Below are 72,089 nucleotides of genomic sequence, written 5' to 3' on the forward strand. Positions count from 1 at the left end.
ATATAAACAATAACTGATACCTGCAAATCTGTCTCAAATTTTATTGAGACCAGACTGACGGCAAAAGAATCAGGATTGTCATTTAGTGCTGAAATCCGGGATTTCTCCAGACGATCACCTCTCATCTGCGAAATCAGAATTAGACTGAATGCGGACGGGGAAAGAGCAAGTGGGTGCACGTTTTGAGCAGCTGGAAAATTACCATGGCGATTTTCCTCTCACTTGTATTCTGATTACAGTCTAATCATTCGCATTTGATCAGGTAATATCGTCTCGACGAATTCAAAGGTCAGTCTGGCGGACTAGAAGCATTAATTTCCGTCGATGCAGGTACGGCTGAGGGGTAGAACATAATTGAGAGAATACAGAGTAACAATTCAGCTTGTGACAGATGGAATGTTGCCTAGTAAGTCAGTTGCATGTGAGTTGAAAATTGAAATTGTTTATAATAAATTTCACTAATTCTGCTAAGGTCTTTAACGGGTTGAGGGAACGTCCCAGAGACAATTCAGTTAAGACCGTTGACGGAATGTTCTGGAGGCAATTCAATTCCGTTCAACTAGAATTGGCTAAGTTAAAATTTATTATTGGGAGATATGTTTTCTGAGTGAAACAAAGAATTGGGAGATGAATGGCCATCAGGGGGAAACAGAGACTTGGGACGTTTAGAACTGTATCTGAACGTGGAGCTCTCAGGATTTACTAAAATTATATTCTGGTTTCATTGAAAATTCAGACTTTTATTGTTCGGTTGGTTGAGATGAATGAAAATATAATGATTTGAATTCCTTTTGTTTGATTGGAGATCTCCAACGAATGAATGCGTTCGTTTAATAAGAATTTGTGAACATCCTCTGGCATTCCAGTTTTTAAAATGTTGTGTTTTGCAAAACGAAGTTGCACATCAATTAGGAGGTACATTCAGCCGTTAAAGTGAGATTTAAAAGGGGTAAATATTTGATAGTTCTTTAGAAAATTAGTAATAATGATTAACACCGTGGGAGTTAATTAGAACAGAATTCTCCGCAGGTAAACAAAAAGCAAAATAAAAATGTATAAATTGGGATTTGTAAATGATTAGTTTCAACTCAGCATAGTTTTGGCTGCTCAAAAAAAAATTAAGAAATAAGAGAACAAAGGAATCTAAATTGAAATGTGAAGATTAGGCATTCGGTGTCCGCTATATGCTCCTTTGTTAGAGATAGCTATGATGAACCTACAATTAACATTTTGGTTCGGTGTGTTCCAAATTTGTAGAGATTTCAGTACATTCTCTGGAAACTCACTGCACATCAACTTTACTGATCGGGGATTTTCATACAGCAAAGACTATGGATATTTTGGACAAAATTGAAGAATGAGCTTTAAGGAATAAAGCCATGAGACGGGAGCTTAGATTAGGAGTATTACTTGCAGTATCAGGAAATGAGAATCTGATGGCAGGGAATGATTAATAAAAACATACGCAAACAAAGAAAAAATTAAGATATAAACACCAATTGATAACTAGAGGAGATAAGGAAAGCAAAACTAGTAATACCTTTGGCACTAAACATTATGCATACTGTAAATTGCCAGAAGGATATGTTAATTCCCCGAACGACTTTCTGGAAAAAGTAAGGGAGCTGATTAAACATGATTTGGCTTTAGAAAATATTGATGATGTGTCAATTAGAGATGATGATCAGGGGGACACATGTTGAAAGAGTGACCAAAATTATTAAAACTGAGTGAAGTAGGATTTAAAATAGCGTTAAACAAATCCCAGATTGGCAGGAGCGAAGTCGACTATTTTGGGTATTCAGTGTCAAAGGCACGCAGGGAAGCCAGTGTTGGGGATGAGAGAGAAAGTTACTAGAATCACAGCGTCTGTTTCACGAAACGGTGTTCAGCAAACCATGAGAACTTTGGAGTAGTTGTGACACCGATGGAAGAATGGTCATGAGAGTATGCAGACCCTCTTTTTCCTCGGAGCAGCAACAGTAATTTGTACTTTTAATCACAGCTGATAGAAGCACAGGGGAATTTACATTAGAGAATTGGTCCCCAGTTTAAAATTATTCACTGTGAACATAATGAAACATTGTGTCAAATGTGTAGCACGTCCTGTAGCCCAGTAGTTTGGTCAAGGAGTAATCATATGAAACCTAGGAGAATGACAGATATAGCGTAGTCAGACGATTTGATATTGCATTTAGAACAATAGAAATGGGGAAATGCTTCGGCTCAAAGTAATACTGGTGATTGAAGTTTGTGATGACCTGGCGACGTAAAATTAGCCGAACAGTGCTCAGAGACTGTATCACTGCAATGATGCCGTGCCACGGGATAGATTATATCCCCCAACCGCTCGGACAAGGGAAAAGTGAATGTTTGGATGTGGGTGTCAGGATGCCAGTGAATTGCAATCTGTTAACAGCATCGATAGCATAGGTGATACAGTGAAAATTTTATGTTCGGAAATTAGCTTTCAAAAAATCCTGTTACAATCAGTAGCAGTAGCAATATCCGAAATGTAGCGGGGGATGTTTCGACCTGATTGAATCACTGAGTTAAAAAAAGAGGAATGGTGGCAATGGAAATCCAGAAGTCCTGGAGAGGGTACTTCTGGAATATCCATGATGTGAAGATGCCGGCGTTGGACTGGGGTGAGCACAGTAAGAAGTCTTACAACACCATGTTAAAGTCCAACAGGTTTGTTTCAAACACGAGCTTTCGGAGCGCATCTCCTCACCTGAGGAAGGAGCTGCGCTCCGAAAGCTCGTGTTTGAAACAAACCTGTTGGACTTTAACCTGGTGTTGTAAGACTTCTTACTGGAATATCCAAGCAAGGATAGGAAGATCCAAATCAAGAAATAGGGCCCTCTCCACCTTTAACCTGTTCATTTGGGTTTCAGATGAAGCAACAATAATGCAGATGACGAACCTGAACAACACTCCGGAGAAGAATGTTTCAGACAGTATGGGGAAAAAACTAATGATACAATTGGGCACATATTTGAGGGAATTAAACGATAAAGCCCGGAAGAAAAACCTTACGGGTTAGCAACAAATCAAAATATCAAATTATTACGGAATAGTGAAACCTCTAGTCAGATATCTCTAACTGGACGTTAGCTGATAGGTGATCTGTGGTCTCCAGGAGGGGCATATTACACGGTGGAGTTATTAAGGGTCTTGGCAGACAGCAGCGACTGACGAGGAACCCCCATATTTCAAATGACAATAGTTTAAGAATCTTGGCAGCTTGCTGCCACGAGGGGAACTTTGTAACCAATGCAGCAACCAATACAGCATTGGAGAGCATAACAGTTATTACATACGAAATGTCCTGTAAGTTGTTAGGGACTGTTATATACGGATTCAATTGGGTTGTAACCCCAAGAATTTAACTTTATTAAAAGTGCGAGTGATGTTATTGCAAAAAAAACAAATGAATAATGGCAAGTATACACTTCATGCTGGAAGGAAAATGATAATGGACAAAAGGGGTTTGAAGAAAACGGAGCTATTGTCTCAAGTAACCCAGGGCTGGCAGATTACATGGTTCAGTACAATGTTTGACGGTACAGTGAGGAAGTCAGGAATAGAAACAGGATTGGTTGAAGCTCCTGCAATTAATAAAGCAAGATAATCAGTGGATAATACATGATATCATCATTTACCATTCCGTTTATGGCAAGCACTTCCTACATTAAAAAAAAACCCAATGAGGGATAAAAGACATTTTGGTCGCTTATGGACTGAGTTGTTTGCTGTTTCTAAGTGACATTATGGCGATTTTACAGTGCTGCTACCCCAAGGTAGTCAGATGCCTCGGAAGTAGTGGAACACATGGACATAGCTATTGCATTACCTTCCTGAGCGACAACAGCTATGGTTCACTGTGATTGGACTTGAGGAAAGCACAACACAAAGGGTCTATCGACACTGGTCTGTGAGATGGATGCATTTACCATTGATTTCCGTGCACAGTGTATAAATCATGACATGGGCATACGAATGACAAGGATGAGGGATAGTTGTTGGTCAAAAAAGAGGGATATAATCCCTAAAGCAGGATTCAGCTCAGTGTTAGCTCTCATAGCTCGGTCATGGGGTTTTACCTGATGCATGGATTGATAATACTTGTTATTGTAATTGTATACTGTAGAATCATTGGACGCCTTAATATGTGTTGTGAGCTGGCTATGACTCGGATGATGCTGATAGTCTTGGCCCATCATTACTCACCAAGATGACATCCCATTTCTGGTGACCATCACACCAGAAGGAAGGTGGGCGGTGAGCCAGAGGCTGTAAAAATGTGATCAGGTGTTTATGTACGGAATACCAGTTCAGTTAAGTTCTGATAACGGGCCCCATTTTATTGGACAGATTAACGAGGAGTTCTGCTCCCAGTTGAGCATACTCCACCATTTCCGGTGCATACTCGTCACAGACTGCCGTCTTGGTTGAGAGACACAATCAGATCCTCAAAACCAACTTGGCCAAATTAGGAGTGGAAAGGCGGTTAACATGGTTTAATTTGCTCCCCGCAGCTCTCTTCCAGCCGTGGGTCATTCCTGCGGGATCGGCCCGGCTCTCTCCTGCCAAGATCTTTTACGGCAGGCCCATTAGAACCTGCCTGTTCCCAGACTCCTCCAGTTTCACCATATGACTGAAGAAAGGACTAACTATGTTCTAGCCCGCACTAAAGCCCTCAAGGAACTCCATAGCCAGGTTCGAGCGGCTCGCCCGTCACCGTCCCCATTATATAGCTCGCTTGAAAAATTAAAAATAAAACATTAGTGCAGCCTGGTAGTTATGCCGTGGTTAAGAACTGGGCTCCAAAAGGGTTGGAGCCACAGTGACAAGTTCTCCTTACCACCCTCGCTGCAGTAAAGTGGAGGGGCGGAGTGCGGGGTCTACATCCACCACTACAAATTTGTCGGTGACTAAACTGCCCCCTGTCCCCAGCGCTGATTTACACGTGTGGAGCAGAATGGATTGGATACGGGCCACCTGTGCTGTCCATGGCTTTGCCTCACTTGGAACACCATCTATACCTGTAACCCCGACCAAACTACAAGCACATTTCACTTATGCAGGGGTGACGTTCTACGCTGCCCCCATGTACGAGGGCATAGCATCGACTCATGGAACGTTATCAAGTTAAAGGACAATGAAGGGCTCATGAAACAATGATATCTGTCCCGATGATGGGAAGGGAACATTGCATGGACATTGCCTTGTTTTTGGAGTAATATTACATTTGATTTTGGATGAGACTGGTGCCGTAAAGGTAAAATCAGACCGTGTGGAGGAGGTAGGAAAAGGTTGTAGGGGAGTTAGGAGGAAAACCAGGAGGACGGAACGAGTAAGAATGGAGGCGCGACAAGAACGCAGGTTATCAGGAGGTATATTTACTTCACTTAGGACCCAGAACGAGGGAAACCCGGGTAGCATGAATGTCTTCTACCAAATCTACCACCGCATGTATGACCAGGGACGGGTTGTCTGCGACCCGAACCCCGCATCAGTGCCTAGGTTATTTTCCATCTCACCACTTTCGGGAACTTCCCAAAACGGTGGTTCACTGTCAGAGTTCGAGTCCCAGCCCGAGCAATTTACTCTTCCTTACGATCCGCGTTCGGCCCCACCAGCTATTTGCCTTCCTCTTCCTCGGGATAACTCCCATTCATAGTATGACAAGCTTCAACAGTGGAGGGCGTAAATACCTAGCCACATCACTCACAATAGAGATTCCCGGTCGTACGAGAATTGTTTCAGCAGTGAGTGGTATGGCTGTTTGCTGGCAGAGATGGAAATGAATATAACATGTCTGCTCTCCACTTGTACTGATCGGAAGTGTTGGATAACTCTGACATTAGGTCAATGTGTCTGTTACAACGCCACTTTTGTCCCGCTGAACACAGGCCTTCAGCTCCTTTGTGGCTGGGCGAATGTCTCTCGTGTCACTGTGTGGACAAGGGCTTTCAGCATTCCTAGGAAGGCCGAATGGGCATTCCAAAGCTGGACAAACTGGGCTACTGGGGGATTCCTGCTCAACCAATATACTGATTGTGATGCTAGCCTGTGTACGGATCAAGGATACTACTTGTTTAATGGCGCAGCGGCCAATGTTTTGTCACCTCCATTTCCCCATCAATCGCTATCGGGACTCTAGTCCCTACCACAGTCCCCTGCCCATCTGCGTGCTGGCAGTCTCAGCAGAATTCTGCGAGAAGGGAAACCTGAGCACAGCTAGGGATTGGACCAATAGGTTATCATGAAATAATAAAAGGAGGGAATGAGGAAATAAACAGGAAGGCATAATGGGTATTTTGGCTAAGTTAGGAGTAAAATTTTACTGCAGTAGATTAAGGAGTTAGGTTAGTTGACTTTTAAACATCAATTGGTATTCAAGGCAGGAAGAGCGGGATTATCAACCAGTAGGACCATTTCTTTGTTGCAAGGGTGACTGTGAAAAGGGGCCTCAGGCCAGGTTGAGGAATATGGGGAAAGCCTATGGGAGCTTGGCATTTGCACCGTTGCCTTATTTGGTCATATGTACGTGAAACTTGATGCAATGTGAACTTGTATGAAATTAGATGTTTTGCCCCTTTATCTGCACCCTGGCTGTGGAAGATCCAGGAGACATGGTTGTGTCCTGCTCTCCCAATAGAGTGAGTCACCCAGCTAGCTGGTTAAAATAAACAATAATTGATACCTACAAATCCGTCTCAAATTTTATTGAGACCAGAGTGACGGCAAAATAATCAGGATTGTCAGCCACACGAGACATCCAGGACACACACCCCCAGGACACACACACACACAGGACACCCAGGACACACAAACCCAGGACAGTCAGACACAGGGCACGAACAGACAGGACAGTCATACACAAGTGTCGGAAGGACGGGGAACACCACCCCACGGGACCTTGGACTTCAGTTCCGAAGAAGACATCCACAGAACGCCACTGCGATCTCCTGCACCCTCCACCATCGCAGTGACACTCACCTCGGTTGGGAAATTTAGTTTTGAGTCATCTGGGATACTCACTAGTCTGCACAACACAACCGTATCGGTACAGCAGGTGGAGGTAGGAACAGCTGACGGGCTGGATGGTTGGAGTGTAGGCCGGCCCCAGCAACCACCTGCCGCCCAGACGGGTCTCGGTTTCCTACGGCCGGCTTGCAGCACCTGCAGTCGCAGGTGGAGGAGTCACCCAGGCCGACACTACATGGGTGGTGTCTACAGTGGAGGCAATGGGTGCGCCGATGTCGGACATGGCTAGCAGTATGCAAGACCTGGGACTATCCGTGCCGGCAGCCATGTGTGAGAGCCAAATGCAGATCGCAGCGGCGCTCAACGACATGGACAAGTTTCAGTAGCCACCATTGTACAGGTGCTGGCTGCATTGCTCATCCAGAGACAGGGATGGCCAACCCCCTGAGCTCCATGGCTGCAAACTTGCAGACACTTATCGATACAAGTGCGGGCCTCCAGGACTGCCACTGCCAGGTGCGGGGGGTGCCTCGGGTGCTGGATGCGCTCGCTCCTCCCATGGAGCACCCTGGGAGCCATCATGCACCACGAGGGAGGAGGTGCTGGGGCCAGTTCCGTTTTCCCCTGTAGGGGAGGTCATGGAAGACTGCGACACCTCGGACTTCCACCGCTTCCATCCCAGGTGCACCTGGTGGGAATCGGGCAGAACAGGTTGGCAGCACGCCATCGCGGTCGCCCGGGCGCAGCCTGGCCCATCCAGACCATGTCACCCCAGGTAACGCATGCCAAAAGGCATCCTAGTCACAGGGCAGGAATCACAGGAGCCTGCCTCCAGTCTGCTGGACCGTCTCGGGAAGCACCTAGGGGTAGGCATAGGGTCGAGAATGCCAGAAAATTAGACACCGAGTAAATTGGCATTGATGCAGGGCATATACACGTTTTTGGGGCACTGGCACGTGTATGAACTGTTTGAAATTAAAAACACTTTCACACCTACAGAAGCTGCCTCTGTGCTGTGCCTGTGTGTGAGGGGTGACAGGAGGTCAAGCTCAGGTGAGTGTGGCATATGCAACCAACCCCCCTTGGGTCGCCCTCGCCACCCCTCCCCCAGGCAGACGACGGGTCCTTGCGCTGCAGTATCCAGGCCGCATGCAGGGAATACCCAGGCAGAGGGTGTTACTATGGATATGAGTCAGACATTGTCTAACGATGTGGAGCCCGGAGCTCACGGACAGCAGCTTGTCATCACCCTCCATGCCATGCAATAGACCCGCTTCCACTGGCGAGCGTGTGAGCCCTGCCCATGTTGCCGCAGGTCTGGATGTGTGCTGGAGGGCTGGTGTGCATGCAGGTGGTTGGTGGTGGGAGGGTTGAGGGTGGTGGATGGTGGGGTGGTGCGATACTGTGCTGTCCGTGCCCATGCTCAGCAATTCCCCCCAAGTCAGTGATCCATGTGGCTATCAACCCTTCTCTTGCCCGCTGACACAACCGGTATCGGTGGGCCCCCTCCCGTCCCTGTCCAGCCCGTCTGTCCCGTGCATTCCCCCCCTCCACATCGCCCTCATCTGTTGAGGCATGCCCATCATAGTGTGCCTATCCTCCTCCTCTGCCCCCAGCACATCGCCCCTCTGCTGGGCTATATTGTGCAGGACGCAGCAGACCATAAAGATGCGGCCGCTCCTTTCCGACGGATTCTGGGGGAGGCTTCCAGAGCAGTCCATGCACCTGAAGTGCATCTTCAGCAGCCCAAAGCACCTCTCGACAACACCCTTAGGCGCTGCATGGGCATTATTATAGCAGTTCCCCACGTCAGTCTGTGGCTTCCGTAAAGGCATCATCAGCCACTACCGCAACAGGTAACCCCTGTCGCCCAGCAAACAGCCCGACAGCCGGTGGATGTCCATCAAACATGGCGGGGATGAACGATTATGCCAATATGAATGAGTCATGCACAATGCCCGGGCACCATGCGCAGGCATACAGGATCTTCATCCGGTGGTGACAGATCACCTGAATTTTCATGGAGTCGGTCCCCTTCCTGTTCATTATCACTGCCCTGTTATCAACTGCTGGCCGCATGGCGACGTGCACCACATCGATTGCCCCTTGGACCATGGTAATCCTGGCAACGCGGCAAAGCCCGCTTTCCGGGCATCCTGGTGGGCGGTGGAACACAGAACTGGATGTAGCAGTCCGTGATGTCATACAGGGCATCTGTCACTGCACAGATGCACCTGTGCACCGAGGTTAGGGAGATACAGGACAGCACCGCTGTCTCCACCTCTGTTCCTCCTCCTCCTCCTCATCCTCCTCCTCCTCCACCTAGTCCTCGTCCTGTAGGGCCTGGGCATGAGCCTCTTGCCCCTCTGTGGCACGCTTCTCTGCAGCAGCCTCCACCGCCTCCCTGGCACGCCTCTGCTCCAGCTCCCAGAGGGCTACATGCAAGGCAGCGGCCCCTACAACGGCGGCCAACATCTCTGGGTGATGGCCACACATAACTGTCTGCAGGTGATGGGTGTAGACGACATATCATCATTGCTCATACCCACCGCAACCTGGAGCCATGGGCTGCATGGTCACCACTGTTGATAGGTCACCTGGCCACGCAACCCCCCGCCCCAATCCCTGACACCCCCACCCCTCCCCCACCCTCCCCAGACACCAACCCCGACACCACCCACCCTACCTCCATTCTCCCGAAACACCAACCCCGACACCGCCCGGCACCCCGGTCCTGGGCGGCCTCTGCAAATGGCGCCGATTCTCTGCACCTCGGCGAATCGTGCGCCGGCGTCGGGGCAGCGTGGCACTGTTGTGTCGATTCTCCAGCACGGGGCTGGGAAAATCGCGCCCACCGGGCGAAATTCTCCGAACCACAGTAGGGTCGGAGAATCGCCCGGGGCCGCCGAAAATCCCGCCCCCACCATGTCCAGAATTCTCCCACCCGCAAAAAGTCGGCGTCCCGCCCAACAGGACGACGAGGAGGAGGAGCACGAAGAGATGGTGGAGGACGTTGTGGCGCCCCGTTCATCGTTCCAGGACCTCACAGACCGGGAATGCAGGAGGAGACTCCAGGTGATCCATGAAACCATCTGCGACCTGCTGGTACACCTGGCACCGCGTGGCACTGCGGGGAGGACAGCCTCTCCCCGTGTCTGTGAAGGTTATGCCTCCTCGCCGTGTGCCAGGCTTAGCCTGATCCAGTTCAAGGTGGTCCATGGCTCATATGGCTCGAATGAGTAGGTTTTTTGAGGAGGTGGAGGTCAATTGTGGGCGGTACGGGGGAAGTACTGCAAACCACCACGTTCATATGTTTTGGGCATGTCCGAAGCTAAGGGGATTTTGTCAGGGATTCTCCGATGTCATCAGAGGTCCTGGAAGAGAGGGTGAATGACAGTAAACAGTCTATTTAAACAGAGTCTTACAGTAATCAGTTTGTTTAGACAGTGCCCGACAGTAAGGTGACTCAATTTAAAGATAATCCTACAGTAGTCAGAGTCTTTTTAAAATGCCTTGCTGCAAACAGAGTCTATTTAAACAGTGCCTTACAGAAAATGCAGTTGATTTAAACAGAACCGTATAGTAAACAGGGTCTGTTTAAAAGGAGCCCTACAGTAAACCGTGTCTAGTTAAACAGTGCCCTGCAGTAAACAGAGCCTTTTTAAACATCGAAAACATGGTCTATTTAAAAAGTGCCCGACAGTAATAGGAGTCAGTTTAAAGACATCCCTACAGTAAAGTCAACGTAAACAGTGCCCTACAGTAGAGTCTGTTTAAAGTGCCTTTAAGAGTGATGTGTTGGGTAAGCTGGGTCTGTGAGGACTGAGTTTGCTGCAGTAGTGAGAGAGACAGGCTTCCAACACTTGAACTCTTAACTATCATACATACTTTAACTGGAAGATCTAATTCAAGAGCGGACCATATGGTCAATGGAAGAGTCCTGGGGGAAATTGATGTCCAGAGAGATCTGGGAGTACAGGTCCATTGTACCCTGAAGGTGGCAACACAGGTTGATAGGGTGGTCAAGAAGGCATACAGCATGCTTGCCTTCATCGGATGGGGTATTGAGTACAAGAGTCGGCAGGTCATGTTACAGTTGTACAGGACTTTGGTTAGGCCATATTTGGAATGCTGCATGCAGTTCTGGTCGCAGAAGGATGTGGATGTGGACATTACCAGAAGGATGTGGATGCTTTAGAGAGGGTGCAGAGGAGGTTCACCAGGATGTTGCCTGGTATGGAGGGTGCTAGCTATGAAGAAAGGTTGAGCAGATTAGGATTGTTTTCGTTGGAAAAGGGGGGACCTGATTGAGGGGGGACCTGATTGAGGTCTACAAAATTATGAAAGGTATGGACAGGGTGGAAAGCAACAAGCTTTTTCCAAGATTGGGGGTGTCAATTACAAGGGGTCACGATTTCAAAGTGAGAAGGGGAAAGTTTAAGGGAGATGTGCGTGGAATGTTTTTTTACGCAGAGGGTGGTGGGTGCCTGGAACGCTTTGCCAGCGGAGGTGGTAGAGGCGGGTACGATAGCATCATTTAAGATGCATCTAGACAGATATATGAATGGGCAGAGAACAGAGGGAAGTAGACCTTGGAAAATAGGGGTTTAGATAAAGGATCTGGATCGGTGCAGGCTGGGAGGGCCGAAGGGCCTGTTCCTGTGCTGTAATTTTCTTTGTTCTTTGTTCTTTGTTCTAATAGCCATACATAGCACATGGTGTATGTGCAAGTTGTTGCTCAGGGGCTCTGACTGCCTCAGAGGCTGGATCCCAAGAGAGCGGGAAAACGAGTGCCCTCTGGCTTTATTGTGGCCGTGCCCTGTCTGGTGATTGGCTGCTGTGTTCTGTGTTGTTAATTGGCTATCCTGTGTGTCAATCACTGCCTGTCTGTGCATCATCATATACTGTGTGTATATTATGACAGAGTCTTATAAAACAGTGCCTTACAGAAAAGGCATTTGATTTAAACAGAACCGGGTAGTAAACAGGGCCTAATTAAAAGGAGGCCGTCCGTAAATCGTATCTATTTAAACAGAGCCTTTTGAAACATCGACCTATAAGTGTTTATTAAAACTGTCTGACGGTAAACAATCTATTTAAGCAGTGCCCTACAGTAAACAAAGTCTATTTAAACAGTGCCCTGCAGTGAAGTCTATTTAAGCAGTGCCCTACAGTAAACAAAGTCTATTTAAACAGTGCCCTGCAGTGAAGTCTATTTAAGCAGTGCCCTACAGTAAACAGAGTCTATTATCGCAGTGCCTGACAGTAAACAGTTTATTTAATAGTACCCAACAGTAAACCAAGTCTATTTAAACAGCGCCCTATAGTAAACAGAGTACATTTAAGCAGTGCCCTCGGGTAAATAGCATCGATTATCACAGTGCCTGACAGTAAACAGTCTATCAAAACAGTGCCAGACTGTAAACAGTCTATTTAAGCAGTGCCTTACAGAAAAGAGAGTCGATTTGAACAGAATACAACAGTGCCCTAGAATAAACAGTGTATACTAAAACAGTGCCCTAAAGTAAACAGTCTATATAACAGTGGCGTACAGTAAGCAAAGTTTATTAAAACAGTGCCCTACAACAAACAGAGTCTATTTAAACAACGCCCTGCAGAATACAGCGGCTATTTAAACAGTGCCCGACAGTAAACAGTCTAGTTAAACAGAGCCCTACTGTAAGAAGCGTCTATTTAAACAGTGCCCGATAGTAAGAGTCTATTTAAACAGAGCCCTACAGTAAGAAGAGTTTATTTAAACAGTGCCCGATAGTAAGAGTCTATTTAAACAGTGCCCGAGAGTAAGATGAGTCTATTTAAACAGAGCCCAACAATCAGAGTCTATTTAAACATGGCAGCATTTCCTCATTACTGATGTGGAGCATTAGTTGGATCTTTTGTTTGCTTGGCTTTCTGCAACGCCCAAACTCTGGAACACAATGCTAACCACTGAGCGCCAGAACATAACTGTTTATTATCAGCTGAAAAGTCAGCCCATAGGGTTCCTCTTCTCACCTTATATGCTCAGAATGACAGACTTATTTTCTTATTACTATTCAGGTGATATTTCAGAGAGAGATTAAATGAAATGAAATGAAAATCGCTTATTGCCACGACTAGGCTTCAATTAAGTTACTGTGAAAAGCCCCTAGTCGCCACATTCCAGCGCCTGTTCGGGGAGGCTGTTACGGGAATCGAACCGTGCTGCTGGCCTGCCTTGGTCTGCTTTCAAAGACAGCGATTTAGCACAGTGTGCTAAACAGCCCCAGATGTGCTGATGTGTACCATGCTGCATCTACATTTGTAGAATGCTGCAGCTACAAAGATCCATAAATAGGTTAAATGAGTGAGCAAACAGTCTGCCAAATGGATTATAATGTGGTCAAATGTGAAATTGTCTATTTTGGCAGGAAGAAATAAAAAGCAGCTCATTATCCAAATGGTGAAAGATTGCAGAGCTCTGAGGTACAGAGCGATCTGGGTGTCCTAACGCATGAAGGCTGGTCTACAGGTACAGCAAATAATAGTCAATAGAATGCACTTGTTTATTGTGAGGTAAATTGATCTCAAATGTGGGGAAGTTATGCTTCAGTTGTACAGGGCGTTGGTGAGACCACATCTGGAGTAATGTGTACAGTATTGGTCTCCTTATCTAAAGCAAAATCTAAATATGTCAAAACAGTTCAAAGAAGGTTTCCTAGACTAATACCAGCAATGGGTGTGGTTTCTGATGTGGACAGACTGCAGACGTTGGGTTTCTATCCACTGGAGTTTAGAAGAGTAAGAGGCAACTTGATTGAAATTTTTAGATCCTGAGGGCTGGATGTGGAGAGGACGTTTCTTCTTGAGGGAAAATATAGAATTGGGGCTCACTGTTTGCAAATAAGGAGTCGCCCATTTAAGACTGAGATGAAGAGAAGCTGTTTTCTCTCAGAAGGTCGTGAGTCTCCGGAATTGTCTTCTTCACAAGGCAGTGGAAACAGAGTCTTTGAATATTTTGAAGGCAGAGCTGGATAGATTCTTGAGTAACAAGAGGGTGAAAGGTTATCCGGGGTAGGCAGGAATGTGGGTTTCAGGTTACAATCAGATCAGCCATGATAATATTGAATGGTGGGGCATGCTCAAGGGGCCAAGTGGTTTACTCCTGCTCCAATATCTTACGTTCATATGTTCGTATGCTCGCCCAGCATTGTATCCCTTGCACTCGCCCAACTGCTGCATACATTTTATATGAAATGCACTGCCTGAAAGGGTGGTGGGTGCAGATTCAGCAGTAATTTTAATAGAGAATTGGGTAAAGGCTTGAAAAAGAGATATTTATTGGAGTATGAGAAAAGATTTGGGCACTGGGAATAATGCGAAACATCTTTCAAGGAGCCAGTATTCGCACAATGGATCCAAACACAAGAGCATTTATCACACTCAGAACTTGGTGTTCAAGTGCAGTTGGAAAGATGGTGGTAGAATTTCAGGGAAAGAGCGGTCAAGAATGGGCACTTGAAAGAGCAGGGTCATGGCAGCGGTTTGAATGAAGGGTTGGATGGGCTGGCACAGTGGTTATCTCTGCTCACAGCGCCAGGGACCCGGGTTCAATTCCGGCCTTGGGTGACTGCGTGGAGTTTTCATGTTCTCTCCATGTCTGTGTGGGTTTCATCCGGGTGCTCCAGTTTCCCCGCACAGTCCAAAGATGTGCAGGTCACGTTGATTGGCCATGTTAAATTGTGGCTTAGGGTCCAAAGGTCAATGGGGTTACAGGGAATAGGGCATGGGTGTGGGCCGAAGTAGGATGCTCTTTCAGAGGGTCATTGGGTTGAATGGCCTCCTTCTGTATTGTAAAGTTTCTATGATTCTATGATATGGGCGTTGGCAGCAATTTGTAAGTATTCACAGGGACTGTCGAGTCTGCAGCATAATCAATAAGCAATCTCCAATCTGCTCAATTGCATGCTTCCAATGACAGGACTGAGAGTAGCACTAGCTGGGAGATTTATCTCGTTGAATTGACTGCAACATGTGAATGACATGTTCTAATCTCACTCCATTTCAGACTTCACATTTACTGTAAATACCAAGATTATTAAAAATATATTCTGTACAATATCTGATTCACTATATTTTGAGATATAAATTGTGTTGGAATGGAAGGAGTTAACTGGACTTGTTTGTTCAGTGACTGTAGTTAATGTCTGCCTCCACGGGTGTTAATTGTTTCACTGGGGGGTTTTCTCTCGGCAATAAAGATTGTCTTTCTGTCAACATATCAATCTCCAGTATTAGTGGGAGCGTCACCTCCGGCACAGTGAACATTGAGCACGAGAATGGATCCAAATCTGGGAACAAGGACTATGAATTTTACAACCAAGACTGCCCATTTTTCTTTTGGAGATGAGTTTAAAGTTCTAAGTCTGCTCCAGGACATACAACTTGTCTACTATCCCCTGCTGGCTATTATAGGTGTTCCCGGTGAGTCTCTATCTAGCTCTCATTCTGTGTAAAACATTACTAAACTTTGTGTTGCGGTTCCTGGCATGCACTGGAGCGGCGCTTTGGTGTTCCTGGTGAGTCACAATTTATTAATCCATGAATTCTGTAAAATGTTTTAAAACTGTGCTGATTTTCTATTTGTCATCACTGCTTCTGTATCTCTGGGTAACCTCACTCTCTGAGTCTTTGAATAGGACTATGCCTCATGTTGGAGGTGTATAGACTTTGGCGAAGCCACAGCTGGAGTATTGTGTGCAGTTATGGTCGCCACATTATAGGAAGGATGTGATTGCACTGGATTGGGTGCAGAGGCATTTCACTAGGATGGTTCCTGGGATGGAACATCTAAGTTATGAAGAGAGGTTGGATAAGCTTGGGCTGTTTTCGTTGGAGCAGAGAAGACTGAGAGGTGACCTAATCGAGGTGTGCAAGATTATGAAGGACATGGACAGGGTGGATAGCGAGCAGCTGTTCCCCTTAGTTGAAGGGTCAGTTACGAGGGGACACAAGTTCAAGGGAAGGGGCGGGAGGTTTTGGGGGATTTTTACCCAGAGTGTGATGATGAACTGGAGTACACAGGAATACACTGCCTGGGAGGCTGGACATGGCATCCTTTACAAATACCTGGATGAGCACTTCGCACATCCCGTGCTGGTAAATGGGATTAGTAGGTAGGTCAGGTGTGTTTTACATGTCGGTCCAGACACGATGGGCCGAGGGACCTCTTCTGCACTCTGTGATTCTGTGATTCTTCAATACAATTTCTGTTCTTCCATTTAGAAGTGGAGCAGTGAATTGCAGTATTGATGCTGCAGCATCTCTCAGACAAGCATGTCCCTAGGGTCTCTAGGACGCTGGATTCTACTCTCTGATCAATTGCAAATCTGTTGCAGCTCACTGGCAGTGTTGAGTGACACGGCACGGGCAGTGCTACAATGGGTTTGGAAAGTTTCTTTCCCAGGAAGGCAGGGGGGAAAAACACATTAAAACAGGGAAATAGGAATATTGTGTACTTTAATGCAACTCCAGTGTCACGGGGAAATAGGAATACTGGTCTGAACTGTTTTGTTCCTCCTGTGGAATAGGACATGGGGAGGGACTCAGGACAGGCAGCTCTGCAGCGTGTACCCATGTACACCCGTCCTATTATTCAGTCCAGTGACTTCACTGCACATGAATGTCAGGCATGTTCTGTAAATGGTGGCTATCAGGAATCCACCCCTTTGAACCAGGTGCCCATCTATACATTTGGTGCCCATCCCTAATTGCCCCTATGGATGTGGTAGTGAGCTCTTGCCTTCTAAAACAGCTGCGCCTGCGCTGTACAGGAAACCCGCAGTGCAGTTAGGGAGGGACTTACAGCGTTTTGTCATAGTTCCAGGTAAGTCCGGATGATATGTGGCTTGGAGGGGAAAGTTGATATGTTGCCATTCGCATGCGTCTGTGCCCTTGTGATACGAGCTGGTAGAGACTGTATTTGGAATGTGCCGTTACAGGAGGCTTAGCGAGTTGCTGCAACTCATCTTTATAGAGAGCATCATGGCAGAGGGAGTGAACGTTTAAGATGGTGGACGACATGCCCTCACACATCCTAAAATGTGGTGTCCGGAATCATGATTCCAGTCCAATTCCCTTCCAGCAGCTAGTGCCTCAGACTTTAGAGCCAGTTATTTCCGGAACTAGTCAGTTGCCAGGGGCTTGAGGGACCCATCAAGCATGTCTGACCAGGAGTATCTCCCACTCTGACCGCCAGCCATTGATGTGTTGGAAGGATTCTCCAGGTTGATAGTCAACCTGTTTAGCTGCACAATGAATGCACCTTCCTTGGCCAACAAGTCCTCAGATGGGATTTGAACCCAGAGTTTCTGGCTCAGAGGCAGGCGTGCCACCCACTACGCCACTAGACCTCATGATTGGTCAAGGTAACCTCCGAACTGTTGTGCTCTATGCCTCTATTTTTAAGTGCCAGGATCCCAGTCCCGAATTAATCTCCGTGACTATCTGCCCTGCCACCAATGATTTTGGCGCACACACACAATGAGATAACTCACCTCCTACCTCTCCTTCAGAATCATATCTTTTCTTTTTCGGTTTGTCTTCCCACATTCTTCTTTCCAAAAAGACCACTACGCCCTGCAATGCCTCATCTGCCTCTTGTTCGTCTATTCCACCAACCCTCGACCGTCTCTTGAAGTCTATAACTATCCTCTTCACAGTTTACAATGCTTGCAACTTTAGTGCCAACTGCAAATGTTGAAATTGTCTCCTGTGTATCTAATTTGAGGCCATTAATACATACCAAAGGAAATGAGAATCCTGATCCAACTGCAGGGATCCCGCTATTTAATTCATCCATGTAATGTGTGGGTGGGGCAGATAGATTCAGTAGATTCACTGCTGCTGAAGAGCTCAGGCTGCGGTATAGTATTCACTCCCTCCTGCCTCTCCATCGTCCTCACTACCATCAAGGTCACCCTTGTGTGAAGGAACAACAAGTAATGTCACTATTTGTTGTCCACACTGCAGAGGGAAGGTGTGAAGAATATATCAGATGGCCATGATACAGCACACCCACTCTGAGCTGAATGGGAGGGATGCATTAGAACTGCTCCAGTTCCGACACATTGGCTGAGAATCCTACGAGTACAGGACAACAGTGGGGAAGGATTCCAAAGCCAGGCAATGAAATGGAAACCCAGAAATATTTGTATTTATCAAGGTATTTTCATTGTCTCAGTCCACCTCCGGCACTTCACAGCTAATAAGTACTTTTTGAAGAGCTGGAATGTCAGAAAGGTGGCAGCCAACTTTCACACAGAAAGCTCTCACTAAAGACAAGGCAAGAGGGACCAGCAAATATGCCTTACTAACTTTATTGAGGGAGACATGTTGACCAGGACACTGGGGAAAATGCCTCTTGTTTTCTTAGAAATAGTATCTTCAGTTATTTTAGATGAGAGAGAGCACACAAGTTTTCAGTATTTGTTTCTGTCTTATCACATGGCTTCAGTGATGTCACAGTGTGGGTGGAGCTGGGCTGTGGCTCTGTGAGATGGGTTTACTTTCACTTTGGTTTGGGGCTTGTTTGTAGCTCAGAGTTTTTGCTTTCATTTTCACATTTTGGCTGCTGTACTCAGAAAGAGAAACGTCTTGGCTTGTCTCTCTAGCTTCATTTTAAAAGCTGTTTCCAAGCTGCTTGATAACTTAAGAATAAATAATTGCTTTCTGGAAGGAATTCAAACCTGCTATTTTGGAAAGTAAACAAGAGCATCCAAACCAGGACTTGAGTGCTGTGTGCTGGGCCACGCCTTTGAAAAGAGGGTACTGGTTTATGGGATTTTGTTAATAAATTGGAACAGTTAAAGGGGGAATTTATTAAGGGTTATACATAGAGTACTGTAGCTGTGTGGAGTATTTATGTTTGTAGTTGATAAACATGCTTACTGTGTGTGTTTATAAAAATGTTGACTAAATTCGTAGACTAAAGGTGGTTTTGATTAAAAGTGCTTAAGGCCCCTGTTGAATAACACCTGTGAGGCAGGCCCTTCATCTCAACGTAACCAAAATCAATAAACAGTTGTAGGTCAGGTGAACTCCATGATATATGGGCAGCAGGGTAGCATGGTGGTTAGCATAAATGCTTCACAGCTCCAGGGTCCCAGGTTCGATTCCCGGCTGGGTCACTGTCTGTGTAGAGTCTTCACGTCCTCCCCCTGTGTGCGTGGGTTTCCTCCGGGTGCTCCGGTTTCCTCCCACAGTCCAAAGATGTGCGGGTTAGGTGGATTGGCCATGCTAAATTGCCTGTAGTGTCCTAATAAAAGTAAGGTTAAGGGGGGGGGGGGGGTTGTTGGGTTACGGGTAGAGGGTGGATACGTGGGTTTGAGTAGGGCGATCATGGCTCGGCACAACATTGAGGGCCGAAGGGCCTGTTCTGTGCTGTACTGTTCTATGTTCTATGTTCTATATACTTTGGAGTTTTCTGAACCCTGGCCCATAACTGTGGGATTAGAACATACATCCCAACCGAACAGCCCAGGGTGTTATCAATACAAATTACTCAAATGTCTGTCTCTATCTTTCTGTCTCTCTCTCTCCCGCTGCCACTCTCTCTCGCTATGTCTGTCTCTCTCTCTCTCTGCCTGTTTCTCTCTCTGCCTCCATGTCTCTCACTCTCTCTCTGGTTGTCTCCCTCTCTCGGCCTGTCTCTCGCTCTCTGCCTGTCTCTCTCTGCCTGTCTCTCTCTCTGCCTGTGTCTCTCTCGGTCTCTCTCTCTCTCTCGCTCTCTCTGCCTCTCTCTCTATCTGCCTGTCTGTCTCGCTCGCTCTCTCTGCCGTTCTCTCTCTCTCTGCCTGTCAGCAGATCATGAAAAACTCCAATAATGATGGATATTAATGGTGGTAGACTCAATGGCTGTGGACTCCACACATGGAAAACTTAAATACTCGAGGACCCAAAGGCCAGCTTGATCGCAGTTCATTTGGTGTTGTAGATGGCATTAGTTTCGGAAAGAGATGACCTTGGTGACTAAGCATTCGGGATCTTTCTGGGTCAAAACATGGCCCAATAAAGGACTGAGGTAAGTGATGCATCATGACAGATGCCAGGATATCGAGGGCACATCTGCATGAGGCACAGACCCCAGTATTTAGAATCCCCACAATGCAGAAGGAGGCCATTCAGACATCAAGTCTGCATTGACCCTCTGAAAGAGCACCCTACCTGGTCCCACTCCCCACCCTATATCATAGATTATCATAGAATGTACTGCAGAAGGAAGCCATTCGGCCCATCGAGTCTGCACCGGCTCTTGGAAAGAGTACCCTACCCAAGGTCAACACCTCCACCCTATCCCCATAACCCGGTAACCCCACCCAACACTCAGGGCAATTTATCATGATCAATCCACCTGACCTGCACATCTTTGGACTGTGGGAGGAAACCGGAGTACCCAGAGGAAATCCACACACACACGGGGAGGATGTGCAGACTCCGCACAGTCAGTGACCCAAGCTGGAATCGAACCTGGGACCCTGGAGCTGTGAAGCAATTGTGCTATCCACAATGCTGCCGTGCTGCCCTATATCCTCGTAACCCTCCAAACCTGCACATTTGTGGACACTAAGGGGTAATTTAGCATGGCCAATCCACCTAACCTGCAGTTCTTTTGACTATGAGAAAACCGGAGCACCCGGAGGAAACCCATGCGTTCACGAGAAGAATGTGCAAATTCCACGCAGACAGTCAACCAAGGTGGTAATAAAACGTAGGCCTCTAGCACTGAGGTAGCAGCGGTAGCCACTGTGCCATCGTGCCGCCAGCTACTCCCACATTTAACTGTATCATGGCTGATTTTGTTTCCTCAGTCCAATTTACCTACACTCACTCCATAATCCCTGAGTATCGCTGACGGAGAATCCAGCCCAACATCTTTCACTTCAAACACCTCATTGAAAGATAGTAGCACCGTGGTATTGTTACTGAACATGTGGTTAAGAGAGCTGGACAAATCAATGCTTCCATATTGGAAGAATGCAGACACGGGAAGAGTGTGAAAACTTAACATGGACAGTGGTCCAGGGCCGGGATCGAACCCAGGCCTTCAGTGCCATCAGGCAGCAGTGCTAACCACTGCGCCACTGTGCTGCCCAACCATAAAGTACTCCTGATGCTACGCCAGCTGGACTATTTGCTTATGGGCTTTCCTGTGTTTCTAACAGATTCAAGCACTCAACTAATACATCATATATCTCTATCCTTTGATTTAACCTGCACCTCTACTTCTAATTCACTTGCCAATTCAATTATGAAGCTCTTGTAAACAAACATAAGACAAATCCTCCACCTGAAGAAAAGGTTGAGCAGATTCCAGAGCCATCCTGTTATACTATTACAAGCCTGGTGCCTCTTTAATACATACCCAAATCGTCACTGCCTACCATTCCAAAGATCCCGGATGAGCCCCCAAGCTACGTCACGGCACCCCGGGCTAGTGAGCAGTCAATTCCAGCCCTACTTGACACAGAGTCGCAACATAGGTGAAATTAGATTTGATTTTAGTCCTTGATTGAGCTCAATACACTACAATCGCTAAGTTTGTAACTTTGTAACATAAGTAACCTTTTATGATGTGTAGTATTATAATTAAACAGATAGTCAGTTGCATATTCTATCTGCTATCGTTTTTCAAACACTCTTGCTTTCTAACTCATCCCATTATCTACACACACAAATAAACAGCACAGTGGGGGAAAGGTGGCTGAAAGGGATTCAAGTTTCATCATCTTCCATGGTGGGATCGAACCCAAGTCACCAATGGATTGTCCTGGATCTCTGGATTACAAGTCCAGGAGAAATGCCACTATGTCCCCAATTTACATGCAAAGCCCATGAGTACGTTTGCAGTTTACTGATTAAATTATTAACATTTTTAAATAATCTACTTTTAGCAGACTAATAGAATAAATCACACTGTCCAAAATTCTATTTAGTGGAGAATACTGGTTAGTACAGTGCTGGGTCGCATAATACTTTCTCCACATTATATCTACAGATTCCCCTTCATCTGCTTTGCATTTTATTTGCTATAAATTGGTGAAGCACGACTTCTCTGTCACAAAATCATGTTAACCCTGTTATGGTTGCATTATGATTTTTTGAATGATTTGCTCAATAATGGCTTCTAACATTTACCACCCAACAGATGTTAACAATTAATTTATGGGATGTGGGTGCCGCTGGCTCGGCCAGCGTTTATTGTTCTGCTTACTAGCCTCTAGCTTCCAGCTTTTTTCCAACATCCTCAGCCCACCCAAGCGTTCTCAGAGAATCTGCGAATTACCAGTCCATTGGGAACGTTTCTCCCGAAATTTTTATGACTTTAAGTTCCTCCCTCTCTTGCAGTGAGGTGGTGAAGTGGTTAGCACTGCTGCTTCATGGTGCTGAGGGCCCAGATTCCATCCCGGCTCTGGGTCACTGTCATTGCGGTGTTTGCACATTCTCCCCATGTTTAGGTGGGTTTCACGCCCACAACCCAAAGATGTGCAGGGTAAATGGATTGGCTGCACGAAATTGCCTCTTAATTGGAATAAATGAATTGGGTACTCTAAATTTTTTTTAATTTAAAAAAAATGTTACCTCCTCTCTTTGACCTTTTGATTTTCAAGTATTCTCGGGATCTTCTGTGTCTTATAAAGTGAAGACTGCCACAAAGCTTATGTTTCTGCTAACTCATTTCCCAATGTTATTTCCCGAACCTAACCTACTAAGGTAAAAACTCTCACTGTAGTTAACCTTTTCAATTTTAAATGTCACTCTTACTCTTTGTGTTTAGATTTCTAGTTAGCTTTCCCTCAGACTACAAATTCTCTATTAATTTTTGTTCGTCAATATTTGTTTCTTTCTAAGTTATGTCCAATCTTCTGAAAGTTATGAAATGTCCCCTTAAAAGTCTACCAGATCTCTACTGTCTGACCTTTAACCCATTTCTACAACCCACTTAAGACAACACTTTTTCCATATCCTTTTAATTGTCTTTACATATGTTGAAGATATCAGTCCTAGATGCATATCTGCTCAATATAATATTGTATCATATTATGATCACTATTGCCAAGCTGTTCCTTCACTAAGAGGGCTTTAATTAAACCTGTTTTATTGCGTATTGCCAATTCTACAATAGCCTGCACTTGTTGGCACTTAAACATACTGCTCTGAAAACTTGACTCGAAGGCATTCATTGCACTTAACTTGGACAATTGCAAGAGAATTAACTGCTTCATTTCTGCAGTTGGTTTCTCCGACTTGCCTCACTCGATTTCACACATTCCCATCCCTGAACACGGACCAAATCTGAAGGTGTCAGAATGAAGGACGTGACTGCCTTCTAGAATGAAAGTTGTAATGTAAATTTACTCCTGCTTGATGCATTGCAATGCCTGAACCTCAGATCCCTCCTCATAATTCTGAGTCAAAGTTCCTGAAGCGGCAGAGATTCACTGCTCGTGTAGTTGCCGTCGATCACACAAGTGACAACTAGAACCCACCAACTGCAGCTGCAATCTCCTGCCCAGAAAATGTTATTATGTTCAATTTAACTAATTGCATTTAGAAATAGTATAATTGCATTTATAAATAGTACTCGATGCTTATATTAATGTTATCAAATGATTCATCTCGCGTTAGGTTGTAAATTTAGGTCAATGCACCCCAATATCAAGTTAAACCACTGACCCCATTTAGAGTAAGAGAAACAAGAGACTTCATACTTAGCGATCACTCACCTACCTGCTCAGCTATTCCATGCTTTTGGGCTTCAGCTCCAACATCCCACGGGTCTCTGGTTGGATTCTGGGTTCACGCCATTGATGTAAAAGTCAGAACCAAACCTCTTTCCTCACTGTACTGAATTCCCTCACTCACTAAATCTCCGCTACATGCCGAGCTGCATTTAATAAAGGGCGGCTATGTTTTTAAAATAAATTTAGAGTACCCAAATCATTTTGTCCAATTAAAGGGCAATTTTAACTTGGCCAATCCATTTACCCTGCACATCTTTGGGTTGTGGGGGCAAGATCCAAGCAAACACGGGGAGATTGTGCAAACTCAACATCGACGGTGACCCAGAGCCGGGATAGAACCTGGGACCTCGGCAACATGAGGCAGCACGGCTAACCACTGCGATACCGTGCTGGTAAAGGGCTGCTGCTTTTGGGCTTGTTTGCTTGTTGTTCTTATACAGGCCACTTGTATTAGTGTTATCCAGTATTCCATGGGCATGAGCAAGTATTGCCATCTAGTTAAATGAGCTCCACCACACTTCCTAATTAAGTAGCTGTAGCTGTCGGACCAGCAGAGAAGTTGTTCATCTTTAATTCAGGACTTTATTTTTAATTTTGCGTACCCAATTGTTTTTCTAATTAAGCGGCAATTTACCATGCCCAATTCACACCCCTGCATAGATGCATAGATACAGAAAAGATAAGAGCAGGATTGTGGGGGTGAGACCCACACAGACACGGAGAGAATGTGCAAACTGTGCAAGGACAGTGACCCGAGGCCGGGATCGAACCTGGGACCTCGGCGCCGTGAGGCAGCAGTGCTAACCACTGCGCCCCATGCAGCCCGTCTGATTAAGAACTTTAACAATAAATCATGCTTCAGTGCTAAATGCAAATGAAAGATACTAGAAATAGATTATTCCTTAAAATTAACCTTTAAAATATATCACCCACCAAATTCCCACGCTCACATTCTGCATCAAGCTGCCCTCAGTGACGAGCATTCTGCTTGGATACAACACGGCAGAGGTAGCAAGATGATGGGGGAAGGGGGTGATTGGATGGTGATAATGTTAATGGGCTAGTGTGCCATAGGTGCCGAGAGAACAGTGGCACAGTGGTTATCACTGCTGCCTCACAGTGTCCAGGACCAGATTCAATTCCGGCCTTGGCTGACTGTTTGTGTCGAGTTTGCATGTTCTCCCCGTGTCTGGGTACTCTGGTTTCCTCCCACAGGCCCAAAGATGTGCCGGTTAGGTAGACTGGCCTTGCTAAATTGCCCCTTACTGTTCAAAGGGGTTACGGGGACAGGGTGGGGTGTGGGCCTGGGTAGGATTATGTTTTAGAGGGTCAGTGCAGACTCAGTGGGGTCAATAGCCTCCTTAGGCACTAGGGATTCTATGATTCTTCTATTAATAATGCTCTGGAGATACAAAATAATATCCCACCATGCCAATGGAGAAATTTCAGTTCCCTTCTTAAATCTGGAATTTAATGAGAGTCAGACAAGCATGGAACTATGAGATACGGTTGTTGGGTTGGGATGAGTGTTCAGTTTGAGAGGTGCAAATAATAGAAATTAAGGTATGAAATAAAAGATGAGGATCCTTGCTTCCAATGTCAAGGTCATTGAAGTAGACTGTCACTCCAGGATGCTCAGGCATCGAAGTTACAAGTGGATTGCTCGTTAAGATCCTCTGGCAGGTACATTCAGTTATTACTCCCAAGTTGCAGGATTCCCTTTGGAGAGTCATTAACCTTTCTCAACATGGGCCTTCACCCAAAGGATCAAATGTGGTTGCCGAGGAACTTTATTTCTGCTTGCCCAAAGGAGCATTTGGCTCTGTTGAGGTGTAGGCCATGCTCGTGGATCCTCTGGAACACGCGCTTGAGTCGATTGATGTGTTCCTGCGGAGTGGTGGACCAGACAATGATGTCATCTACGTACCCCCTCAATGTCCTCCATCATTTGCTCTATCATTCGGTGGAAAACCACTTAGGCGAAGATGATGAAAATGGCATCCGGTTGTAACAATGCCGGTGTTAAAGGTGCAGAGCTTCCTACTGGATGTGTCAAGTTGTATCTGCCAGAACCCCTTGGATGCGTCTGACTTTGTGAAAAATTTGGCGCGAGCTATTTCACAGGTGATCTCTTTACGCTTTGTGATAGGGTAGCGTTCCCTCATGATGTTACGGTTCAAATCTTTGGGGTTTATGCAAATGCACAGTTCCCCTGACTGTTTCTTAACACACACCATGGAGCTGAACTAGTCGGTGTGTCCTGTTACCTTAGAGATGATGCCCTGGTCCTGGAGGTCCTGCAGCTGCTGCTTGAGGCGGTCCTTAAGGTGTGCCAGCACCTGGTGGGGTGCATGAACCACAGGCGTATCATTCGGTTTAAAAATAATTTTATACGTGTATGAGAGTGTGCCCATACCCTCGAAGATGCTGTGGTATCGTGCAATGATGTCTTTCAGTTGTGTCTGACAGTCGGCGTCTGGTGAGGCTGATGCCTCAGCGGGTGACATGGAGTGAACCCTTTGTACGAGGTTCAGGATCTTGCGCGCCTGAGCACCGAGCAGGGAAGCTTTGGTGGACCCTACAATCTCATAGTGAATGGTGGCCTTTAAGGAACGGTGCAATACCACAAGCTGGCATGAGCCACTGGCAGCAATGGAATTGCCATTGTAGTCGAGAAGCTGGCGGATGGCAGGATGGTCGGATTGACGTGGAGGTTGTGCAGGTCAGACTGTGAAATGAGGTTGGCTGAAGCGCCGGTGTCCAGCCTGAATTGGATGCGAGATTTGTTGATCGTAAGGGTGGCACACCACTCATCGTCCGGATCAATGCTCATCACTGAGAAGGGCTTTGCCTTTTTTTGGGAAGCATCGTATGCTTGGTGAATGGGGTTTTGAGATCCATGGTGTCGGGGTATGGAACCATGTCGGAGTCGGAATTTGTAACTGCTTGTTGCACTGTCTGGACATTCCTGCGCTGCTGCTAGGAGCGATGTGAGGCAGGTAGTTGAGCAGATCTGCACAGGGCTGCATAGTGCCCAAGCTTGCCAAACTGGAGACAGTGTTGAGGTTTTGCGGGACATTGCCACTTTAAGTGGGAGGAGCCACAGTTGTTGCACATCGTGACGCTGATGGCAGGACGCTACATGCGCCACAGCGCATGCGCGGTGCGGTCGAACATTGTGCTCTCCTGCGCAGCTCGGTGCTCGGCCTCGCTGTCCCCTCGGTCGTTGCGTGCATGCGCAGGAGCCTGGGAAAAGCGCATGAAATGGCTGCCTCATCCAGACTCAGGCACTGGAGCTGTTTTACTGCCTGCAACTGCTCCACATCGTGGGGGCCTTGCCGCGCCGTCTCTGCCGCTTTAATGTGCGAGTACCGGTTAGTAGCGTGCTCATGCAGAACGCAGGTTTTGCTGGCTATATCGAGGGTAAGCTGCTTCACTTCAAGGAGCTGCTGGCGTAGGGGGTCTGAGTGCACCCCAAAAACGATCTGGTCCCAGATTATGGAGCCGCAGGTGGAGCCGCAATTACAGGATTGCGTGAGGATGCGAGGATGGGTTAGGAATGATTGAAAAGGTTCATCCTTACCCTGCAAACACTGTTGAAACACGTATCATTCAAAACTCTCGTTGACTTCGATGACACAGTGGCAGTCGAATTTGAGCAGGACTGTTTAGAACTTGGACTTGTGCTCACCTTCAGCAAATGTGAGCGAGATAAAAATGTGGATGCCGTGGTCCCCGGCCGTGGAGAGAAAGAGAGCGATCTTTCTGGCATCTGACGCGGCTTCGAGGTTGGTGGCTTCGAGATACAGCTGAAACTTCTACTTAAAAATCTTCCAGTTGGCACCGAGGTTGCCGGCGACACGGAGCGGCGGGGAAGGGCGGACGCTGTCCATATTACTGGATGGCTGATCGCTGGTGAAAGGCAGACTATCTCAGGGTAGGTCTGCCAAACTCTAACATCACGCACTGGTACCATGATGTGTTGGGTAAGCTGGGTCTGCGAAGACTGTGTCCATAGCATTGAGAGAGACAGGCTTCCAGCACTTGTAGAAATGCAGCTCTATTTTATTGAACTATGAACTGTTAAACATACTTGAACTGTGGGTTGACACTATGCTGAGTTGACTGGAGACCTGAGGCTAACCTGACCAGACTATATTGCTACCACATGGTGGATGTTCATGTTGCTGCTCACGGGCTCTGGCTGTCTCAGATGCTGCATTCCAAGAGAGTGGGAAAACTAGTGCCCTCTGGCTTTATGGTGGCCGTGTCCTGTCTGGTGCTTGGCTGCTGTGTTCTGTGTGTTGATTGGTCGTTCAATGTGTCAGTCAGTCTGTGTTTGCACCATCATATACTTATGTGTATATTATCACACGACTAACCTCACAGAAATTGGTTCGGCTAGAAGTAAAAATGCAATTTATGTTTGAGTATCATTTAATTGAGCTGAGTAAGAGCAGAACAAAGAACAAAGAAAAATTACAGCACAGAACAGGCCCTTCGGCTCTCCAAGCCTGAGCCGATACAGATCCTCTATCTAAAACTGTCACCTATTTTCTAAGAATCTATATCCCTCTGCCTCCTGTCCATTTATGTATCTGTCTTAAATGACGCTACGGTACCCGTCTCTGCCACCTCCACTGGCAATGCGTTCCAGGCACCCACCATCCTCTCCCTCTCGCATATCTCCCTTAAACTTTTCCCCTCTCACCTTGAACTCGTGACCCCTAGTAATTGAGTCCCCCACTCTGGGACAAAAGCTTCTTGCAATCTACCCTGTTTATACCTCTCATGATTTTGCAGACCTCAATGAGGTTTCCCCTCAACCTCTGTCTTTCTAATGAAAATAATCCTAATTTATCCCTCTTGATTCCTCATTTCAGATTAGTCCTACAGTCCCGATATTCTTCCAAAGCTTTGTCTGCCTTCAGTCGCCGAGACCTTACGTATGCTTCTTTTTTCCTCTTAGCTCGTCTCACAATTTCACCTGTCATCCATGGTTCCCTAATCTTGCCATTTCTATCCCTCATTTGCACAGGGACATGTCTGTCCTGCACTCTAATCAACCTGTCTTTAAAAGCCTCCCACATATCAAATGTGGTTCTATTTTCAAACAGCTGTTCCCAATCCACATTCCCCAGCTCCTGCCGAATTTTGGTACCGTTGGTATTCCCCCAATTTAGCACTCTTCCTTTAGAACCACTCTCGTCTTTTCCCATGAGTATTCTAAAATTTAGAGATTTGTGATCTCTATTCCCAAAGTAATCCCCGACTGGAACTTCAACCACCTGGCCTGGCTCATTCCCCAACACCAGGTCCAGTATGGCCTCTTCCCGAGTTGGAGTATTTACATACTGCTCTAGAAAACCCTCTTGATGCTCCTGACAACTTCTGCTCCATCTAGACATCTGACACTAAGTGTATCCCAGTCAATGTTGGGAAAATTAAAATCTATCACCACCACCCTGTTGCTCCTGCATCTTCCAATAATCTGTTTACATATTTGTAACTCTATCTCCTGTTCGCTGTTGGGAGGTCTGTAGTTCAGCCCCAACATTCTTACCGCACCCTTTCTATTTCTGAGCTCTGCCCATATCGCCTCACTGCTCGAGTCCTCCATAGTCCGTCCTTGAGCACAGCTGTGATATCCTCTCTGACCAATAATGCAATTCCTCCACCCCTTTTACCTCCCTCTCTATCCCGCCTGAAGCATCAATATCCTGGGATATTTAGTTGCCAATCATGCCGTTCCCTCAACCAAGTCTCTGTAATACCAATAACATCATACTCTCAAACCCAAACCCTAAGTTCATCTGCCTTACCTACTACATTTCTTGCATTAAAACAAACGCACCACAGACCACCAGTCCCTTTACTTTCATGATCTGCTCCCTGCCTACTCTTCCCCTCAGTCACGCTGACTTCACGATCTAGTACCTTACAGGCTTTAGTTACTACCTCCTTACTGTCCACTAACCTCCTCATTCAGTTCCCATCCCCCTGCCACATTAGGTTAAACCCTCCCCAACAGCATTAGCAAAAGCACCCCAAGGACATTGGTTCCAGTCCGGCCCAGGTGTAGACCGTCCAATTTGTAGTAGTTCCACCTCCCCCAATGACCCAAAAATCTGAACCCCTCCCTCCTTCAGAACCTCTCAAGCCACGCATTCATCCTGAAGTTGAAGTTCGCTGGTCATGTTCGGATCGAAGCCATTTGGGACAACACAGTTCTTTATAGACTAGTGAGAAGGTCAATGCCATCACCAAAATGGATTTGCATCTGATTCCCAAGTTAGAGGACTGTATCGATTGGGTAAGCAGTGCCTCTTGAATTTCGAAAATCAACTTGTCAAAGAGACACTGGCATGTTACTTTAACGCCAAGTGCTGAAGAGATATCTGTGTTTGTGACTCCAAGGGGATTGTCCAAGGGGATTGTATCAGTGTAAAGTGATGCCGATTGGATTTTAAAATTAACCAGCTAAATTTCAAGGACTCATGCATCAAGTCGTGGCTGCTGTGGCTAACTGTATGGTCTATTTGAACTGTGTGGTTGTTTACAGTGACACATGGAAGGAGGATAATTGGAGGAGTTGTTTAAACAACTGCAGTTGGCGCACATTGAAATTGGCCGGTATGATGTTGTGGGCATCACAGACACGTGGGTGCAAGGGGATCAGGGCTGGGATCTAAATATCCAAGAATATGTGTCCTATCGAAAAGACAAGCAGATGAGTAAAGGGGGCAGGATTGCATTGTTAGTAAGGAATTAAATTAAAGCGATAGAAAGAAGCAATATAGGATCAGAAGGCACAGAATCTCTGTAGGTAGACTTGAGGAATCGCAAAGGTAAAAAGGACCCTGATTGGAGTTATGTATAAGCTCCCAAGCATTAGTCAGGATGTGGGGCAGAAAGTAAATCAGGAGATAGAAAGGGCATAGAAAAAAGGCAATATTACAATAATCATGGGGGACTTCAATATGCAGGTGGACTGGGGAAATCAGGTTGGTAGTGGCTCCCAAGAGCAGGAATTTCTGGGATGTCTAAGAGATGGTTATTTGGAGGAGCTTGTGACAGAGCCTACTAGGGAACAGGCAATTCTGGATTTGGTGATGTGTAATGTGGCAGACTTGATTAGGGAACTAAAGGTGAAGGGAACAGTGACTACAATGTGATAGAATTTGCCCTGCAGTTTGAGATTGAGAAGCTGGAGTTAGATGTAATGGTACTACAATTAAAGAAGTTAACGACATTGAGGAAGCAGGAGGGCTGCAGAAGGACTTAGACAGACTAGGAGAGTGGGCACAAATATGGCAGGTGGAATACAATGTGGGAAAGTGTGAGATTATGCACTTTGGAAGGAGGAATGGAGACATAGACTATTTTCTAAATGGGGAAATGCTTAGGACATCAGAAGCACAAAGGAACTTGGGTGTCCTTGTACGAGATTCTCTTCAGGTTAACGTGCAGGTTCAGTCGGCAGTTAGGAAGGCAAATTCAATGTTCGCATTCATGTCGGGAGGGCTAGAATACAAGAGCAGGGATGTACTTCTGAGGCTGCAAAAGGCTCCGGTCAGGCCCTATTTCGAATATTGCGAGCAATTCTGGGCCCCATATATAAGGACGGATGTTCTGGCCATGGTAAGGGTCCACAGGAGTCCACAAGAATGGTCCCTGGAATGAAGAACTTGTTATATGAGGAACGGTTGAAGACTCTAGGACTGTACTCGCTGGAGTTTAGTTGGACGAAGGGGGCTCTAATTGACACTTACATGATACTGCAAGGCCTGGCTGGAGTGGATGTGGAGAGGATGTTTCCTCTAGCCAGAAAAACCAGAACTAGAGGGCACACTCTCCGACTAAAGGAACGATCCTTTAAAACAGTGATCAGGAGGAATTGCTTCAGCCAGAGGGTGGTGAATCTGTGGAGCTCTTCGCCGCAGAAGGCTGCGGAGGCCAGATTAATGAGTGTATTTAAGACAGAGATAGATAGGTTCTTGATTAATAAGGGGATCAGGGGTTATGGGGAGAAGGAAGGAGAATGGGGATGATAAAAGTAACAGCCATGAATGAATGGCAGAGCAGACCCGATGGGCCAAGTGGCGTTATTCTGCACCCATGTCTTATGGTACTTTGGCCGATTTAATCATCAATATGGCCAGAAGTGAGTTTGCCAAAGCAAAAGTGATCTACATGGGGCACGATGTGGGACAACCAGGGAAAGGACGTTACTGGCTTTCCCCTTTCCCACTCAAAACAGGAGATTATGAAGTTCCTAGGCATATGCTTGTTCTAATTTGTTCCTAAAGTTAGTACCATAGCAGTACCTTTGACTAATCATATCATAGAATCATAGAATGTATTGCAGAAACAAGCAAAATGATGTGGTCCATAGGATGCCAAACAGCTTTTCAGAAATTGAGGGCCATATTGGTCTACCCATGATTTTTCCAAACCCTTTAAAATGGCTATGGATGCCAGTGAAGAGGGAAGATAAAATGAGTGGTTATGGAGAAGTAATGGTAGACTCTGCTACTCTCCAATAATGGGTAGCACATCACTGCAATTTGAGAAAAGCACATTTTGATTCAACCAGTGTGGTTGAATCAGGGGCCTGAGAAGAGGGGCAAAGGTTGGAGTAGGGAGGAAAAGATTGGCTCGGTTAACAGAGACAGACAGAAAGAGAGATGTTCGGAAGAGATAAGATGAGAAAGGATTAGAAAAAGGGATAGTGAGATTTGAGGGAGGGGAAATTATATGGCACAGTGTTACTACAGAATTATGAGTCAGGAATAGAGAGGCCTCTGCCAAAGAAGTATTCCACCATTGAGATCGAAGCCTTAGCATTGGTCCTGGACCAGTGAAATTCTGAACTTCATGTCCGGCATGATCAGAAAAACTTGACCATAATCCGCTTCCGTTTGTGGAAATATTTAAAACACGAAAAGCAAGATTGTTCTGTTTGAGTTTATTGTTTAAGTCTTTCAACATAGAAATTGTGCACATTCCTGGAATGGACTGTAATAATGCGGATGCATTGTCATGCGTTTAACTGCTGAGTCGTGGCAGATACGAAACTTGGGGATACTTCCGTGTGGGAAAGGAGGGATAAGTGGATGTTTATTTTGTGGTTTGTGTCACATACCTTGTGATGACATATCCTTGCATTGACATTTCATTCTTCTAAGGGAGTGGTATATAAGTGTCCTTCCTGATTATTTCCTTTGTTCCCTTTCTTTTATGTTATTTTATTATTTTGGTTCATGGACCAATAATCAGGATGTCTCTTTAAGCAGAAGACTCGAAGTTGAAACAGCTTGCTTCTCAGGACACTGTGTTCCCCACTGTGTTTGGGATAGGCCAACGGCAGTGTGCTGTCTGACAATGGTCAATGATTGGTTCCAGCATGATTATTTCTGAGATGACTTGGCAGAAGTGTTTAGATCTTGGAAAGGAAATGGACGCTGTCTCTCTCTTGCTGCTTAAATTAAAGAGCTGCTTTATTGTTCTGAAAGCAGTGTGCTTGGCACATCTTTGCTGTGAATTTGAAATGATGCGGCGTCTGCAGAGAAAGTAGACAATCTTGCCAGTGAAAACCATCTCAAGTCTCGAAGGATGGAAGTATCAAAACAAATGTCTGAACTAAAAACAGCCATGGACAGGAAGTCATTCCAGAGCATCATAGACCCTTTTCCTTTTATTAATATTTTGTTTCCCTTTCCACCACCCTTTCCCCTCTGCATGGTCTGTGTGTGTGTCGGTATGTAGAGTGGGGGTAGGGTTAGGAAGTGGGGGGGGGGGGGCGTTGTGAAATGGCTATTAGATAGTCAGTTACAGTTTATGTCATTTCAATTATAATACTGTACATCATAAAAGGTTACGTGCGTGAAAGTTACAAACCTTGAGACTGTAGTTTATTGGGCTCAACCGAGGACTTTGGGTATTTTAAATAATCTAACTTCACCTGTGTTGTAACTCCAGGTCAAATGGGGTTGGAATTGACCACAAACTATGCCATGGTGTTGTAACAGCATCGTCAGCAGTTCATAGAATGCCATCCCAATTCAAATGTGAAAGTAATTGAGTGGGCTGGGCATATACCTACTGAAGTTTAAAGAAATGAGAATTGACATTATTGTCAGCTATAAGATTGTGAGGGCACTGTATTGTGTGGACTATAGGAGTTTGTCTCCCTTTGTGAAGGAGTTTAGAACTCAGAGACAAGAAAGTTCAAAATTATGGGCCCCCACTTCAGATGGAAAAGAGGTGACGTTTTTCTTCTCTCAAAGGATAATAATAATAATGAAAATCACCTATTGTCACAAGTAGGCTTCAGTGAAGTTACTGTGAAAACCCCCCTGTGAAAATTATTGGTCGGCAGAATTCTGTCCCCCCCATGGAAGCTGGGTCTTTGAATATATTAAAGGCTGAGTTAACAGTTCTTCATCGACAAAGGAGTCAAGGATTATGGAAGACTGACAAGATACTGGAGTTGAGGCTGCAGTCAGATCTGCCATGGTGTTAATGAATTGTGGAGCAGCCATAATGAGCTGAATGGCCTCCTCCTAATTCTTGTGTTCCTGTCTCACTGGCCACATTCAAGTCAGGCATTCCGTATTTTCAACACAAAAGAGACTTCCTTTACGTAATATGTTCATTGTATTTCCTACTGGCCCTTTGCCTTCATAATTCTATTTGACTTCAATGCTAATCCCTGAATAATGAACAACATTACACTTTCTTCTGTTGTCCATATTCTCAGTGGAATGATCCAAACATTTCCCATCTTTGGATGTGGCTCCTTGAGTGACAGAGAGGGGTTCCAACTGTTTATCCAACTGAGTCTCAATAATGTTTCAGCAGCAAAATATGCAGCATGGAATTGTAGGATGGTGGGAAATAATCAATGAACACACTCAAGGTTATTACTACCCCCAGAATATTCCAAATATAAATCTTTTTCATTTAATTTGCATATTCGTTTACCCACACACTCTCATTTTTTCTCCACCTCCTCCATTTCTTTCCTTCTGCTCATATAATTTCCCCTCCCTCAAATCTCACTATCCCTTTTTCTAATCCTTTCTCATCTTATCTCTTCCGAACATCTCTCTTTCTGTCTGTCTCTGTTAACCAAGCCAATCTTTTCCTCCCTACTCCAACCTTTGCCCCTCTTCTCAGGCCCCTGATTCAACCACACTGGTTGAATCAAAATGTGCTTTTCTCAAATTGCAGTGATGTGCTACCCATTATTGGAGAGTAGCAGAGTCTACCATTACTTCTCCATAACCACTCATTTTATCTTCCCTCTTCAATGTAGGATTATTATGGGAATATAGTATGTGTTGTTTGTTCTGCTTCTGGTACAGCACCATTCTTCACATCCTTCCATGGTGTTCCAAACTGGGTTATAGTGCAAGGGCGTTAATGCCCTCTTGTACACAGCCCTGTTAACTTATTCTCTCGCATGTGAGTTTTCACTTTTTGGAGTACACTGCCAGAGTCCACACATCATATTCTGCTTCACAAATATGTCCACTGATAATGGTGATCATTACTGGAGTTCAGAAAAGGGATGAACCAGTTCTTCGCCACTTTACAGGCCTCAAACATTCCTACTCTAAATGAGATTTCATTCCAGCAAATTGCAATCCTTTGCTGTCTTAACAATGAAAATGTTCAGCAGTCATGAGAAAAAACAATTTCTGCTCTTACTTGGATCTAACATTTCCCTGTCTATTTCCCTTCTATGCAGTGAATGTTCTGACACTTGTGGTCCTTTCTCGGGGAAATTGTGGTCTCTCCAAATGTGTCACTCGTTACCTGCTTGCCAAAGCAGCAGCGGATTTATTGGTTACTATCCTTGATGTGATAATGAGGCAGATCCCAAGTGTTTATAGTTGGTACACTGATCTGTTTTATATTTTTCTATCTCCCATCAATGTGTGTAATTTCCATGCCATCCTGCTTTATGCAGCCATTGACTGTTCTGTCTGGTTCACCGTCACTTTCACCTTTGATCGATCTGTGGCCATTTGTTGCGAGAAGTTGAAAGTTACATCTTGCACCGAGAAAACTGCGGCTGTGGTTTTAGGAACAGTCACTTTGCTATGTATATTAAAGAATAGTTACTGGTACTTTATATTATCAGGTTATTATTTCGTGGAAAATTATCCTTATTATTGTTACTACCGACCTAATCTGGTCTTTACACTAGTTATAGCGTTTGAGTTCCTTCATTTTATCCTCAATCTCGTGATCCCATTTCTTCTGATTCCGCTGATAAATGCTTTAACTGTCAGACACATTTTGGCGGCCAGCCGAGACTGCAGGGGACTCCGCACTCATAGCAGTGGGGAGACTTCCATTGATCCAGAGGCCAGGAGCCGAAAGAAAGCCCTCATTCTGCTATTCGCTATCTCATGGCACTTCATACTGATGTGGGCGTTTTTTCTGGTGGACGCAGTATTTGATCGAATGTTTCTTATGGGGTACTATTCTGTGGTACTACCCCACTTTTTCAAAGAAATAGGAGTCATGCTCCAGCTCCTGAGTTGCTGCACAAACATTGGAGTGTATGCCATCACCCAGATTAAATTCAGAGATGAGTGGAAGAAAACAGTGAAAATATTGTTTTTTGTTCATCGTTGAGTGAATTGAATAATGAGAAGAGTTGATGTATTTCCAAACCACATACCACAATCTAACTGTTCTCCAGTGTTTGCTACACAGACACTTATCTATGGCTGCCCTGATCATCATCCCTAACTGTGGGTTCTGATTGAACATTCTGCACAACCACATCTACCTGAATGGAACCAAGAATCCCCAGATATCACTTTCCTCTTAAGTTTTGAGCTGACCAGTCAGAGATATATATTTTTTGGATGTGAAAATACGGGCTGATGTCTTGTTGGAAATATCCATAATTCTATCTTCACCAATTATCTTTATTCGGTGTATATTTGGCCTATTATTCATTCTGAATTCACGAGCACACCTTCTTGGGCAGATTTGCTTGGAATGGGCCAAAGTTACTATACTGGTCATGTCGCTTGTCTAGTAATCCAGAGCCGCAGGTAAATATAAAAATGGATTGAAAATGGATTGAAAAACATTATCTGAGTATATGAAAAGTCAAACATTGGTCCCTTAGAGGACAAAGCTGGGAGTTAATAACGGGAAACCCACAGAAATGGCAGAGTCACTAAATTAATATTTTGTCTCAATTGTCATCGTGGAGGAGACTAGAACCATTCCAATAGCAACAGGCAATGCAGAGGTAATAGAAAGGGAGGAATTTAGAACAATCATCATCGATACATTAAAAAGTACTGGGGAACCTATTGGGATTGAAGGCCAGCAAGTTCCCAAGGCCTGGTGGCCTGCATCCCAGGATCATAAAGACAGGGCAACGGAGATAGTGAATCAATTGGTTATATTCCAAAATTCTCTGGATGCAGGAAAGGTTCCAGTGGATTGGGAAAATGCTAATGTAACATACTTATTCAAAAGGGTAAGGAGGCAGAAAGTAGGAAACTATAGACCAATTAGTTGTCTGTCATTGGGAAATTGCTGGAATCCATTATTAAGGAACATTTATATCAGGACATTTAAAAATTCAAAATGCAATCCATCAGTTAGCAGTTTTACGAAGGGTAAATCGAGTTTGACTAACTTGCTGAAGTTCTTCAAAGATGTAATGAGCCAAGTGGATAATGGACGTCCTGTAGATGTAGTATGTATGGACTTCTAAAATGCATTTGATGAAGTGCTGCACAAAATGTTAATACATGGTAAGTTTACATGGGATATGAGGTAATTTATTAATTGGGATAGGGGTTAGCTAACTGGCAGAAAGCAGAGAGTCGGAATAAATGGTTCTTTTTCTGGTTGGCAAGATGTAACTCATGGGGTTCGGTACTCAAGCCCCAACTGGGGCCTTACGGTAGCATGGTGGTTAGCATCAATGCTTCACAGCTCCAGGGTCCCAGGTTCGATTCCCGGCTGGGTCACTGTCTGTGTGGAGTCTGCACGTCCTCCCTGTGTGTGCGTGGGTTTCCTCCGGGTGCTCCGGTTTCCTCCCACAGTCCAAAGATGTGCGGGTTAGGTGGATTGGCCATGCTAAATTGCCCGTAGTGTAAGGTTAATGGGGGGATTGTTGGGATACGGGTTACGTGGGTTTAAGTGGGGTGATCATTGCTCGGCACAACATCGAGTGCCGAAGGGCCTGTTCTGTGCTGTACTGTTCTATCTATTCTATCTATCTAACTATTTACAATATGTATTCATGACATGGATGCAGGGATAGAAAGTACTCAAGCCAAATTTGCAAGATTACACTAAAATAGGTGGGATAGTAAATTGCAATGAGGAAATAATAAATTTACAAATAGATGTAGATATGTTCAGTAAGTGGGTCATAATTTGGCAGATGGTGTTTAATATGGATAAGTATGAGTTATCCATTTTGGTTGAAGAATAAAAAAGAAACTTAATAACTAAATGGAGAGACACTTCAGAGTGATTCGGCACAGAGGGATCTGGATGTCCTCGTGCATGAATCTCAGAAAGTTAGTAGGTGCACCAGGTAATAAAGAAGGCAAATGGAAATTTTGCATTTATGGCTAATGGCATAGAGTATAAAAGTAGGGCATTATTGTTGCAACTGTACTAGGCATTGGTGAGACCGCACCTGGAGTACTGTGTACAGTTTTGGTCCCCTTATTTGAGGAGGGATGTAAATGCATTAGAGGCAGTTCAGAGAATGTTCACCAGATTGATTCAAGGGATGAAGGGTTATGAAGAGAGATTGAGCAGTTTAGGCCTATACTTGCTGGAGATAAGAATGAGGAATGAGAGGAGATCTAATTGAGGTATATAAGATACTAAAGAGCATTGACAGTGTATACGAGAGGCCAAACGTTTAGGCTAAGGGGTGGCAGATTTAAAACAGAAATAAGGAGGAATCATTTCACTCAAAGGGTTGTGAATTGTTGGAATTCATTACCCAGAGTGCTATGGAAGGTGGAACACTAAGCAAATTTAAAGAGAAGATAGAACCATAGAATCCCTACAATGTAGAGGGAGGCTAGACAGCCCATGCACTGACCCTAGATACGTTTTCAATTAGTAGCGGAATGAATAATATGGGAAGCTGGCAGGAAGGTCGCTATGAGGCCGAAATTTGATCAGCCATGATCATACTGAATGGCGGAGCACTTCAGGTACTGAATTGCTTATTCCTGCTGCTGTGCTCTACTACTCTAGGGTTCAAATCCCACCATGGTACCTGATGGATTTTACATTCCGTACATAAATCTGGAATACAAAGGCAGTCTCAGTGATGGTGACCATACAACTATCATCAATTGTCATTTTTAAAAACCCATCTGTTTCACTAATACCCTTTCGGGAATGAAATCTACCGCCCTTACCTGGTCTGGCCTGCACATGACTCCAGACCCACAGCAATTTGCTTAACTCTTAACTGTTCCCTGAAATGACCTAGCAAGGTCTGTTCAAGGCAATTAGGGATGGGAATCCCCTGAAAGTGATATACATATATATATTATATATATATATGTATATATATGTTATCCCTTTACATTCACCGCCTAATTGCAAACACATTCAGTTAGACAGCACTTGGTGGCCCATGACCAGACTGCATTCAGCAGTCCAAGACCAACACAAGGACAGTCAGTCTTCAATTGCTGACTTACATTGATGCAATGACACAGCCTATTTTCACCAACCCATATTTCGATGCAAAAAAATCTGCCATTATTAGGCCATGCCCACCAGGATCCATTATCCCACATTCACCCGTCTCTCTGCATTCACCACTCCCTGCAAAACACAAATGGTCAGTCACCATCCACTGACGCATACATAACTCAATGTCAGTGTGAATTTACAGTCCTGTGGTCATATTGCATTGATGCTCACAGCCCACAAATGATTTGATTTGAAAGTTTGCAAACAATGCAGTGACTGTAAACTGAAAAATGTTCTTTTGCATTGGCTGGTGAATTCAACAAATAGGTCATCTCTTTATCAGCAGGGTATGCCCATTACAAACTTGGAGTCCTGCCCAGTGAGCACCCTGGGATCTGGGGTGCGTATTGACCCATTTAATTACATTTTGTTTTGATGTTTCAAGTTTCCTTTGAGATTCTTTCCACATTGATGCAGCATCACTTTAAGGAACTGCCTTTTAAATTTATCCCAAGGTTTATTGATTTAGTTTATTTGGTTAACAAACTTGCAGCTGGAATTCTCCAGCTCAACTCAAATGGTCCATCAAAATTCACTAACCCATACCCAAAGTAACCATTCAGTCATTATTCATGTGATCAATTGTGTTGGATGTGGGGCTATGAATTTACACTGACAGATTGCGTTGGTCACGGGCAAATATTTGAGACACAGACATTTTTACGGACCTGTGAATGGAGTCAGGAATATTGCCTTTGACACAGTCTGGTAAAGGGACACTGCCAACGCTTATTGGCCATTGGCTTTTGAGCAAAAACATTACACATTTTGATGGACAGAGGTCAATGATAGGAGATGAACCGTTTGTGTTGTCCACAGGCCAGTGAATGACTGCTGATTGAAGATGGTTTGGTTGTGTTGGAAACAGCTGGCAAAATGTGTCTCATTCATTGTTAAAAATAAAATGCCGACCAGATACTAAAGTGTTTAAGTTTGTTTTTTTTTTAAACAAAGCCAGATGAGTAGTCAGGAGACAAATGCAACGTTAGCCTTTATTGCAAGAGGGATTGAGTATAGTAGTGAGGTCTTGCTTCAATTGTGTAGATGTTTGGTTCATCAGCACTGGGAGCACAGGGTGCAGTTTTGGTCCCCTTACCTCAGAAACGATAGTCTTACCATAGAGGGAGAGGAACAAAGGTTCACCAGACTTTTTCCGGAGATGGGGAGACTGTTTTATGAAGAGACATTGGGCAAACTGGGCCTGTATTCTCCAGAGTTTTGAAGAATGAGCGGTATTCACATTGAAACCTACAAAACACTTTCTTTTAAAGAAAAGTGCAGCACAGGAACAGGCCCTTCAGCCCTCCAAGCCAGTGCCGACCATGCTGCCAGTCTAAACTAAAATCGTCTACGCTTCCTGGGTCTGTATCCCTCTATTCCCATCCTATTACTGTTGGGGAGGGTTTAAACTAATGTGGCAGGGGGATGGGAACCAGATTAGGAAGTTAGAGGTCAGTAAAGAAGCAGCAACTAACGCCAGTAAGGTACGAGATAATAAACTCAATGTGACTAAGGGGAAGAGTAGACGGGGAAGAATTGGCGAACGCAAAGGGACAGGTGGTCTGCGTGCATTTGTTTTAATGCAAGAAGTGTAGCAGGTAAGGCAGACGAACGTAGGGCTTGGATCAGTACCTGGGAATGTGATGTTATTGGTCTTACTGAGACTTGGTTGAGGGAATGGCAGGACTGGCAACTGAATATCCCAGTGTATAGATGCTTCAGGAGTGATAGAGAGGGGGGTAGAAGGGGGGGGGGAGGAGTTGCATTTCTCGTCAGAGATGATATCACTGCTGTGATTAAGGAGGGCACGATGGAGGATTCGAGCACTGAGGCAATATGAGTGGAGCTGAGAAATAGGAAGGGTGTAGTAACATTGTTGGGACTAATTTACAGGCCTCCCAAAAGCGAGCATGAAGTAGAGGTACAAATATGCAGACAGATTATAGAAAAATGTTGGAGCAATAGGGTGGTTGTGATGGGAGATTTTAACTTCCCCAACATTGAATGGGACTCGTGTAGTGTTGGAGGTGTAGATGGATCAGTGTTTGTAAGGAGCATCCAGGAGAGTTTTTTAGAGCAGTTTGTAAATAGTCCAACTCGGGAAGGGGCCATACTGGACCTGGTATTTGGGAATGATCCCGGCCAGGTGGTTGATGTTTTAGAATACTCAAGGACAAGGACAAGAGTGGTCCGAAAGGTGGAGTGCTAAATTGGGGAATGGCAGAGTATAACTAAATTCGGCAGAAGCTAGGGAATGTGGATTTGGAGCAGCTGTTTAAGGGTAAATCCACATTTGAAATGAGGGAGTATTTTCAGGAAAGGTTGATTAGAGTGCAGGACAGACATGTTACTGTGAAAATGAGAGATAGAAATGGCAAGATTAGGGAATCATGGATGACGGGTGAAATTGTGAGACTAGCTAAGTTGAAAAAGGAAGCATACATAAGATCTAGGCAACTCAAAACTGATGAAGCTTTGGAGGAATATCGGGAAAGTAGGACGAATCTCAAACGCGCAATAAAGAGAGCTAAAAGGGGTCATGAAATATCTTTGGCTAACAGGGTTCAGGAAAATCCCAAAGCCTTTATTCGTATGTAAGGAGCAAGAGGGTAACTAGAGAAAGGCAAAAGAGGGAATTTATGCATGGCCTCAGAGGAAATGGGTGATATTCTTAATGAGTACTTTGCATCGGTATTCACAAAGGAGAGGGACAAGACGGATGTTGTGGCGAGGGATGGATGTTTAAATACTCTAGGTCATTGTCATACGGAAGGGGGAAATTTGGGGCATTTTAAAAGACATTAAGGTGGACAAGTCCCCAGGACCGGATGGGATCTATCCCAGGTTACTGACGGAAGTGAGGGTCGAAATAGCTGGGGCCTTAACAGATATATTTGCAGCATCCTTGAGCACGGGTGATGTCCCGGAGGACTGGAGAATTGCTAATGTTGTCCCTTTGTTTAAGAAGGGTAGCAGGGATAATCCAGGGAATTATAGACCTGTGAGTTTGACGTCAGTGGCAGGAAAACTGTTGGAGAAGATACTGAGGGATAGGATCTATTCACATGTGGAAGAAAATAGACTTATCAGTGACAGGCAGCATGGTTTTGTGCAGGGAAGGTCATGTCTTACAAACCTAATAGAATTATTTGAGGAAGTGACAAAGTTAATTGATGATGGAAGGGCTGTAGATGTCACATACATGGAGTTTAGTAAGGCGTTTGATAAGCTTTCCCATGGCAGGTTGATGGATAAAGTGAAGTTGTGTGGGGTTCAGGGTTACTAGCTAGGTGGATAAAGGACTGGCTTGGTAACAGGAGACAGAGAGTAGTGGTGGAAGGGAATGTCTCAAAATAGAGAAGGGTGACTAGAGGTGTACCACAGGGATCCGTGCTCGGACGACTGTTGTTTGTGATCTACATAAATGACCTGGAGGAGGATATAGGTGGTCTGATTAGCACATTTGCAGATGATACTAAGATTGGTGGAGTTGCAGATAGCTAGGAGGACTGTCAGAGAATACAGCAAAATATAGATAGATTCGAGAGTTGAGCAGAGAAATGGCAGATGGAGTTCAATCCAGGCAAATGCGAGGTGATGCATTTTGGAAGATCAAATTCAAGAGCAAACTATATGGTCAATGGAAGGGTCCTGGGGAAAATTGATGTACAGAGTGATCTGGGAGTTCAGGTCCGTTATACCCTGAAGGTGGCAATGCAGGTTGATAGAGTGGTCAAGAAGGCATACAGCATGCTTACCTACATTGGACGGGTATTGAGTACAAGAGTCGGCAGGTCATGTTACAGTTGTATAGGACTTTGGTGAGGCCACATTTGGAATATTGCATGCAGTTCTGTTCGCCACATTACCAGAAGGATGTGGATGCATTGGAGAGGGTGCAGAGGAGGTTCACCAGGATGTTGCCTGGTTTGGAGGGTGCTAGCTATGAAGAAAGGTTGAGTATATTAGGATTGTTTTCATTGGAGAGACGGAGTTTGAGGTTTACAAAATGATGAGAGTTATGGACAGGGTGGATAGCAACACGCTCTTTCCAAGAGTGGGAGTGTCAGTTACAAGGCGTCATGATTTCAAGGTGAGAGGGGGAACGTTTAAGGGAGATGTGCGTGGAAAGTGTTTTACGCAGAAGGTGGTGGGTGCCTGGAACGCTTTATCAGCGGTGATGGTAGAGGCGGGCATAATAGCATAATTTAAGAGGCATCTAGATAGGCATATGAACGGGCGGGAACAGAGGGAAGTAGACCTTGGAAAATAGGGGACAGGTTTAGATAAATGATCTGGATCGGCGCAGGCTGGTAGGGCCGAAGGGCCTGTTCCTGTGCTGTAATTTTCTTTGCTTTTTTTCTTTTTTCTATTGATGCATTTGTCAAGATGCCCCTTAAATATCACTATCGTCTCTGCTTCCACCACCTCCTCCGGCAGCGAGTTTCAGGCACCCACTGTGTAAACAACATGCCTCATAATTCTCCTCTAATCCTTGCCCCTCACACCTTAAAGCTATGCCCCCCAGTAATTGACCCCTCTACCCTGGGAAAAATCCTCTGACTATCGATTCTATCTATGCCCCTCTTAATTTTGTAGACATCTATCAGGTTGCCCCTCAACCTCCGTCGTTCCAGCGAGATAAAACCGAGTTCATTCAACCGCTCCTCATAGCTAATGCCTTCCATACCAGGCAACATCTTTTGCACAATCTCTAAAGCCTCCACATCCTTCTGGTAGAGTGGCTACCAGAATTGAACACTATACTCCAAGTGTGGCCTAACTAGGGGCTGTTTAGCTCAGTGGGCTAATTCGCTGGCTTTGAAAGCAGACCAAGGTAAGCCAGCAACACAGTTCAATTCCCATGACAGCCTCCCCGATCAGGCGCCGGAAAGTGGCGACTAAGGGCTTTTCACAGTAACTTCATTTGAAGCCTACTCGTGACAATAAGTCATTTTCATGTTTTCACTAAGGTTCACTGCAGCTGCAATGTGAGTTGCCAATTTTTATACTCAATGCCCTGCCAATGAAGGCAAGCATGCTGTATGCCTTCTTGACTACCTTCTCCACCTGTGTTGCCCCTTTCAGTGGCCTGTGGACCTGTACACCAAGATCTCTCTGACTGTCAATACTCTTGAGAGTACTATCATTCACTGTATATCCCCTACCTGCATTAGACCTTCCAAAATGCATTACCTCACATTTGTCCGGATTGAACTCCATCTGCCATCTTTCCGCCCAAGTCTCCAAACGATCTATATCCTGCTGTATCCTCTGACAGTCCTCATCGCTAACCGCAATTCCACCAACATTTGGGCAGCACGGTAGCATGGTGGTTAGCATAAATGCTTCACAGCTCCAGGGTCTCAGGTTCGGTTCCCGGCTGTCACTGTCTGTGCGGAGTCTGCACGTCCTCCCGTGTGTGCGTGGGTTTCCTCCGGGAGCTCCGGTTTCCTCCCACAGTCCAAAGATGTGTGGGTTAGGTGGATTGGCCATGCTAAATTGCCCGTAGTGTCCTAAAAAGTAAGGTTAGGGGGGGGGGGGGGGTTGTTGGGTTACGGGTATAGGGTGGATACGTGGGTTTGAGTAGGGTGATCATTGCTCAGAACATCGAGGGCCGAAGGGCCTGTTCTGTGCTGCTGTTCTATGTTCTATGTTCTATTTGTGTTGTCTGCAAATTTACTAATCAAACTAGTTACATTTTCCTCCAAATCATTTGTATATGCTACGAACAGCAAAGGTCCCAGCACTGATCCCTGGAACACCACTAGTCACAGCCCTCCAATCCGAAAAACACCCTTCGATTGCTACTCTCTGCCTTCTATGCCTAGCCAGTTCTGTATCCATCTTGCCAGCTCACCCCGTCTGCCATGAGGGACCTTGTCAAAGGCCTTACTGAAGTCCATATAGACAACCTCCACTGCCCTACTTGCATCAATCATCTTTGTGACCTCTTCAAAAAACACTATTAAGTTAGCGAGACACGGCCTCCCCTTCACAAAACCGTGCTGCCTCTCGCTAACACGTCCATTTGCTTCCAAATGCGAGTAGATCCTGTCTCGAAGAATTCTCTCCAGTAATTTCCCTACCACTGACACTTAAAGGAATAGACAGGGTAGGTGCAGGTAAGATGTTTCCCCTGGGTGGGGAGTCTAGAACCAGGGACACAAACTCAAAATAAGGAGGATGCCACTTCGGACCGAGATGAGAACATATTTCTTTGACAGAACATTCTGAATCTTTGGAATTCTCAATCCCAGAGGGCCGTGGAAGATCATTGTGTATGATTGAAGCAGAGATTGATAGATTTCTGATCAGCAATAACATAAAGAGTTATGGGGATTATGTGGGCATAAGGGATTGAAGTCTCCGATCAGCCGATTTATTGCAATGAATGGCGAAGCAGGCTCGATGGACTGAAAGGCCTACTCCTGCTCCTATGTTAGGCTTTGACATCAATAGGTAAATGGGACCCGGATAGCTGCTTTGGACACAGCTGGAGAATGAATCATTGAAACTTTGCTTACTGACCTCTGAATGGAGGGTGATTCAGAGGGGCGGCACGGTGGCACAGTAGTTATCCCTGCTGCCTCATAGCTCTGAGGACCCGGTTTCGATTCCGGCCTTAGGTAATTGTCTCTGTGGAGTTGGCACTTTCTCCCAGTGTCTGCATGGGTTTCCTCCAGTGCTCTGGCTTCCTCCTGCAGTTCAAACATGTGGTTAGGTGAATTTGCCATGTTAAATTGCCCCTTCGTGCCCAGCGAGGCACATGTTAGGTGCCGTTACGGTGATAGGAGGAGTACTCTTTCAGAGGGTCTGTACAGACTCAATAGGTTGAATGGTCTCCTTCTGTACTGTTGAGATTCAATGATTCTAATGGCCATTACAGTTCAATTTTCATGCCCACTGAATTGCATTCAGGCTGCTATCGAGGCGCCAGAGCATGGCGTTCCGCTGGGAGCCCACTGCCGATCTGGATGTTTGGCTGACCTTTGATTCGCCGCCCAATCGGGATATGGAATTCTGGCATCGCTGGATGGAGAATCCCGTCTATGGTTTCTACCTATCTCCTCGCCAATGGAGACTAAATGTATCTTTTCAGGTGCACCGTGCCAGAAAACGGGAAGGCGGGACAGAGAATCCTGCCCATGAACTCAGTAAAAAGGTCTCGTCCATGATTCACGCAGCAGGTTAAGGATAGTTTTTGACTAAAGGGAGAGTTTTATCATGTTAAAAACAGTCGCAAGCCTGAGAATTTGGAGTATTTTAGAAACCTGCGAAGATGCAACAAGTGGATAAAAGGGGAAGCAGTTCAGCATGTATGTAAGCGAAACGGCAAATTGGCTGACTCTGAACTGCCCCTCTGAATTGGATCAGCAAGCCTCTCAGTTCAGGGGCAATTAGGAATATGCACTAAATACTGGCCCAGCCGGTGATGCCCACGTCCCTTGAATTAATGGAACAAAACTAATTGTCTAGATGTCCAATCATATAATCAAGACCAAAATATGTATCTGCCCCATATAACATCCCGTGTCCAACACAGTAGTCCCAATATTGGCTGGGGCAGTTTCTGTAACGTGATGAGAGGGTTTCATTAAATTCTCAACAGTGCAGAAGGAGGCCATTTGGCTCATCGGCCCACCGAAAGCGCTTCCTACCTAGTGCCATCCCGATAACCCCCTAATCCACCTAATTTACACATGTTTGGACACTAAGGGTCAATTTATCACGGCCAATCCACCTAACCTGCACATCTTTGGACCGTGGGAGGAAACTGGAGAACCTGGAGGAAATCCATGCAGACACAGTGAGAATGTGCAAACTCCACTCAGTCAGTCACCTGAGACCGGACTCAAACCTGGTGCCATGCGGCAGCAGTGTTAACCACTGTGCCAACATAGTTTTGTTTTGTTTTTTGACTGGGAGGGAGGCACCCATAGTGTGTCTTTTTGCCATCATTCTTTCCAATGAGAATCCACAGTAAGTAACAGCATTGACCCACTATCGGGCAGCGAATACTCTGCAGGTGTCTGCAACACTTGATAGTAGCCTGAAGCTGTGCTGATGGGAGCATGAGAGGAAATTGCTTCCTATGGGTCAGGACATACTTCCCATTGTGGGAATCTGATAAAAGGGGCTGAGCCACCATCAGGTGCTGAATATCAGGAAAGTTCTCCTGTAGATAATCAGAATGGATGACACACCCTTCCATGAGATGGGAATAATTACTCCCTGAAGGTTCTGTGGGCATGTCCTTCTGGAGCACCAGCCTGCCATCTGCACCCGGTGTGCAGGAAAGGTTTTCAGGCTTTGCTGTATCCAGTACCTCCATCTGTTTCTTCATGTCATATGGGGTGAATCACATTGGCTGAATATTGACGTCTGGGATGCAGGGGGCCTCATGATGAAGACGAGATGGATCATCCACTCAGCACTTCTATCCAAAGATATTTGCAATGCTTTTGCTTTATTTATTGCGCTGACATGTTGCTAACATCCACCCTTTAGCATAGGGGTGGCACGGTGGCACTGCTGCCTCACAGTGATAGTGGCCCAGGCTCAATTGCGGCCTTGGGTGACTGTGAAGTTTGTGCGTTCTCCACGCATCTGCTTTGGTTCAATACAGGTGCTCCGGTTTCCTCCAATGGTCCGAAGATGGGGATAGGATGGGAATGGGCCTAGGTAAGTTTCTCTTTCAGAGGATTGGTACAAATTTGATGTGCCAAATAGCCTCATTTTATTCTGTAGGAATTCTATGATTCTATAAAGATGTTTGGGCCTCATTTTCTTCCAGCCAGTTGTTTACCAGCCGTACTCCCCTTCCCCGCCCCATCACCATCACCCCTCCAACAACAGTGGTCACAAACATCTATCTACCTTGTGCAGATGCATCCTGGACAGTTCAATTGTTGAGGATGGTCAAGTATGTTTTTCCCTCTTGTTGGTTCTCTCACTAACTGCGAGGGTCCCATCTTAGGACTATGTCCTCCAGGACTCACTAGTGACACTACTGAGCCACTCTTGGTGCTACACATTGAGATCCCCCATACAGAGCACATTCAGTTGATTCGGATCCTCAGCTCTTCTTCCAAGATGAGGAGGTGTGATTATCAACTGAGAGGGTGTGGGCAGTAGGTGACAATCTGCATGAGATATATTTGCCCATGTTTGACTTGTTGCCATAAGACTACATTGGATATGTCGTCAATATTGAGGACTCCCAGGGATAGTCAGTGACTACAGTATGCAGTGCTTCCAGGTGACGCATTATTTAACCTCACATTATTGTTAGTACAATCTGGAAGTTTCAAGATCACTATTACAAAGAACAAAAAACAAAGAAAGTTACAGCACAGGAACATGCCCTCCGGCCCCTCAAGCCTGCACTGACTAATGAGATTTTATTCCATATTCATTAATTAAATCAATGCTGCATCGTTGGCATGGTAAAAAAAAAACATGTCCCCGAAACATTAGTTTTGGCCTCTTGCTCATTAATAAGTAACCAGAGAATCATAGAATCTCCAAAGGAGGCCATTTGGTCCACTGAGTCTGCACTGACCCTCTGAAGCAGCACCCCACTCAGGGCCCACCCTTTTCCTTAACCCCACCTCACATTTTTTTTACTCAATTTTACAGCAATTGTAGTATGGATAATCCACCATTCCTACACATCTTTGGACTGTGGGAGGAAACCAGAGCACCCGGTGGAATTCCACGCAGACATGGGAGAAAGTGCAAACTCCACACAGACAGTCACCCAAGGCCGGAATTGAACCCAGGTCCCTGGCGCTGTGATGTAGCAGTTCAAACCACTGTGCCACCATGCCGCCACACAAATATTTGCGTGGGTTTCCTCCAGGTGCTCCGGTTTCCTCCCACAGTCCAAAGATGTGCAGGTTATGTAGATTGGCCATACTAAATTGCCTCTTCGTTCACAAAAAGGTTAGGTGAGGTTGCTGAATAGGGTGGAGGTGTGGGCCTAGGTAGGGCGCTCTTGCAGAGGTTCGGTGCAGATTCAATAGGCCGAATGGCCTCCTGCACTGTAGAGTTCTATGATTACCATTATATTATTGTCTTCCTACCATCATTATGGCTGCCTGAGGTTCTATCTTGACCATTCTTTAGTTACTCTATTCCAATCCCAACATACATCCTTTTAAGAAATGCATCAATTTGTTTTTTGCTTCTTCATAATTTTATTTTGCAATTCTCATCAGCCTTTGTAATTCTATTGTGAATTCACTCTGAATCTCTTTGCTTTTTTCCCCTGGCCATGTTCTCCCCTATTTTCCATATATTAGTGAAGTGGTCCAATCATTTCCCATCTGTGGAAGTGTTTCCTTTTGCTCCATAGAGGGAGGTGGTGATGTAGTGATTATCACTGGATTAGTAATCTGGTGACACCTGGAGACGCAGGTTCAAATCACACCAGATGGTGAAAGTTTAATTGAATAAAAATCTGGAATTAAGTCTAATGATCACCATGAAACCATTGCCGATTGTCTCAATAACCCATCTACTTCACTAATGCCCTCTAGGGAAGGGAATCTGCCCTCTTCACCCGGTCTGGCCTACATGTGACTCCAGATCCACAGCAATGTTGTTGACTCTTAACCGACCCACTGTAATGGTCATGTGAGCCACTCACTTCAAGAGCAGATAGGGGTGGGCAATAAATGCTGACGCTGCCAGTGGCGATCACATCTCATGAATTAATTTTTGAAATGATCATGTCCATGTAAATCCAACTAAATCTCAGTGATATTGGAGAAAACCTACAGATTAAGATGGAGCACAAAGAAAATAATGATCTCATCAAAACCATCTTCATCACCACAATATTTCATTACATTTCTTCATATTCCTCTTTTATTTCTTTTCTTTCTTATCCTCACATGTTTGTGACTGCCTTACACTAAACCATGATTATTTTATCTCTCCCTGTTCTGATCTCACCTCCACTTCAGCTCCTTTAATCCAAACCCATCTCCTGATCTGCCTTTGCTCTTTTCTAAACTCTCAGCATCACGAATTGACCACTCTGGTCAAATAACATGCTATTCTCTTAATTCGGTAGCAAATGCGCTGACTATTATTTAAGAGTCAGAGTTTGCCACTCCTGTGGAATAGCCCGTAATGTTATCTTCCCTTTTGAGGTTCTGATTACCATGTGGGTATACTGACTGTGCACATTCGCCCTCTGGTGAAGGTCAACATTCTTCACTTCCAAAGAGTAGTGGGAAGTCAGAAGATTGGGAAGGCTACAAAAACAAACAGAGGATAACAAAGAGAGAAATAAGGAAGGAGAGGATCAAATATGAAGGTAGGCTAGCCAGTAACATTAGGAATGATAGTAAAAGTTTCTTTAAGTACATTAAAAACAAACGGGAGGCAAAAGTAGACATTGGGCCGCTCCAAAATGACGCTGGTAATCTAGTGATGGGAGACAAGGAAATAGCTGAGGAACTTAATAAGTACTTTGCGTCAGTCTTCACAGTAGAAGACATGAGTAATATCCCAACAATTCAGGAAAGTCAGGGGGCAGAGTTGAATATGGTTGCCATCACAAAGGAGAAGGTGCTAGAGAAACTAAAAGGTCTGAAAATTGATAAATCTCCGGGCCCAGATGGGCTACATCCTAGAGTTCTAAAGGAGATAGCTGAAGAAATAGTGGAGGCGTTAGTTATGATCTTTCAAAAGTCACTGGAATCAGGGAAAGTCCCAGAGGATTGGAAAATCGCTGTTGTAACCCCCCTGTTCAAGAAGGGAACAAGAAAAAAGATGGAAAATTATAGGCCAATTAGCCTAACCTCGGTTGTTGGCAAAATTCTAGAATCCATCGTTAAGGATGAGATTTCAAAATTCTTGGAAGTGCAGGGTCGGATTAGGACAAGTCAGCATGGATTTAGTAAGGGGAGGTCGTGCCTGACAAACCTGTTAGAGTTCTTTGAAGAGATAACAAATAGGTTAGACCAAGGAGAGCCAATGGATGTTATCTATCTTGACTTCCAAAAGGCCTTTGACAAGGTGCCTCACGGGAGACTGCTGAGTAAAATAAGGGTCCATGGTATTCGAGGCAATGTACTAACATGGATTGACGATTGGCTGTCAGACAGAAGGCAGAGAGTTGGGATAAAAGGTTCTTTTTCGGAATGGCAACCGGTGACAAGTGGTGTCCCGCAGGGTTCAGTGTTGGAGCCACAGCTGTTCTCTTTATATATTAACGATCTAGATGACGGGACTGGGGGCATTCTGGCCAAGTTTGCCGATGATACAAAGATAGGTGGAGGGGCAGGTAGTATTGAGGAGGTGGGGAGGCTGCAGAAAGATTTAGACAGTTTAGGAGAATGGTCCAAGAAGTGGCTGATGAAATTCAACGTGGGCAAGTGCGAGGTCTTGCACTTTGGAAAAAAGAATAGAGGCATGGACTATTTTCTAAACGGTGACAAAATTCATAATGCTAAAGTGCAAAGGGACTTGGGAGTCCTAGTCCAGGATTCTCTAAAGGTAAACTTGCAGGTTGAGTCCGTAATTAAGAAAACAAATGTAATGTTGTCATTTATCGCAAGAGGCTTGGAATATAAAAGCAGGGATGTACTTCTGAGGCTTTATAAAGCACTAGTTAGGCCCCATTTAGAATACTGTGAGCAATTTTGGGCCCCACACCTCAGGAAGGACATACTGGCACTGGAGCGGGTCCAGCGGAGATTCACACGGATGATCCCAGGAATGGTAGGCCTAACATACGATGAACGTCTGAGGATCGTGGGATTATATTCATTGGAGTTTAGGAGGTTGAGGGGAGATCTAATAGAAACTTACAAGATAATGAATGGCTTGGATAGGATGGACGTAGGGAAGTTGTTTCCATTAGCAGGGGAGACTAGGACGCGGGGGCACAGCCTTAGAATAAAAGGGAGTCACTTTAGAACAGAGATGAGGAGAAATGTCTTCAGCCAGAGAGTGGTAGGTCTGTGGAATTCATTGCCACAGAGGGCGGTGGAGGCCGGGACATTGAGTGTCTTTAAGACAGAAATTGATAAATTCTTGATTTCTCGAGGAATTAAGGGCTATGGGGAGAGAGCGGGTAAATGGAGTTGAAATCAACCATGATTGAATGGTGGAGTGGACTCGATGGGCCGAATGGCCTTACTTCCGCTCCTATGTCTTATGGTCTTATGGTCTTCCTGCCAAGATATTGCAGACGCTGGCTGCGAAGCAGCGCAAGGGCATGTTGTTTCATGCCCAGTCCTGTTATCTGCTCTGTTTATTTTCCAGTTCTTTCTTCTTGGAGTGCAGTACATATGTACAAAAACTACATTAAACTTCAAAATTATTTCTACTGTTGAACAGAACTGGACAGCATTAAATGGATAAATGGGCCCTTTGGTAGTTCAGAAACCTCACACACTTTGAATGAGGTATCATCCCAGGATATAGCTATCCTTCACTGTTTTAATGTGGAGAATGTGATTCGGCATTTGCTCCACAGTTGGATAAAGAGCCAATTAGAAAAAGAGCACATTCTCAGCTCTTCTTACTTAGATCTAATATTTTCCTGTTTATTTCCCTTCTTCACAGTGAATCTACTGGCGATTATAATCCTCTCTCAGGGAAAATGTGGTCTCTCCAAATGTGTCACACGTTACCTGGTTGCTATGGCATCGGCGGATTTATTGGTTGTTATCATTGATCTGATAATGAGGCAGATTCCCATTTCTCATCAAGGTCATTTCCCTCTGATGGATTTTCTTGATTCTATCCGTGTGTGTAATATCCATGCTGTTGTGCTTTATGCAGTCACAGACTGTTCTGTCTGGTTCACCGTCACTTTCACAATTGATAGATATGTGGCCATTTGCTGCCAGAAGCTAAAGGAAAAATATTGCAAAGAGAAAACGGCAGCTGTGGTTCTGGGAATGGTGACTGTGCTGTTTACTGTGAAAGATATTTTCTGGTACTTTATGTTACAAGGTATATATTGGGGAGGAAATTATCCTTACTTTTGTGTTGAACATGGTGGGGGATATACATTTTCTCCAATTATGTCAGCGTTTGAGCTCCTTCATTTATTCCTCACGCCCTTTCTCCCATTTATTCTGATTCTGTTACTCAATGCTCTAACTGTCAGACACGTATTACAGGCCAGCAGAGCCCGCAAGAGACTGCGGGCTCACGGCAGTGGGGAGAGTCCCAGTGACCCAGAGATGAAGAGTCGAAGGAAATCTTTAATTTTATTATTTATAATCTCGGCAAACTTTATCCTGTTATGGGCGATGTATCTACTGGATTCAGTTTGGGAGCGAATGGGAAATATGGGAATCAGATATGTTGGCTTGCCAGATTTTATGCAAGAATTGGGATTCATGTTCCAGCTCCTGAGCTGCTGCACAAACACTGGCATTTATTGCATGACCCAGACGAAATTCAGAGAACAGTTGGTGAAAATGCTGCTATATCCGTGCTGTTTCATTGTTGAATTAGTTGAATAATGACAAGAGTTGATATATTTCTGATACAATCCAGTTGTTCTCCGTGCTTGTTACACATGCACTTATCTGCTGTAGTCCTTACCTTCCTCTCTAATCTTGGAGTCAGGGCATGTGATAGGAAGTTTCACTGTCACACCAGCTACACAATGGGACCAAGGATTTCCAAGGCGCCTCTATTGAACAGAAACTCCCAGCTTTAATTCACTAGCCTTCATCCATCATCAACTGTCAGTTTATGCACAAGGGCAACTGACCAACACATTTGGCAAGTCTCTATTTTTCAGCCAGCTTCGAAATCACTGTTTCTAAATAATTCTACAGGTCCCCAAAATGGCTCAATTTTAAAATAATGCCCAACACAATCAGCCACTGTACATTCACAATCACACGCACAACATAATTATTCGGAGTGTATTCCCAGACCCATGATTGACATCATCGGGCAATGTATATTAAAAGATTCATGTCCAACATAATGAGTCAAAATGTAAGAACATGAGAAGTGGTTAGCACTGTCGCTTCACAGCGCCAGGGTTCCGGGTTCGATTCCTGGATTAGGTCACTGTCTGTGCGGAGTCAGCACGTTCTCCCTGTGTCTGCGTGCGTTCCCTCTGGGTGTTCCGGTTTCCTCCCTCCAGTCCTGAAAGATGTGCTGTTCGGTGAATTGGATATTCTGAGTTCTCCCTCTGTGTACCCGAACAGGTGCCGGAATGTGGTGACTAGGGGCTTTTCACAGTAACTTCATTGCAGCGTTAATGTAAGCCTACTTGTGACAATAAAGATTATTATTTTTATTAAAGGAACAGGACTAGACCATTTAGCCCTTTGATCCCCTTCCACCATTCAATAGGATCATGGCTCCTTAAACATTCTCTTGAAACTCCATTTTCATGCACTGTTTCCATTTCTCATGACATTTCTAATATGTAGAAATCTACCTCTCTCATTGGTGAACACACTCATTGACTGATTTATCAGAGCTCATCCATGCCAGGCAAATCTAAAGATTCACTACCCTCTGAGGGAAGAATTTTATCCTCATCTCAGTCTTCAATTGTTTCCCCTTCATTCTCTCCATCCCATGCATCCTAAGTCTTGCCTCATCGCATCATAATTGCCTTTCCCCTCGATATAACTCTTGCCCTGCGGTATATTCCTATCCCTTTCCATCATGTAATCGAATTGCGGTCACTATCACCAAAGTGCTCACCTACCTCCAAATCTAACACCTGTCCTGGTTCATGACCCAGTACCAAATCTAATATGGCCATGCCTCTCGTGAACCTATCTACATATCAGGAAAGCCTCCTGCACACATTGGACAAAAACGGACCCATCTGAAGTACTCGAACTATAGCGTCTCCAGTCAATATTTGGAAAGTTAACGTCCCCCATAACAACTACCCTGTTGCTTTCAGTCCTATCCAGAATCATCTTTGCAATCCTTACCTCGGCATCTCTGGAACTTTTCGGAGGCCTATAGAAAACCCCTAACACGGTGACCTCTCCTTTCCTGTTCCTAACCTCAGCCCATACTACCTCAGTAGACGAGTCCTCATCAAACTTCCTTTCGGCCACTGTAATACTTTCCTTGACTAACAATGCCACCTTCCCTGAGCTTAGTGAAATATCTGAACCCAGGCACCTGCAACAAACATTCCTGTCCCTGCTCTATCCATCTCTCCAAAATGGCCACAACATCGAAGTCCCAGATACCAACCCATGCCGCAAATTCACGCACCTTATACTGAATGCTCCTGGCAATGAATAAGACACACTTTAAACCACCTTCCTGCCTGCCGGTACACTCCTGCAACTTTGAAACCTTACTCATGACCTCACTACTCTCAACCTCCTATATACTGGAGCTACATTTCAGGTTCCCAATCCCCTGCTGAACTAGTTTAAACCTCCCTAAAGTGCATTAACAACCCCCCCCCCCCCCAAGGATATTAGTACCCCTCTGGTCCAGGTGTAGACCATCCCATTTGTAGAGGTCCCACCTACCCCATAATGAGCCCAATTATCGAGGCATCTAAAACCCTCCCTCCTGTAGCTACGTGTTCAACTGCTCTCTCTCCCTATTCCTCGACTCGCTAGCACGTGGCACGGATAACAACCCAGAGACAATAACTCTGTTTGTCCTGGATCTAAGTTTCCACCCTACCTCCCTGAATTCCTGCCTTACATCCCTATCCCTTTTCCTATCTATGTCGTTGGTACCTATGTGGACCACAACTTGGTGCTGCTGCCCCTCCACCTCAAGGATCCCGAAAACACGATCCGAGACTAATGTGGAGGTTGTTAAAGGGACATCTACTGCGTGTCCTTGATAAGTATGTACCTGTCAGGCAGGAAGGAAGTCAAGCGAGGGAACCGTGGTTTACTGAAGCAGTTGAAACACTTGTCAAGAGGAAGAAGGAGGCTTATGTAAAGATGAGATGTGGAAGTTCAGTTAGGGCGCTTTAGAGTTACAAGTTAGCTAGGAATGACATAAAGAGACAGTTACGAAGAGCCAGGAGGGGACATGGAAAGTCTTTGGCAGGTAGGATCAAGAATAACCTTAAAGCTTTCTATAGATATGTCAGGAATAAAAGAATGACTAGTAGGGCCAGTCAAGGACAGTAGTTTGAAGTTGAGCGTGGAGTCTGAGGAGTTAGGAGAAGTGCTAAATTAATATTTTTTGTCAGTATTCACACAGGAAAAAGACAATGTTGTCGAGGAGAATACTTACATTCAGGCTACTAGACTAGAAGGGTTTGAGGTTCATAAGGCGGAGGTGTTAGCAATTCTGGAAAGTGTGAAAATAGTTAAGTCCCCTGGGCGGATGGGATTTATCCTAGGATTCTCTGGGAAGCTAGGGAGGAGATTGCTGAGCCTCTGGCTTTGATCTTTAAGTCATCTTTGTCTACAGGAATAGTGCCTAAAGACAGGAGGATAGCAAATGTTGCCCCCTTGTTCAAGAAGGGGAGTAGAGACAACCCCCGTAACTATAGGCCAATGAGCCTTACTTCTGTTGTGGGCAAAGTCTTGGAAAGGTTTATCAGAGATAGGATGTATAATCATCTGGAAAGGATTAATTAGATTAGAGATAGTCAACACGGTGTTGTGAAGGGTAGATCGTGCCTCACAAACCTCATTGAGTTCTTTGAGAAAGTGACCAAGCTGGTGGATGAGGGTATAGCAGTTGATGTGGTGTATATGAATTTCAGTAAAGCGTTTCATGAGGTTCCCTACGGTAGGCTATTGCAGAAAATATGGAGGCATGGGATTCAGGTTGATTTAGCAGTTTGGATCAGAAGTTAGCTAGCTGGAAGAAGGCAAATGGTGGTGGTTGATGGGAAATGTTCAGACTGGAGTCCAGTTACTTGTGGTGTACCACAAGGATCTGTTTTGGGGCCGCTGCTGTTTGCCATTTTTTTAAATGACCTGGAGGAGGGCATGAGTGAGTAAATTTGCAGATGACACTAATGTCGGTGGAGTTGTGGATAGTGCGGAAGTATGTTACAAGTTACAGAGGGACATAGATAAGCTGCAGTGCAGGGCTGAGAGGTGGCAAATGGTGTTTAATGCAGAAAAGTATGAGGTGATTCATTTTGGAAGGAATAACAGGAAGACAGAGTACTGGGCTAATTCTTGGCAGTGTGGATGAGCAGAGAGATCTCGGTGTCCATAAGCATAGATCCCTGAAAGTTGCCACCCAGGTTGAGAGGGGTTGTTAGGAAGGGCTAAGGTGTATAAACTTTTATTGGTAGAGGAATTGAGTTTTGGAGCCATGAGGTCATGTTGCAGCTGTACAAAACTCTGGTGCGACCGTATTTGGATTATTGTGTGCAATTCTGGTCGCCGCATTGTAGGAAGGATGTGGAAGCATTGGAAAGGGTGCAGAGGAGATTTACCAGAATGTTGCCTGGTATGGAGGGAAGATCTTATGAGAGAAGGCTGAGGGACTTGAGGCTGTTTTCGTTATAGAGAAGAAGGTTAAGAGGTGACTTAATTGAGGCATACAAGATGATCAGAGGATTAGACAGGGTGGACAGTGAGAGCCTTTTTCCTCGGAGGGTGATGCCTAGCACGAGGGGACATAGCTTTAAATTGAGGGGAGATAGATATAGGACAGATGTCAGAGGTAGGTTCTTTACTCAGAGAGTAGTAAGGGAGTGGATTGCCCTGCCTGCAACAGTAGTGGTCGCCAACACTAAGGTCATTGGATAGACATATGGACAATAAGGGAATAGTGTAGATGGGCTTTAGCGGGGTTTCACAGGTCGGCGCAACATTGTGGGCCTAAGGGCCTGGACTGCGCTGTAATGTTCTATGCTCTATGTTCGATGTTCTATTCTAAGATTGGGTCCCCTGCTTCCAGATGCACCTCAGCCTCACCGCATCCTCCACCCCCTCCTCGCTCCCTCTCTCACCTCACATCCTTGCACAGCCAGGCATTGACAGCAGGCAGTCTCCAGCCAACCAGAAAACTCCTCCACAGTCCCCACTCTCTGGCCTCTCCAATGCAGCGTGTTAGTGTATGCTTGCCATCAATGAATTTGTCCTTATTCACTTTCCCAAGTCCAATATTAGCGGTCAGCTTGATTAACCCTATCGAATCTCAGCGGGCAAACTGCATCCATGGGCCCATGTTCAACATAATCAGTCAGACGCCATTGACCAGCTCATGCACAACGTGAACAATAGCTCTCCAAGTTCCACTCCACAGCCAACACAATGTAACAATGCCCATTCACTGACCCATGCCGAATGCACTGTTCCAGTCTCTATTTCAGTCTCAAATCCAACTAGAGATGTCTGTTTCATTTACCAACTCATGTCCAATAGAAGTCAACGGCCTCTATTCACTGCTCCACAGTTAAAATGATCAGTTTTTATTCATTGGCTCATATCCAAAATAGTTCATGAGTCTCCATTCACCAGCCCATGTCCAATGCCTGTCGATATTCAAAATAATCAGCCTGATGCATTCTTTAAAAATTAGTTGTTTTTGTGTTTTCAGGGATATGGCTGTTGCTGATAAGACCAACATTTGATGTTCATCACTTAACAGTGGTGGTCAGTCAACATCTAAATCCACTCCACTCCATCGGGTGCAGGTACTCTCACAGAGCTTCTGTGTCTCGAGAGGGATCAGCAATGTAGTTCATTTAGTCAGGATGGTGTGTGGCTTGGAGGGAAAAATGTAGGCAGTGGTCTTTCCGTACATCTGCTGCCCTTGTCTTTTGAAACAGGGGAGGTCGTGGGATTGGAAGGTGGTGAGTTGATGCAGCACATCTTTGTAGATGGTACACCAAGCTTAAGCTGTTTTGTCCTGGATGGTGTCGAGCTTCTTGAGTACCCAATTTTATTTCCAATTAAGGGACAGTTTAGTGTCGCCAATCCTCATAGCCTGCACACCTCTTTGGGTTGTGGGAGTGAGACCCACGCAAACATCGGGAGAAAATGCAAACTCCACACAGACAGTGACCTAGGGCCGGGATCAAACCCGGGTCCTCAGAGCCATGAGGCAGCAGTGCTAACCCCTGTCCATTGCACTCCTGGCTTATGCCTTGTCGTTGGTGATCAAGCTTTGAGTAGGCAGAATAGGACATACTCGCCACAGGATTGGACCTGCTCTGGTAGCCATAGTGTTAATGTGGCTAGTCCAGTTCAGTTACTGATCAATAGTAATGCCCAGAATGTTGATTGTGGAGAATTGAGCAATGGTAATGTCATTGAATGTCAAGGGGTAATGGTTATATTTGTGAATGCTGCTTGATATTTAACATCCCAAGTCTGAATACTGTTCTCAAATCTTGCTCCATGTTGAAACAGGCTGCTTCAGTGTCTGAGGAGTGGCAAATGGTTCTGTAAATTGTGCAGTCATCAGTGCACATCCCCACTTCTGACCCTCTACTGGTAGGAAGGTAAAGCAGAGGATGGTGATTGGGTCTAGTACACTCCCTGAGGAACTCTGATAGTGCTATCCTGGAGCTGAAATGATTGACATCCAGCCACCACAACCATTTTCCTTCAGACCAGGTACACCCACAGTGCTATTAGGCTGGAATGCCAGGATTTTGACCCAGTGACAGTGAAGGAACGGCGATACATTTCCAAGTCAGTATGGTGAGTGACTTGGAGACGACTTCCAGATGGTGGTGTTCCCATATATCTGCTGCTCTTGTCATTCTAGATGGTCGTGGTCGTGAGTTTAGAAGATGCTGCCGAAGGAGCCTTGGTGAGTGCCTGCAGTACATCTTGTATTAGTACACATGGCTGCTACTGTGCATCGGCGGAAGAGGGAGTGAATGTTTGTGGAAGGGGTTGCAATCAATCAGGCTGTTTTGTACTAGATGGTGTCAAGCTTCTTGAGTGTTGTTGGAGCTGCACTCATTCAGGCAAGTAGAGAGTATTCAAACACACTCTTGACTTGTGCCTCGCAGATGGTGAACAGGCTTTGTAGGGCCAGGAGATGAGTTACTCACCATATGATTCTGCATATCACATGGTGTGAATGGTCTTTGACCTATTCTGATAGCTACAGTATATATATATGGCTCGTTCAGTTCAATTTCTGATCAATGGTAACCCGCGGATGTTCATAGTGGGGGATTCAGTGATGGTAAAGCCATTGAATGTCAAGGGGAGATGGTTAGATTGTTTCTTGTTGGAAATGGTCATTGACTGGCGCGTGTATGCACTATGTTACTTGATACTTCTCAACCCAAGTCTGAATATTGTCCAGCTCTTGCTACATTTGGGCATGACCTTTGATATTGTGAATGATGATGTGGGCAACCTTTTGCTAACATCCCCACTTCTGAGCTGATCATGGAGGGAAGGTCTTTTTTGAAGCAGCTGAAGCTGGTTGGGCCGAGGACACAACCCTGAGGAACCCCTGCAGTGATGTCCTGGAGCTGAGTTGATTGACATCCAGCACCACAACCATCTTTCTTTGTGCCAACTATAACTCCAACCAGCAGAGAGGTGTCCCCCTGATTCCCATTAACTCCAGTTTAGCTGGGGCTCCTTGATACCATAATTCAGTCAAATGCTGCCTTGATGTCAAGGGCAGTCACTCTCACCTCACCTCTGGCATTCAGCTATTTTGTTCATGTTTGAACCAAGGCTGTAATGACGTCAGTGGAAGATAGTTCCTGGTGAACCCAATATGAACATTAGTGTGCAAGTTATTATGTAGTTTTGCTGCTTGATCATACTGTCCACAACCCCATGTATAACTTTGTTGATGGTCGAGAGAAGACTGCTGTGGTAATTGTCTGCTTTGGATTTGTCCTACTTTTTGTAGACAAGGCATACATGGGCAGGTTTCCAGCTTACCCAGCAGACACCTCGGTTGCAACTGTATGGGAACAGTACAGCCCAGGACGAAGCTGGTTCTGGAGCACAAGTCGGCAATATTGGAATGTTGTCAGGCCTCGTCGGATTGCGTTTAGCTAGTGACTTCAGCCGTTTCTGCATATCATATAGTGTGAATGGCCTTTTTAGAAGATTCACATCTGTACTGTTGAGGTCATGAGGAGGAGACCAATAAAGATTTTTTTATTGCAGATTAGGCCAGAATTTATTTCCCATCCCTAGTTACGCTCCAGAAGGAGGTGGTGAGCTGCATCATTTAATCTCTGCAGTCCCTAAATTGTAAGTACACCCACAGTGCTGTTAGGGAGGGAGTTCCAGGATTTTGTCCCACTGACAGTGAAGCATTGGCGTTATATTACCAAGTCGGTATGCTGAGTTACTTGAAGCGGACCCTCCAGGTGGTGATGTTCACAGGTATCTGCTGCTCTTGCCCTTCTCGATGGTAGTGGCATGGGTTGGAAGGTGCTGCCTAAGGAGCCTTGGTAAGTTCATGCAGTTCATCTAAGGGCATTACGGTAGTATTGTGGATAGCACAATGGCTTCACAGCTCCAGGGTCCCAGGTTCGATTCCGGCTTGGGTCACTGTCTGTGCGGAGTCTGCACATCCACTCCGTGTGCGTGGGTTTCCTCCGGGTGCTCCGGTTTCCTCCCACAGTCCAATGTTGTGCAGGTTAGGTGGATTGACCATGATAATTTGCCCTTAGTGTCTAAAATTGCCCTTAGTGTTGGGTGGGGTTACTGGGTTATTGAGATAGGGTGGAGGTGTTGAACTTGGGTAGGGTGCTCTTTCCAAGAGCCGGTGCAGACTCGATGGGCCGAATGGCCTCCTTCTGCACTGTAAATTCTATGATCTATTGTCTTGCAGATGGTACACACAGCTGGCACTGTGTGTCAGTGGTGGAGGCAATGAATTTTGAAGTCACTGAATTTGGCGCCAATCAAGTGGTGCTACTTTGCCATGGATGGTATCGAGCTTCTTGAGTGTTGTTGGAGATGCATTCGTGCAGACAAGTGGTTAGCATTCTATCATACTCTTGACTTGTGCCTTAAAGATGGTGAACAGGATTTGGGGAGTCAGGAGGTGGGTTATTACCCCAGGATTCCTAGCATCTTACCTTCTCTTGTAGCCACAGTATGAATATGGCTAATCCAATTCAGTTTCTGATCAATGGTAACCTTCAGGTTGTTGATAGCTGGGTATTCAGTGATGGTGATGCCATTGAATGTCAGGAGCAATGGTTAGATCATCTTCTATCGGTGATGGCTATTACCTGGTACTTGTATGGCACAAATGTTACTTAATACTTATTATTCCATGTCTGGTTATTGTCTTAGTCTTGCTGCATATGGAAAGTAACTGCTTCAGAATCTAAGGTGTTGTGAATGATGCTGAAGATTGGGAAGTCATCAGTGAACATCCCCACTTCGGACTTTATGATGGATGGGAGGTCATTGATGAAGCGGCTGAAGATGGTTCGGCCAAGGGCACTACCCTAAGGAACTCCTGCAGTGATGTCCCAGGACTGAGATGATGTGACCTGCAACCACCACAACCATCTTACTTTGTGCCAATGTATGACTCCAACCAAGAGAGAGTTTTCCCATTGACTCCAGTTAAGAGATTGCTTATCTCTTATCATAATATACACACAAGTATATGATGGTGCACAGACAGGCATTGACTGATACACAGGTTGACCAATGAACACACAGAACACAGCAGCCAATCATCAGACAGTACACGGCCACTATAAAGGTAGAGGGCACTAGTTTTCCCGCTCTCTTGTGATCCAGCACCTGAGACAGTCAGAGCCCGTGAGCAACAACTAGAACATTCACCATGTGGTAGTAAGATAGTCTGGCAGGTTAGCCTCACGTCTCCAGTCAACGCAGCATAGTGTCAACCCACAGTTAAAGTATGTATGATAGTTAAGAGTTTAATAAAATAGAGTTGCATTTCTTCAAGTGTTGGAAGCCTGTCTCTCTCACTGCTACAGTAAACGCAGTCCTCGCAGACCCAGCTTACTGATGTACCATCAATTGAACGCGAGACGAGTTGCTGTACAAAAGTATGGCTTTAATCAGCTAGATGTCAGCACTGCGGTCAATGACAGTAAATGAACGACCGCTGGGAGTACTGGGTATTTATACCCCGCCACTGAGGCGGGGTTAACTCAGCCTCTCGACCAATCGGGGAGCCGTCACATGACTGGTCTCAACCAATCGGTCGAGAGACACATGACCGACCAGGGCCAATCGTAAGCCGGTGTTCTGCACCAATGGCAGGCAGCTATGCTAATCATACCGCCACATTCACCCATTGCGGAGAAAGAAGCCGGGGGGGGGGGTTGTCAACGAGAGCTGGAGGGGGTGGAGAACTGGTGGTATGAGTAGTAGTGAGAGAAGGAAAAAAAATGTACCCTTGGCTTCCCACTGGCCCAGACATTTAACAACAGTACATACTGTCCGTACAAGGTGCATGGTGGTGTTGAAAGTTAAATGGACTCGATCAGCCTTTTCGTTGCCCGTGACGTCCTGGCAGAACGCCGCACTGGAGTTGGTGACGCTGGTTCAGCCGATAGTGGTGGTTCCGCTGATGTCCTGGAGTCCAGGTGCGATGGTTCTTGAACTGTCTCCGTAACCCGGGCTGGTGGTGGAGACACCATGGATTGGGGAGGGGTGGCCTGGGTGGGGCGCTTGGGGAAAAAAAAACAGGGGGGGGGTCTGTGGTGAAGGAGGGGAGGGCCGCACGCCGGCGGGTGCCAGGTCCTGGAGGGAGACCGTGTCCTGCCGATAGTCGGGGTACTCCACGTATGCATACTGTGGTTTAGCGTTGAGTAACTGGACTTTTCCACCAACAGATCGGACTTGTGCACCCGCACATTCTTCCGGAGCAAGATGGGTCCGGGGGCGGCCAGCCACGTCGGGAGAGGGGATCCGGAGGACGACTTCCTGGGGACAACAAGAAGAAGTTCATGAGGTGTCTGATTTGTTGTGGTACAGGGGATTGAGCGGATAGAATGTTGGGCATCGGGGATAACCTCTTGCCATCAGGAAATAGGGGGATCTCTGGACCGGAGGTCCAGTAGTATGGTCTCCCAGATGGCACCATACTCCCACTCGACCTGTCCGTTACCCCGAGGGTTACAGCTGGTCGTCCTGCTAGAGGCAATGCCCCCGCTGAACAGGAATTGACGCAGCTGGTCGCTCATAAATGAGGACCCCCGATCGCTGTGTATGTACGCGGGGTAGCGGAACAGGGAGAAGATGGAGAGGAGGGCCTTAATGACGGTCGATGTGGTCATGTCGGGGCAGGGAATGGCGAAGAGAAAGCGGGAGTATTCATCGTTTACCATCAGGAAGTAAATGTTGCGGTTGCTAGAGCGAAGGGGCCACTTGAAGTCAATGCTGAGACGTTCGAAGGGGCGGGATGCTTTGATCAGATGCGCGCGCTCGGGGCGGTAGAAGTGCGGTTTGCACTATGCGCATATGTGGCAGTCACGGATTACTGTCCTGACTTCCTCGATGGAGAAGGGCAGGTTGCGGGCCTTTATGAAATGGTAGAAACGGGTTACCCCTGGATGGCAGAGATCCGCGTGGAGGGAGCGGAGGCGGTCTATCTGCGCACTGGCGCAGGTACCGCGGGACAGGGCATCAGGAGGCTCATTGAGTTTCCCAGGACGGTAAAAGATATCGTAGTTGTACGTGGACAACTCGATCCACCACCGTAAGATCTTGTTGTTCTTAATCTTGCCCCTCTGTGCACTATCGAACATGAAGGCCACTGACCGTTGGTCTGTGAGGAGGGTAAACTTCCTGCCGGCCAAATAGTGCCTCCAATGTCGCACAGCTTCGACTATGGCCTGGGCTTCCTTTTCCACTGAGGAGTGGCGGAGTTCAGAAGCCTGGAGGGTTCTGGAGAAGGCGGCCACGGGTCTGCCCATTTGGTACAGGGTGGCCGCCAGAGCTACTTCTGAAGAATCGCTCTTGACCTGGAAGGGGAGGGTCTCATCGATGACGCGCATCGTGGCCTTTGCAATGTCTGCTTTGATGTGACTAAAAGCCTGGCAGGCCTCTGACGACGGCGGGAAGGTCGTGGACTGAATGAGGGGATGGGCCTTGTCATCATAATTGGGAACCCATTGGGCGTAGTAAGCGAAGAAACCCAGGCAGCGTTTGAGGGATTTGAGGGTTTTGGGGAGAGGGAGTTCCATCAGGGGGTACACGCTTTCAGGGTCGGGGCCTATCACTCCGTTACGCACTACGTAGCCGAGGATGGCTAGACGGTCGGTGCTAAACACACACTTATCCATATTGTAAGTGAGGTTAAGGAGTTTTGCGGTTTGGAGAACTTTTTGGAGGTTGGTGTCATGGTCCTGCTAGTCGTGGCCGCAGATGGTGACATTATCGAGGTACGGGGAGGTAGACCGTAATCCGTACTTGTCGACCAGTTGGTCCATCTCCAGTTCGAAGACCGAGACCCCATTTGTGACACCGAATGGAACCCTGAGGAAGTGGTAGAGGTGCCCATCAGCCTCGAAAGCTTTGTATTTGCAGTCACTCGCGCGGATGGGGAGCTGGTGATAGGCGGACTGGAGTTCCACAATGGAGAAGACTTTGTATTTCGCAATCTCGTTTACTATGGCGGAAATACGGGGGAGAGGATACGCGTCCAGTTGCGTAAACCGGTTAATGGTCTGACTGTAGTCGAAGACCATCCGGTTTTTCTCCCCAGTCCGGACCACCAGCACTTGGGCTCGCCAGGGACTGTTGCTGGCCTCGATGACGGTAGCATTGTGGACGGCACAAATGCTTCACAGCTCCAGGGTCCCAGGTTCGATTCCGGCTTGGGTCACTGTCTGTGCGGAGTCTGCACATCCTCCCCGTGCGTGCGTGGGTTTCCTCCGGGTGCTCCGGTTTCCTCCCACAGCCCAAAGATGTGCACGTTAGGTGGATTGGCCATGATAAATTGCCCTTAGTGTCCAAAATTGCCCTTAGTGTTGGGTGGGGTTATTGGGTTATGGGGATAGGGTGGAGGTGTTGACCTTGGGTAGGGTGCTCTTTCCAAGAGCCGGTGCAGACTCGATGGGCCGAATGGCCTCCTTCTGCACTGTAAATTCTATGATCTATGACCCCCTTCCTTCAGCAACCTCTGGATCTCGGACCTGATGAAGGTCCGGTCCTGGGCGCTGTACCATCTGCTCCGGGTCGTGACCGGTTTGCAATCCGGGTGAGATTAGCAAACAAGGAGGGGGGGGTCCACTTTGAGGGGCTCAAGGCTGAAGACAGTGAGGGGGCGCCGAATTGGAAGGTCAAGCTCTGCACGTTGCACTGCATGTCCAGTCCTAGGAGTGCCGGTGTGCAAAGGTCAGGGAGGACAAGAAGTTTATAATTTTTAAAAACCTTCCCCTGGACCGTGAGGTCCGCGATGCAAAACCTGGTGATGCGGATGGAGTGCAAACCTGATGCTAACCCGATTTTGTGTTTTACAGGATGGACAGGGAGCATGCAGCGTCTTACCGTGTCAGGGTGTACAAAGCTTTCCGTGCTCCCGGAGTCCAGCAGGCAGCCCGTCTCGTGGCCATTGAGGTGGATGAGCATTGTCGTTTTGGCGAGCGTGCGTGGTCATGACTAGTCAAGCTAAATTGCCGCGAGCCATGGAGAAGATCCATCGTCGTAGTCGTCATTGGCCGAGTAGCTGCTGGGAGGACCTTGTGTCCCAGTCCAGGATGGCGGTGCGAGGATATGCATGTAGAGTCGGGGCCCCAAGATGGCGGCGCACAGGACCCGCACGTGGTGTCCGGGGCCCAAGATGGCGGCGCCCGTGGGACCCTCGTGGTTGCTGGGCGGGGTTAGCGGTGCCGACGGGTCGATCGGAGCATCTGAGAGCGGGGGCAGAGAGGGGCGCAGGCCGGGCGCAGGGGCCCGGGGACGAGGGGGAGAGATTGGCGCGGTGCACTGGAAGGGCCCGGAAAGGCCCGGAGATGGGATCCCCGGTCGCTGGGCGGTACAGCAGCGACCGATTTGGCCTGGCAGACCGACGAAAAATGGCCCTTCTTCCCGCAGCTCATACAAAGGGCGGAACGGACCGGGCAGTGCGGGCGAGTGTGTTTGGCGAACCCACAGAAATAGCAGTGGGGCCCCACCGACTTGTCAGGGTGTCCCGCGGCGCAGGCCTGAGGGGGGTCGGGAGCGGCGGATGGCGGTGGGGAAGCGTGCCAGGAAACCCAGGGCGCTGCAGAGCGGCTGCGGGCGACCTCCAAGGAGGTGGAGAGAGTCCGTGCCTCAGTTAGGCTGAGGTCGTCCTTTTCCAGCATCCGCTGGCGGATAGCGGCAGACTGCATCCCAGCCACGTAAGTATCTCTAATCAAAAGTTCCATGTGCTCAGTGGCTGAAACTTGGAGACAGGTGCAATTCCTCCCCAGGACAGCAAGGGCCTGGTAAAAATCGTCTAAGGACTCACCGGGGAATTGTTGTCTGGTATCCAGCAGATTTTGGGCGAACTCTGTTTACCGGCTTAAGAAACTGTACTTTCATCTTATCCATGGCCTTTTTCTTCCCCTAGCATTGCGTAGGCCGCCATGCCCACGCTGGATTGGAAGATATGAAGCTTCTGTGCCATGGTGGGGGGGGGGGGGGGCTGCTTGTGGACGCCAGGTAGCCATCGAAACACGCCAGCCAATGTTTGAAGATTTCCGATGCGTTCTGAGTTTGCGGGCTGATGCGGATGCATTAGTGCTTGATCCGGAGCTCCATCTTCAAAATTCTAGCTGATTATATTGATGTACCATCAATTGAACGCGAGACGATTTGCTGTACAAAAGTATGGCTTTAATCGATTACAGAAAATGGACGACCGCCGGGAGTACTGGGTATTAATACCCCACCCTGGAGGCTGGGTTAACTCAGCCTCTCGACCACTCGGGGAGCCGTCACATGACTGGTCTCAACCAATCGGTCGAGAGGCACATGACCGACCAGGGCCAATGGTAAGCCGGTGTTCTGCACCAATGACAGGCAGCTATGCAAATCATACCACCACACTTACCCAACACATCAGCTCTGTCGAACCACATGCTGCTCCCATCATATACATGTAGATAGTCCTGTGTTTAGCTAGATTCAGCTGTGCCTGCTGCTTCTCTTGAAATGCCATCCTGCACGCTTCATTGAACAAGGTTTGATGGTAAGGTTTGATTATTTTTATTTGTACATTGGATGTGGGAGTTGCTGGCTATGTTATACTCCGTAGTTAACCACATTGCTGAGAATCTGTAGTCAGGCACAGGAAAGACTGGATCAGTACAACAGATTTAATTCCCTGAAGGAATCTGCTGCATTTTTCTGTCTGTCAATGATATTTTTCGCATCACTATTACTCTGTCCAGCATTGAATTGCACATGTTTTTATTTCCACTTTAAGGAAGACTGAGGGCAACAAGAACACAGAATGTACTCTGGCTGGGGAACTTCAATGTCCATCATCAGGAGTGGCTCGGTAGTACCACCACAGACCGAGCTGGCTGGGTTCTATCTGCGAGACTCGGTCTGCAACATTTGGGGCGCAATTCTCCGCACTCACGACGGTGCGGAGAATAGCGGGGTTTGTAAAATTTTACGGCCACGCTAGTCTGACGCCCTCCCGCTATTCTCCTCCCTCCCACGCCCAACTCCCAACACGAATCGCTGCCGCCGTTTTTTTACGGCCAGCAGCGATTCTCAGCTGGCCGATGGGCCGAAGTCCCAGCCCTTTACGGCTGTTTTTACGAATGGCAAACACACCTGGCCTGGCCGTTCGTAAAAACGGCCATAAAGTGTCGATTTTGAAAGCCATGACACCGATTGGCACGGCAGTACCACGGCCGTGCCAAGGGTGCCATGGGCCCGCGATCGGTGGGCACCGATCGCGGGCAGCGGGTCTGATACCCATGCACTCTTTGTCCTTCCGCCGCCCCGCTGTATCACTTCGCGGGGCGGCTGAGTGGCATCCCGGCCCGCGCATGCGCGGGTTTCGCGCAAATGCGCGATGACGTCATCCGCGCATGCACGGGTTGGAGTCTTCCAATCTGCGCATGCGCGGCTGACGTCATGTGACGCGTCAGCCGGCGCAAACTCTGGCAAGCGGGCTTAACGAAATTCGTTAAGCCCGCGATGCCGGAGTTTACGGCCGCGGCATACTAGCCCCGACCGGGGACCAGAATCGGTTCCCGGTCGGGGAGGGGGGGGGCTGGCGTCAAACCCGCCGGGATTTGACGCCAGCCTTACGATTGCTCCCTGTCTGGGAGAATCGCGCCCATAGTGAGGGAACCAATAAGAGGGAAAAACATGCTTGATTTTATCCTCACCAACCTGCCAATCTGTCCAAGTATCGATAAGGGTGACCATAGAGTCACACCCTTACACTGAGGTTATCCTCCATCTTGTTGTGTGGCACTACTTCGTGCTAAATGGGATAGATTTCAAACACCTCTTGCAACTCAAGACAAGGCATCCACGAGGCACTGGGGGCCATCAGCAGCAGCAGAATTGTATTCAACCAAGATCTACAACCTCATGTCCGGGCGTATCCCCTACTCTACCATTACCACCAAGCCAAGGGATCAACCCCAATCCAGCGAAGAGTGCAGGAGAGCATGCCAGGAGCACAGGCATACCAAAAAATGAAGTATCAGCCTCCTGAATCGACAATACAAAACTACTTGTGTGCCAAACTACATAAGCAGCAAGTAATAGACAGACCTAAGTGATTGCACAATCAACAGATCAGATCTAAGCTCTGCAGTCCTGTCACATCCAGCTGTGAATGATTGTGGGCAATTAAACAACTCACTGCAGGAGGCTCCACAAATATCCCCATCTTCAGTGGTGGGAGAGCCCAGCACTTTAGTGCAAAAAATTAGTCTGTAGCATTTGCAATAATCTTCAGCCAGAGGCACCGTGGTCATGCAATACAACACAATCAATGTGAAGACGGTCTTTGAGCTGTGCTGGTGGCTCTTTACTGTTATGAACAGGAGCATCTGTGACAGTTAGATTCGTGAGGACAATGTCGACTAGGTTTAGAATCCCTACAGTGCAGAAGAAGGCCATTCGGCCCATTGGATCTGCACCAATCTTATGACAGAGCACTCTACCTAGGCCCAATCCCCGGCTCTATCCCCAAAACCTAACTTAAACTTTGTACACTAAGGGGGAATTTTAGCATGACTAATCCACCTAACCTGCACATCTTTGGACTGTGGGAGGAAACCAGAGTGCCTGGAGGAAACCGACGCAGACACGAGGAGAACGTGCAACCTCCACACAGGCCTGAATCAACAGGGTTTATTTTCCTTTGTTGTTTCCCTCACCACTTGCCCAAGACCCAATCCAGCAGTTACGCTCTTTAAGACTCGACCAGCGTGGCCAGCGGGGCTACTGTGTTACTCTTAGTCATGGACATTGAAATCGCTCACCTAGAGAAAGTTCTGTATCCTTGCCACTCTTAAACATGTCCAACAAGAAGGAGTATTGATTAAGCAACCTACGGAGGGTGATAGGCAATAATAAGTAGGACGTTTTGTTCTTGAAAATACAGAAAAATGTGTCATTTGAAACATGGAAGTCTGGCAATATCTGGTTTGAGAGGATACAGGGAAAGATCCCACAAAAGTTTAATAGCAGCTGCAAAGAGCAGGATTGTAAAATGCAGATTCTTGCTCACAAGCTTTAGCAAACACACAGGTTTCATGTGGTAAGCTAAAACAATGGCTCACATCTTCATGGAATGTAACTATCTCAGGAAGCATCTGAAAAAGCATGGATGAGAGTTTCAGTTGCATTAAGTGACGAATGTTTAAAACAGGCAAGTCTTTCAAGTCATAACCAAGTTAAATTTTAGCATACAGCTAAAAGCAAAGTTTCACACCTTAATTGAAATAAACTCTCTTAGTAAACAGCTGGAAAGGATGGAAAATGCTCAGTCGAATTTGGTGTCAATTTTAAAGTGTAAAATTCTATGAACATCAAGTCAATTAAAAGAAAATTGGAGATGACCTGTCTACGAGAAACATCATTTAAGTCAAAATCAAAGGCAAAGTTATGAGCTGGGGACAATTGGAAAATTTAGCGATCCGAAATCACAGAAATAAATGTTAACTATTGAAACCAAAGCATTTTTTAATCAGATCTGAGAGGAGACGATATGCCCAAAATGAATAATTAGTTGTAGTAAGATGTTTATATCAAAGATACTTTTAAACTATCAAAGTGAAACAAGCCCATTTACAATAAAGTCGTTAAAACTTAATAACTCTTCGAAAGAGAATATAAACCACCGGAAGAAAGGGTAGAGCCAGAGCCAGCTCTCACAGCTCGGTACATGGGAAGGACAGGACACAGCAACCGAGTTCACCAGCGAATACAACTCAAGAAGACCAGATTTTAAGAAGATCGATTGTCCAGGTGGGACTGAAGGTCTGTACAACCAACCAGCAGCAGCCAGAAGCAAGATCTTTTTTTCCTTTCTGTAAAGAAAGTGTTTGCAGCTTTTAAAAGAAAAAATATAATAATAAAAATAACTTAACCTGAAAAAGTGGTTATTAGCTTACTTCACTTCCTTAATAACGCAGGACCCAGGACATCGATGCTATTAAGGGGTAAGTAGGTAAAATTATTCGGTGAA

At 46.1% G+C, this 72,089-nt stretch overlaps 1 protein-coding gene across 1 annotated transcript; it reads left to right on the forward strand.

Moving 5' to 3' along the window:
- The first annotated feature begins 15,314 nt into the window (after positions 1-15,314).
- On the forward strand, positions 15,315-54,055 carry LOC119975601 (probable G-protein coupled receptor 139). Its single transcript, XM_038815388.1, has 2 exons — positions 15,315-15,459; positions 53,145-54,055. Exons 1-2 carry the CDS (start codon positions 15,315-15,317, stop codon positions 54,053-54,055), a joined length of 1,056 nt encoding a protein of 351 aa, XP_038671316.1.
- The last annotated feature ends 18,034 nt before the right edge of the window (positions 54,056-72,089 follow it).

Source organism: Scyliorhinus canicula, chromosome 13 (assembly GCF_902713615.1).
Source record: "Scyliorhinus canicula chromosome 13, sScyCan1.1, whole genome shotgun sequence".
NCBI classification, from domain to species: Eukaryota; Metazoa; Chordata; class Chondrichthyes; order Carcharhiniformes; family Scyliorhinidae; genus Scyliorhinus; species Scyliorhinus canicula.

What these genes read in the sequence shown, in the direction of transcription:
- LOC119975601 (XM_038815388.1), top strand. Translation starts at nt 15,315, where the DNA reads ATGGATCCAAATCTGGGAACAAGGACTATGAATTTTACAACCAAGACT. An exon ending in GGCTATTATAGGTGTTCCCG is followed by an intron (nt 15,460 to 53,144) that starts GTGAGTCTCTAT and finishes CCTTCTTCACAG; the next exon opens with TGAATCTACTGGCGATTATA.